Source organism: Tetrao urogallus (genome assembly GCF_951394365.1).
Source record: "Tetrao urogallus genome assembly, chromosome: 14".
Classification (NCBI taxonomy): domain Eukaryota; kingdom Metazoa; phylum Chordata; class Aves; order Galliformes; family Phasianidae; genus Tetrao; species Tetrao urogallus.
This window is the reverse complement of record NC_136827.1, coordinates 7458771-7530859: the sequence shown is the minus strand read 5'-3', so window position 1 is coordinate 7530859 and position 72089 is coordinate 7458771. Positions and strand designations below refer to the sequence as shown.

Below are 72089 nucleotides of genomic sequence, written 5' to 3'. Positions count from 1 at the left end.
TCAAACATTACAAAGTGTCTTAAGTGAAAATGGGCCCAACCAAATGATGAGGTGCAAAACCCTTCTGATCTTTAGGAAGCTGAAAGAGTTCTGGTTCTCAGTTCAAATTTCATTGATCCAATCCCAAAAAATAAATCCTTGAAGCCCACTTCTCTCTGCCAAACTGTTCCCTTTGGTTTCAGTAGGTCTCCGTTCAGGCATTCCAGGAGATCGTCATGTGCATTTGTGACAGCAACCTTAAACTTCAAAATATTATTAAAGTATTCAACTCGGCCTTAACAGGGCACTGCATTTCAAATCCTTATGAAATCTGCTTACACTGTCTTTAATATCAGCATCAGCTCTAAAGAGGAACATTTCAAAACCTGTTAATATTGAATTACTATGCTTTGAAAAATATCTGTTCAAAATTCACTTCTGAGACACAAACTGTCAGACTAAATACAGAGAGGTGGAGAAAAAAAAGGGAGGAAAAGCCCTTATCAACATTCTGTGTTCACGTTTACTTACTGACCATACCAAAACATTTCTAATTGAGTGAATACTTTTAGAGACCTGTAAAAAATTAAACTGTGTTTAACAGCATTGGTCGTGGTGAAGTGTTTTGAGATTATAATTTCTAGTCTAAATGACATTGCATCTTCACTGAATGTCAACCAGAGCACATCTGCTGCAGCTATTGAAGAGTCACCGTTGCCTCTAACTTAGTGTGTCTAAAACTGAAAAGTCTTCATAATTCATGATCTACATAAAGCTAATGCTGAGCTTATTACAAATTCCAAACAGAAGAAAAATAGAGAGCAAAGTTCTCCTTGGCTACTAAAATTTAAGTCCTATGCTATCTCTTAAGAAAGAAAGTTCACGACATAGAACAAGTTTCCAACCATTCCTGAAGGACATACTTAAGTGGATAGAAATTTATTTTCCCCATATATTACCAGCAGTAGCACTAGATACGTATCTACTAGGTCATGTCTCCTCTGATTCTGAATTATTGGAGGAACTTTGGAAATAAAAAGTAAGCATGAATGCAACAGAACACATGCTTAGCTAGCAGAAGCCAGTACTAGCACTGCTACTGTGCTACTCAGCAAACAGATGCAAACTAGTCCATTAAAACCATTTTGGTAACAGGGTATAACTAATATGACAAACAACTAAGTTTTCTGGAAGGGAGTCAGTTTTCCCATTGGGAAATTACTGCAAAATTCCTGGTCTTTACCGGGAGGTTTAATGAGTGACTGATTATAACAAATGAGTGGAGAATTCACAGCTTGTCACAGTATTATTTTATCTCTCATTTATCTCTCATCTCACTTGTGCCCAAGCCATCAGTGAAGAAGACAGCCACTCCAGCAAGCTCTATTGGTAGCAGTGCCTGGCAGGCTGAAAGGCGACCTGCTGCTGTGGGCTCTGACCCAGCACAGCTTGGGTGCCAGTGAATCTCAGCAGGCTCACTTCAGAGCTGTGAGCTCCTGGTGCCTCACAGAGCTGTGGGTCAGGCAGAGCTGCTGTTGTTACAGTTAATACTAGAACAGTGAAAAAAATAAGCGTGTCAGCACTGCTAGTGCAGTGGAAAAGAACTGCTATTGCAGGAGGGTAAAAAAAAAAAAAAAAAAAAATGATATGCATAGTATCCAACAAAATATCCAAATGTATTTAAACATTTGGTGGTGGTACTTCCTTTGTTTTACTGACAAAGAATAGTGCAGTTCTCATTCCTTGCCCCACTCCTTTTTTTTTAATTTACTCAGGACACTCCAGAGTCTTGTACTTTTCACGTCTGTAGCAGTGCATTAATGTACTTTGTGTCTGTATATTAATGCTGCTAGGGATGACTAAGCATTGTTCACAAAAGCAAGTGGGGAAAAGACCTTTTCCCAACCTGCATAATTCAGTCGTTCCCAATGGGAATACTGGGTACAGCAAAGGAGAACTTCCTAAGGAGCTTTGCTATGTGCTGCATTTTTCATAACAGAAATCTTTTCATTTTTGTCTTGAAGTTACAAACATAAAGGAAAAGTTAAGAACCCTTATGAAAAGCACACAGTGATACAGAATCCATTTTAGTGATAGGCAAATGTAAAATCCAAGCTGTATCAATGATTTACAAAACTCAGCAGGTCCTGGACTGCTCCAGTCACAATCTATTCACCCATCGTTGCAGAACTGCAAAACTACAACACCTCTTCTACTTCTGATTCCAGACTAGATATTTGCCTTCACTGTAGTGAAAGGCTTCTTCCTCAGCCTGTATTTTTCATGCCCTTATATCTGCAAACACCAATCTAAATCATACATTCACATCTGCATCTTTAAGATGTGTGCCTTGTTTCACTCAGTAATGCAATGACTGTACAGTGGTGTTAGCAGAGTAGCTCTGAACTTCTGATGATTCAGCTGCAACACATTTGAAAAGTCAGTAATCCTTGTTTCTGCAACACTCCAAAACTAGGAGTTAGTAAATCTGCTTATATGTAGGAGTTCTCCTCATGTCAAAAGCATTCTCAGATGTTCTACTAGTTGCCCAGCCAAAATTATAATTGTTTGGTTGTGGCACATTAATATATACAGCTATTCATTTTTATATCCCAGACAAAGGATTATTGCATCAGATGGCAGATAAATGCTGGGAACTGATGTGGTGTTGAAAGCAAGGATATTGCTTGAATAAATATTCCACAACAAAGGGTGATTTTCAAGCAAGAATCACAAGGCTCTGCAAAGAAAGCTCTCTGACAGAGCTCTGTATACAGCCCCAGAGAGAAATTAGAGCACAGACACCATGAGGTGTTGAGTACTGTAAAACTATTAGCACAAAGAAGCACTTGATGATGCAGCAAAACTTCTCATAGAGAATAATGTGATAAAATTGGTTTTTATTCCAGATATTTCTTCCAGATAGCAACAGAGCAACAGAATTTCCCCATGATCTTTATTTATATATGCTTCACAGCTTTGTAAACTTTCACCTTGCCGCTCAGAATTATTTCTGGTAACGCATAAAAAATAAAATGAAGACGTGTCTTTGAGACAACTTCTCATACTATAAATTCAGCGACTCAGCTATGAAGAGTAAATATCTTGTGTTTTTAGAATAAATCTTTATTTTCTTCCCCCTCAGATAAATCCATTCTTGATCAGAGCTACACTAAAAATGCATTGTTGAACGATGTTAACTAAAAGTGATTAATCTAAACCAGAGCCCTGCAGCTATATGCATTAAAACTTCCTCCTTTAAAGGAAGATCCAATTTTATGCCAATAATTTCATTTTAAAAATGCATCCAAAATGACAGATCATGTTTTCCCTTGGCAACCAGATAAAACTTTAGTCTCATCTCTGTTAAATGAGGCATCAGACTGGGCTTGCCAGTCTTCTCCCAGCTGTAGAGCTCACACAACACACGTTTGCACACAAACCTACCATCTCCACTACTGTTCCAAAGCATGCCAACTTCCCCAGCCTATTGCTTGACTCCAGTAGTGATCAGCAAAGCATTTTTCACTCCCCAGTTCAGAGCCCATCCCTCTGCTCCTACAAAACCTGTGATACTAGCCACTAAATTCAGAAGCAAACTTCTTGTAACTTAACTGGCAGTGGTATAAGATCCCAAGAGCCTCAGAACAAAGACACAGCTGTTTTGACTACTTTTGTATATTAAGTTCTTTAAACCTCCCTATAGTAAAAAAGAACATAAAAGTCTTCTGCTAATTGGCCAGCCAATACAAAATGATTCCTAAAATAAAATGTTGTTCATGTAAAGTTCATAAATTTATGTTACGTCAGGCCAACCTCTGTATCTCTGCACTAGAATACCAAATTAGGTCTCTGAGTTTCCCATGGGAAACACTCCAAGTCATTAAGTCCACCACTGCCACTACTACTGGGTTCTGCTTTCTGCAAGGCTTCAAGCCTGGTTTGTCTTCCATCTCATTTTGGTCTTGCCTTGCCTTCTGCTTTCTAAATAGTCTTACTCTGTAGAGTTATGGCCATAAAGAACAAGGAGAAATTAATGGTACATGTTGCAATCTGTCCCTCTGCCCACTTTGCAGCTCTAACTTTGGAACATATTCAGTTATAATGGTGACAGCAGAAAACTGCTCCTCCTACTTTTTAGGCAAGTCCTGTAAGACTAAATATATGATATGAGCATTTCTTGGCCAGTACAGCTACAGCATGTTTTGCCACACATGGAGAACTAATTTAGATTCTTTTTACTACTAGAATATCCTCCCTTAAGTCCTGATGTGAATCTTCTGTGCAAAAGTAAATTGCATCCAAAGAATCCCAATTAGCAATTATTTAATCATAGAATCCTTTAGGTTGGAAATGAGCTCTAAGATCATCAATTTCAACAATTAATCTAGAACTGCCAAGTACTCTACATTTTAGAAAAAAATTCTGTTTTATCAATGCAGCCAAAATTACGAATTCTGAAGGATTGGGCACTTCTTTTGCAGATTTGATTTGCAGGTCAGAGGAACAAAGAAATTTTAGAGTACAGCCTTAGGAAAGTAAACATGCAAGGCATATGCAGAAAAAACTCCAAAACACACGGAGCCCATTGAGCTTCAGGGACGGCAGCATCCTCCCACCTCAAGTGTAAAAGAAAGGCTTCCCAAATACAAGCTACATCATCACCCGTGATGTAGGAGCACGGACCACATCCTGATACTATTGCCATAAAACCACGTCTGCCCCTTGAAAAAAAATGCTGCAGTTACAACAACAATGACTCACTATGGAAGCAGCAGAAAAAAGATACTCTGGTTTCCAGGTGCACAAACTACTTTCAATGGAAGTCCTTCACTGAATCAGAAAGTTCCAAGGAGAAAAAAAAAAGTCAGGACTGAGTCAGTGGGCAGCAGTAGGAAATCTCAAAATTATTGAAACCAAAACAGGAGAGAATTGGTAGTTCCAGAGGGAACGTAGCTTTCAGCATGCAACAAAGCAGGAGACACAAGGAGCACATGCCTTAGGAATCCCCAAACACGTGCCACTGTTCAGGTTGGCAGTCATTATGAAAGCACTGAATAAAGCTATGCTTCTGCGTACAGTTCTAAGGACACCAGCTGTATGTCCTTTAGTGCTCCTATCTGTGAAATGTAGTCAGGAATAAAAATGTATGTTTATGTTTCTTTCATATCCTCACTGAAGTTCTGCTCCACAGCCCATAGCAAGATTTAGAGCTATTTTCATGGACTTTCAAGTGACATCTAGAAACTGAAAAAGCAGTAACGATCAGTGTCTAAATAACAAAGGAGAAAATACAACCGAAGTTCATACGGTAACTTCGTAGCTGTATTCAATACCCTGCTAGAATCCTCTTGTTATCTAGTGATGCCCAAGACAGATTGCCTTAGTTATAGGTGAAAAGTGAGAAGGGGAGAAAAAGACACTAAAGTATGCCCAGTAATTGAACATAGTTAAGTATAACATATGAAATGTCAGCAGACGCAGGGTGATTTTTCTAGACTTCTCTGATCAGCTAAATCATTGCAAAACAAACATAAGCTTGGCTCATATTCTTTCTAGTTAGCAGCTGCAAAAGTCTGTATCTGTTTTGGACAAATTTTTAATAACAAGAATATATTATTTCTGTCCTTACCATCAATTTTAGAGTACTGAAAGAGTTTCTTCCTAAATCAGGCCTTGGTTTTACAATGTTTATGCATGAGCAACACAGTGTAAAAAGAAGTTAAATTTAATTAAATTTTTAAAAGTTAATTTTCTCCGCAGTGTAAGCCATCACAAGTAGTGTGAATTGAGAAGGAATAGATCTATAAACAAGCACAAACAGAATTTCTGTCAAAATTCTGTGTGTGCTCGATGGCTTTTTTTCCCCAAATCTTGTATATTTTCTATATCTTAAATACCTATATTCTGTTATTTAAGACATTCAGAATTTTTGCCAACAGGACAGCTGTAGATAAGGCTCGAAGAACCTTCACTCTGCCAGTTCATTTATTTATTTATTCTTTTTTAAACTACAGATTTCCTTTATCTTTTTCTTTCTAGATTGGAGAAAGTTCCTACTTAACTCTTCTATACCTTCAACAAATATCAACTTGCCAATAGTCTGTTGTACCCTATGTTTTTAAAAATACTTTTCAGCTCTCCATGATTTGAGCAACAACAGCATCTTTTGTAAGAGGCTGTACAAAGGGCAGCTGGGGACTTCAGACCAGAGCAGGATCTGTAGGCATGATTTTATAAAATCTGCATGCCTGGTGACAATGTTGGCATGCCAGGAGTGCCGGTGTTAGTAATGTGTGGTTAAATACATTAGCACTGCTCTTTTAAAAATGCAAATACAGTTACTTCCCTTTGCAGTTGCTTGCAAAACAAGAAGATGCAACAACTCTGAGTTTTAGTAAGAAGATCTGATTCTTACCTGCTGTAAGATTACATTACCTAATGTACTACAATTTCCATCAACAAAGCTTCAAGGAAAGTAAAGGTCTGATTTTATTTTGGTCACTCTAGATAAAACTCTATTTTTGGAGCCTTTAATAGTATGTCAGATTTGAGCTACTGTGAATGCAAGCCTTGTAGGAATGGTTTGTTCACCTGAAACGTGAGCCATCCTTTATCAGAGATGGGCAGTGCGGATGGTGAGAAATTGTGGATTTTAATCAGGAAAAGAAAATAGAAACTGTAGCCTTTCCCAGTCTATAGGATAGCAAGGAAAATATTTTCCTGAGGCTTTTCTCTTGTTCATATTTCCTTAGAGGAAGGTACTTTTTAAAATTAGATTTGGCAGTCATGTATGTTCGCTATAATTTACCTGCTTAAGAATTTGTTTGCTTAGGATCAGGCCTCGGATGGGCAAGACTTCAGGAACTTGGTTAATACGCATCCTGAGGCAATTCAAAGAGACACCAATGTCCTCAATGAGCACAAATGCTCATCATCATCACTGGCTTATGGTAGTAATTTAAATCTCTTCTCTTTCATTTTCTCTAATAAATTTTATTCTATTGTTTTTGGATGCTATTCCTGTTTCTCAGGATCTTTTATTCCCCCTGCTGTTATCCTAATCCTTTCTCCTAGAAGGCCTGCAGGCTCTCCCAGCTTGATCAGCTCTTAATTTTATATCTCTCTGTTTTGTACTCTGCTGTTTGTAAACAGGGGTTCTTTTTTCTATATTAAATAAATCCAAGGGAATGTAAACAAACTGAACGCTGGAAGGAAAGAAATCAGGAGCTTGAGAAACCCAATTAGCTTTAAAACCTTGGCATGTTGACTTGGCTAAGCAAGTGGTAAAAAGGACCACAAAAAGCTTAAATACAAGACTAAAATCCTTCCCACATTCTGTAAGCTCATAACAACTGTGGTCAAACACAGCTTATTGTTTTTATGAGGAGAATTTTACTAGCTATCCACATGCAGCACTTCAGCTTTCCCTGTTCATTAAGAAGTGGCAGTAATTCAACCTCTAACAGCTAGTAGCAGGTCTGGCACAGCAGGAATCACAGCAGGAACTGCAGGGCAGCAGTGGTGGTTCGCAGCCAGGAAAAGGTGGTTTTCATAGGAAGGCTGATTTTCAACATAAAACAAATTTACAGTGAAGCGATAATCATTTTTGCAAAAGTCATCTTCTCGAGGACAGGGTATGATATCCTAAGCCAATTCCCGCTTCTCAAGTTTCAGAATTCATGTTATCATTTGCATTTTGCAATGTTTTACACCACTACTGTGCTTTTTAAGACGCTGGAATTTTCTGCATTCCAGAAAACACTGAAAAACTCAGATTTAAATCCAGCCACACGACTGCACGCTGTTCTCTCCTCTCAATAAGGAAGGATGCATTTGTCTTCCAAGGTCCCCTCAACCAATTCTGTAACAAAACTTTCAAAGTTCCAAACTTTATGGCTTTTCTTTAAGATTAAAATAATGATAAAAGTTTGTTCAGTGATGCTCTCTTCCTGCTGCACTATTGCTCCACAACGTATTTTACTGTAGTTCATCTGCTGTTACAGAATACTAATAGACACACAGGACCTAAACAACTCCAGATCATTCTGTTTCAATAAAAACAAATGCAGCATTTATTCCAGTAAACAAGATCATGCACTCACCCCAGGTTGGCCCCCACCCTAAGTGGAACCAGATTGAGAAGTTCTTGAAATACGAGTTTCTGTTAACTGATAGAAAACACAGCACCTAATAACCCAAAACTTATTCAGAGAGACTTTCCTTAACTCTAAAAACCTTTCAGTGCTCTTCACCAAATGTTCAACCATCATCTAATCTAAGTATCAAATACTTTATTCTGAACATAGTTGATAATTCTGAGTAATTCGTAGACTTAATTGATAAAGATAAATTAGCAATGAATGCTTAATTAATAGAAAGTCAATTTTCACAACAAAAAGCAATTAGAAAAGAGTAGCAGCTAGAATTTAAAATTAAATGAGACATGAGAGGAAAATTAAGTATTTAAAAATGAAGAAGAAAGGAAATATCAGGAAAGCAAACATGCCACTGTGGAAAGAGAAAAACATGAGAGATATTAAAGAGAAGGTGGATAGGTAGAGAATGTCATTAATTTTGGTCTAATATAAATACTTAAATAGCTTGCTCCCGCTAGGTACAAATAATAAGTGCATGGCATTCTTGAAAACAGACACAGAATATTCTGCCCCACAAAGATGACTCACTCAGATGTTAATGCAGGATGTAAAAATATTCAGACAGCCCTATCAGATGCAAGGTGGGAGCATACTGAGTGTATCACAGGAACAGAGCCAGTAGATGGAGGGAAGTGATAATGTCCTTTTATTAAACACTCATTAAACCACGCCTGGAACAGTGCAACCACATAGGAAGCTGTCTTAGAGGGAAGGCAATGATAAACTGGAGTCCAGTGGAGGTGACCAAGGATATCACAGGGTTGAGTAGGCTAGGTGAGGGGAACCTGAGGGAATGGGGTTTTTCCAGCCTGGAGAAGGGATGGCTTCAGGGGAGCTAATGCAGTGTTGAGACCAAGATTGGAAACGAGACCACATGAAATCCCTCCCCACTGCAATAATTCTGTAATTCTGGCAACCTCTTGGCTTTTGGCCCCAAGTATAAATACATGTATATATACTTCTTGCATGAGTGATGAACAGAGCAAATGTAACTGCACAACAGAACCAACAGATATTTCACAAATGGCTGTCTAGCATCACAAACAACTGTTGATCATTACCCACAGTTGCTTACTTCCTGTAGGTGGCTGGAAATGGCACACAGGATGCAGTGGCATAGAGAGATCAAAGGCAATTTCAAAAGTTTTCGTTAACTCATGAACATTACCTTACATAATCTTTTTAAGACTTAAACTCTAGATAATTACTATAGTACTTGATCACCTGACAACTGGAGTAGCAGATTTTCTCCTTTCTCCTGGGTGTAGTTTGAGGGGATGAATGGTTGGTTGGTTGCATTGCCTGGTTTAATTTTTCTCCCATAACATGAATGTGGAAACTAAAACATGTCCTGTGTACTACACTTGCAACATAACCTTGCCAAATGTTACATTAAGGATCCTTAAATAGAAGGTCCTAACTTTCCCACACTCCTTTCTGTACGCATATAGAGATCAGTGGAGAGAGGTAGCAACAGAGCAGATACTTAGATGGAAGAAAAGTAACAGAGCAGGAAAGAATATGAGAAAGCAGTGTGTATGTGTTTCAGCTCTGTACAGGGCTACATCAAATCTTGCTTAAGTGAAAGACATTTCTTTATTAAGGCTATTGTGAGTAAACCAGTCTAGAAGATTTTCCTGCTCTTCAATCTGTTAATTTAGAGACTGTTCCAAGCTACACTAAATCCTTCATGAACCCTTACAAAGACTTTCAAGTACTCCCACTGACTCCAGTGGTCTGAATTTCAATAGCACAGCGATGCTCTGCAGAATGTGTGAAGACAACTAATACACCAAATTGTTTCTCATGATGTTCCCTAATCTCATTGAGGGTGCTTTACTTACTTTCAGCACAGTAAAGCATTTATTATAAAGACCCAGTCAGTCCCTAAATGAAATTAGCTTTTATTAAACAAAATACTACTTAATTTCTTTCCATGCTGTTTGCTTTCGCTCAGTATATTCCCAAACAGAATAGCTCTGTCAAGTCTGCTGAGCACAGCTGGTTAAATTAATGACCAAAATACAATAAAATCTGGTCAGATTGATTGAGTTAAAATATTTTCTGTTCTGTATTTCTGTCTGGCAAAAGCTTTGCAAAAACTTTATTAGTGTAAGAGGTGCAATCAGAGGTAAGATTGTGGTGCTATGTTTAATAAATCACAGTGTTTAGCACAGGAGGATAGAAAACTTACATTCCTTTTGAGTGAAGCTGTTAAACATGAAACATCAGGAAGGAGGTAACAGAGAAGAGTCACTCTGGCTACTGCCATCACAAATACACCACTGAGGAGATAATCATGCGCAATATTTTCCAACCATTTTGAAAAGCAATCTAAAACAGTACAGGGAAATACTTAATCTGTTTATCAGACTGTGATGGGAAAATAGTTGGAGGTTAGAGAAGGAAATATGAATTTGATGTTTATAGAATGGGTCTATTTAGCTTTCCCATTTTATCAAGGTACCAAAATAGTCCACAGTTGTTTGCTTCTGACAGGTTAATTACAAGGTAAAAGCATGTGTGCAGTTAAATAAAAGATGTTGTTAATTACAAGAACAATGTAAGGAAGAGTAATCTTAAAAATAAACAAGTTAATCAAAATATTTTTCATGTCTTTATATTACATTATATTATATTAAAAGGCAGAGGAGCTTTGTACAATAGTAACCAAATCGAACTACTTACAAGTACATGGCATATACAGCCACTTCCAGCTATACCACCTTCTGGATGACTTAGTGCATCCTCTCTCTATGTAGGAAAGGAAACCCAGCAAGAAGGAACTGAATACAGGAACTCAGAAACTTTCTAAAAACCTGAAGAGAATAAGTGCCCAAAGAAGTATCAGCCAGACATTCCATTTTTCTGACAGTTAATCCTCAACCTAAATAGTGGATATATTTACTGAGAATATAGAAGATTACAGTGTCAGTGAGATTCCAGTACAGCAAATGCAAAATTTTGCTGGCTTGCCAAAAATTTAAGCCATGAGGTTTTCCTGATGAGCAAAGTTATAGTCTGCAGAGTCAATCAGAGAAAGTAGGACTAGAAGGTATCCGAAAAAGTCACACAGGGCATCCTCCAACCCAAAGGCTGGATCAGCTATACCTAGGTCAGTAGATGTATGTCTACTCCATTTTTAAGAGTCTTCAGCATTGAAATTCTATACATTTCTTAAGTGGGATGTTCCAGCATCTTCCTGCATCAATAGTCTGAAAGCACCTCCCAGTTTATCTTGCTGCAGTTCAAATCACTGTGCTACCTATATTAGCCACGGTGGACACGGAAAACTTCCAATTTCATTTACTTCCTCTTTCAGATTATTTTAAAATTGAAGACTAACTGCTGGGCGTCCTTTCAGCTCTTTTTATTCTCCATGATGTACTGCAAAACTATTGTCTTCAAATGACTCTATATGTTCCACTGGTGGCCCTCTTCATTACAAATGGATCACTTCATGGGTGGGGTTCTGCTGAGTTCATGTAGCCATTGAATATAACCCACACAGTGCCAGTAATGCATTTTATCATATGGATCAATTAATTTCTGTTAATCTCAGAAAATATTCTTGAATTCTGATTTTTCCTTGGGAAGGTAGAAAGGCAGTAGAACCCACCAAAAACACTTTTTGAATTCACTGTGTGTTCTACAGGTTGAGTCATGGCAGGTCTCATTGGCATGTTCCAGTTCCACTCCTGGTAGAACAATTTTTCCATAGAGAAAACTACTGAGCCCACATCCACCAGCTGACTGCTTTTACTTTCCTCCAGCTGAGATTGTTCATTGGTAAAATCAAGAGGATGCTGTAATCAGGATGACTGACAGATGAGAAGCGCCATCCGACAGCAAGTAGAACATGCTCCCATCCAGGAACTTACACCCACATGGTCTGCAGTAACCTCTTACTGCTGGGCCTTCCTGAAATCACCGTCTACCTGATTTTGGTGATAAAAATCCCCACCAAACACTAGGACATAGTAGTGCATTGCACCACAGGCAAAATTCATAGATGAAATTCATCTGCCTTCAGAGCAGTGCATGTACCTGTATTTGTACACATACACGAGGAAGTGTAGAAGAGTTAAGAATTCTAACCAGTTTTAACACGCCAGATTGAAATAAGATAAATTAACAAAACAATCTATAAGCCAATGTTGTTTTTTTAATCAAATACCTCTTGTTCAGAAGAGCACACTTCTTCCTCACCTGCTTATCAAAACTTAATTTAATGGTTTCTTTGTGACTTAAATGAACAAATTTCCACTGTGCTGTTCGCAGAACTAGGAAAAAGTGAAGAATTAAGTAGTGTTTCATGATCGTTAGCTTCATGAAATTTGTTCCCAAGTTTCTTAACTCCAGAACTTTCCTACTATTGTAACTAAATGCTGGCACTTATTTAAAAATAACACCACCACACAGCTTTCCAAATTGATGTATCCCCAAATTTTATCTGCTAATGACTCAGCTTGGGTCATGATCACTTCTAAATGATCAATCGGGGCTCAGCAATTTTTCTAGAATCTTGAATACAAGGTGCCTCTGTCAGTCAGGGTTATTATGGAGGAATTCTCCACTCTTTTGTGTTGCTGCCCTTTAATACAAAAGACCTTTGGAAATGCTTGCTGCGGCTGCTGAAAATAATCTGTCATTTTTTTTTTCCAAATGACATTTGAAAAACAGGTTATTGTAGAAGATAGTTGTAAGCTCCTTACCTTTTTTTTTTTTTCTTTAAGGAACACATATTCCTCTCAGCAGTTTAAAGATCAGCCATTTTTCAGCACTCAGCTTTTTACTCCTTCCACCCCCTTCCCCCCCCCCAGCTTGGTCTCTTAGTCTTTACAGTACGTGGTTTTATTTGGTTCACGTGTAAGATTAAACAATCACAACTCATTTATCTGCATTGGTTCAGAGTTTTCATCTCTATAGCTTATTTTATTTGTCCTTAGGGAATTTCACAGAATTTGTCAGAAAACTTTCTTAATAATATTTTATATCTTTGAAAGCCAAACCACAGCATTTACTATGTCTAAAATTATTAAAATCTGGTGGAGCAATTTCCTACAGATTTTTAGTTATTACAGTATAAGATAACAACAAGAAAACTGGTCTGGAAAAACTCACCACTGTCCAATCAAGATTTACACATTGAAGAAAAATGGAAGCTCTTCAGACACTTCATGAGATTTACTGGGCTTTAAAAAAAAAGTAATTCATTTTTTAAGGAAGCTCCAGAAAACAGAGCTAATTTTAAACAGCAGCATACAAGTACACAGCAAAGGGGAAAATGAAGAACTATTATTCTGAATTCGTAGGATCTCTCCTGGTTTCTATTAGCCAGATGAGGGGGATAAAGAGAGCTGATGCCATTTTAGTACCTGATTTTCTCTTCTGAGCCAGATCAGGTACCAATGGACACAGTGACAGAGGAGGACAGCAGCCACCTGATAAACAACGTGCACATAACTCCTGACTTCCTTGTGAGCTGAGGAGACCCAAATCCATAGTCAGCTATGCCAGAATTGTCTTCTATGTAAACAGTATCTGCTGTGACACATAGGAGCTTTTTAACCAAGCCACTGAGAAATGCTTTTCATAGTTTAGAGGCCCAAGCCATGGCCTCTACATTGCCATGAGATGGGAAACACGCCGAGAATCACAGCCCTCCCCACCAAGGCATCCTGACAGCCACAACTGACTCAGCTGCTTTCACAGCCCAGGGAATCTAAATCATTTCAGTGTAAAAGGTCCTCTTCTCAGGGATGTGACACTCCAGTTTGAGTGTCATTTCCCACAGAAAGAACTGAAAATCGAATTCTAGTTCTTGAAAGCAGGATGCCCTGTGAACCTCTGTTCTTTGATTACTTTAGCCAGACACAAAGGTGTTTTCCCAGCTGGAAAACTGTTGAATGTCTGCTTTAAAAAAAAAAAAAAAAAGCATTCTTTTATGGAGATTAGTTTACTAAATTTAATTGATAATTCCATCTTTTTAATGATACAAAATACACAAAATTTATTTCCCAGTACAAGTTTTTCATTTGGGCGTCCTCTGAAGTGACATTATTTAGTTGTGAACAAAACAGGAAGTATTCATAAAAGAATCTTTCTTTGGTTTACACCATTTGTTATGACTGGGATACGTCACCTGCCAAATTTACTTCTGGTTTCAAGAGGTTTGTAGCCTACCAATAATCTAGCTAACCTGGGTAATATTCATAGGCTGAAAAAGAATATAATATAAGTGATAAAGCATGTCTGAATACTCTCCTTCTGAAAAGCCTGGAAATATTTAGATCCTTTTCTGCAGGTGACATTTAATAGCTCTTTGAAGAAGGCATGACCTTATTCCATGTGTGTAGTAGTTTTGATAATGGGTGTTTGATCTTTCACTGGTATACAGCAAGTTTGTTCAACAGACACATATAGCAACTTCATATTAATTCAACACTAAATATGTGCTTCCATATCTTTTGTGTGGTGGATAAAGCAGTTCCTCATTAGCTTTAAAAATAATATAAATAACACCTTATTGTCAGAAGACCAACACTGAAAGCAGCATGTGTTAAGGATTTTCAGCAACCAGATTCTAACACTGATCTGACAGGATATTTACCTTTACCAGGTAAATCAGTTATCTCAAATAATGTCTGCTTGTTTCTTCTGAACAGGATCCCTGTTCTCAGCTCTGAAACCCCCTGAAATAGTCTTCAAGGTGATTTTTTGGCTTGGCTACTTTAACAGCTGCTTGAATCCAATCATCTACCCTTGCTCAAGCAAAGAGTTCAAGAGAGCTTTCATACAGATTCTAAAATGCCAGTGCCACCGTCGAAAGCAGTTGGGGTGGTGGGCCTACAGCTACAGGAACTGGAATCGGTGCTCCTTTGAACACCCTCGGAAGGACTCTCTGGAAGACAGTGGGAGTTTCTTAAGTGGCAGTCAGAGGACATTATCTTCAGCATCTCCCAGCCCTGGCTACCTGAGCAAAATCACTCACCCGCATATGGAAATGTGTACATTCCAGGAATGGAAAAACCCCAGCTCTTTCCTGAGCCCCTTACAAGAAGGCAGCAGTCAAAAGGACCCATGCCAATTCTTCACCTTCAATCTCCTAACAGAGCGCAATGGACACATTGCTGCTAGCAGCCAAGCCTCCAGCAACGGGGACCACGAGGACATCTGTGACACAATGAATGGTAGAACTGACTGTAGTACAAGCATCGTGCTGGAATGAATGGATTCTAATCAGTCTGCACAGATTCTGCTCTCTTCATACACCAACCTCTGATATTTATCCCAGGGGAAGACATGGACCACTGCACAGTTCTCAGTATGGCACTAGAAGGAAGCCAGTGAGGAACAGGCAGATCACCATCACAAGAATGGCAAAATCTAGAGGCTAGCCATGTTCCTAATAAGTTGCTAAAGATGCTACTGAAACAAATACAGAATGCAGAGAAGTAGCTGGATAAACCCAGGGAAGTACACAGCCAATTATTCAGCTATCATGGTAGTGCTGTAGAACAGCCAAACACACACGTATATAGAAAGAATGTATAAATATGGGGGAGGGCAAGGGAAATGTGTATGAAAGTTTGTGTGCACACGTGTGCTAGCCGCATGTTTGGATACCTGAGAGTGGAAGTGAGCAATGCAGTTGTACAGCGTTGTTTGTACCTCTCCAGAGCACTAGCTGCTGCTGATTTTGCCTGCAAAATTCTGATTGTTGCTGTACTTCACTGTACATTAGCACTTTAGAAATGGAAAACAATGTCAAAGATTAAAGTAATTTCGCAACAATTTAAGCACTTGCACCTATTACTATGGAGCTGGAATCCAACCAAGTTCCCTCCTCACAGCATCAATTTTAAAATAAAACACGGCGGTTAAGTTTAGAGTTATAACTCCTAGGATGTTCTTGACACTCTGCAGTTGCTTACTTGCCATGATTCCCTTATTATCAACAGTTGTGAATTCCTCTAGACTTTACCATGTTCTATTTCAAAAGTTTGAAAATAGCAGCAATGATGAGAGCTCACAGTCCACGTTTCAGCACATCAGTAAAACGTCCTGAAAAATACACAGGCTACCAGAAGATCTGATTTATAAAAACAACACTCATAAATTCCTCCAAATCCCTCATAAACAGCGCTGAGAACAGAGCAGAAAAGAGCACTGACCGCTGGAGGACCAAAAGCCAGCTTAAAGACAAAAATGCTGAGCCCTTGGTTGTTTCTGCATGCTTTGAAAATAGTACTGCTCTTATAGAGTTGTTTTTTTTTACTTTGCCAGTTAGATAAAAAGAGAAAGTATTAAAACAATGCAGTAGTGATAGAATTTCACTGCCATCAATAGCTTTAAGCTCAGTAACAAAGCGTATAGTCAATGAATATAAAGATGTGATAACTATGAAATAAACAAGAGAGTTTGGCAGAGCAGATTATAATAACAAAAAGAAAATAGATAGAAAGCATCCTGGGCTCGCTGCAAAACTCCAGAGGAGGGATCTCCAGAAGAGATCCTTCCCCACTGGTGGCTGGCTCTTAAATGAGTCGAGGAGAGGTGCAGCGAGGCTCCAGCCCTTCCAGCAGCACAGGAGAATTGCCTTCACCTGTGCTCCCATCTCTGACTCAGTGCTCAGTCAGAGGTTCAGGCCTTTATTCAGCAGTTCCCACACAAAGTATGTAACTTAGTTCTGGAGAATATCTTCAAGGACATTTTAGCTCATGTTTGGAAATCTCATCTCTTGCAACTAAGGGTGAATCTTTAAATTAATGACTGATTTTTCTTTTATTTGAAGTGGTATAAAGTGTGAAAACAGGTATTCACTCCTTCCTCCTTCCTTTTTCTTCTTAAGAATTTTAGCAATGCTTTTGTATAGCTTGAAGCAGAGAACAAGCCACAAAGAGACGTACTAAAAACACTTAGGGACAATTTAAAACATTAGGTCCCAATGGAGAACCATTTCCTTTTGTTTCCTTAAATATGTATTCCCAGATTAAGACAATAGCAATGGATGCAGCTTGTGGTTAGATGAAACATCTCCCAGTTCAGTCAGCAAAGATAGGAAAGTCACATTCCAAGATCTTCCCGTGGTCAGATGGGATTGTGAGAACTACGTAAGTACACTGCGAGTCCACTCTGGTCTCACTGCAGGGAAGGCAAATCTATTTGAAGAGTTCCATTTTGATTGTGAGGAAGGCTGTAATTTTCTCTTAAGAGGACAATGCTTCTAAAATGTATAAGCATTATAAAACGGATTTACAGACTTATTGCTCATATTGCCATAAATAGTATTTTACCTACTTGTGATATACTAATATCAATTTACCATTTTTGAGCCTACAAATGGCAGACAACTACATTTTCAAACTTTCACTATAGTTTTTTGGAGGAAATCCACAGAAACTTGTGAAACACTTCTGGATTTTGTAAAGTTTAGTTGGAAATGAATTTCTTTAACCAATGAACAGCACAAGTCAGCCAGATTTTGAGTCACGTGTGACTTATGCAGAGTAAATTGAAGCAACTTTATCCACGTTTTACAGTTTCTATGTGATGCTAGTGGGTTTCAGAAAAAAATAGCACTTCACTACACTAAAGCCTTTAACTATGTAGCTCTCAGAGACTAACAATTCCTTTTATTAGATTCTAATTCTAGCAAGACTGAGATCTCTGATCATTATTTAAGGGCCTCAACACAATTCTATAATTATCTATGACATCAGATAGCCTTTTATCCCATACCGGGGTCACCTGGCAGTATTTGTAATCTCTATACATTTTTTATATATGATGTTACAGTATTTACAAGGTAAACTGCTTTCTTTAAATTCTCCGAAAAAGAAAAAGAAGATTTTAGTACTGAAAAAACAGCTTTCTCTAAACAGTGTAACAGATCAGGAAGAAAAGATTTCCAATAACATCATATCAGCCCGTGCCCTGTTGAGGCCAAAACCCTCAGAGTGCCAGAAGTCCCAAGACAAGTGTTCAATAAAGCCTTAGAGAGAGCAGGTATGAAGGTGTTGCACAGACAGACACCCATATTTTTACCCCAAAAGATCTGTGCTATGAAGGCTACTAGGCTCTGCTGCTACAGCAGAATGGACTCATCCATCCCTGCTAGAGCCAGAGCACTGCTGATCTTCACATCACACATCTTTTTAGCAGGAGAGGCACACTGAACTGCATGCAAAACACACACAGCTCAAGATTCATGGATTCTCTACCCTGCAGTGCTTCATTTCCTCAAGCTTAAGTCTGGCAAGCATATAAAGTGCCATAACCTTCTTGGGACATGAGTGTGTTATGCTGCCTTGTCAAGAAAACAGGAAAGAAAAAGCTCTGCTTTGGACATCTCTGATACAAGGAAAAAAGGCTTATTTATGCTGAATGAGTGTTGAAGCTGGAAATAACAAAAAGGCAATCAAAACTGATTTATTCTGTCCTTTTTAAGACAGACAGCACCATCAGACCCATTTTTTCCTTAGCATGGTCATTAGGCTACACCCTAGAGGATCATCTGATGTCTCCCTAGCATCAGACAGAAGAAGCAATAAACTACACACTTCAGCACAACAAAGCAGAATAACAGAAAGAAGTGAGAATTAATTTAGGCAGCACCTGGTATGTACTTCAGATATCATTTTAACAAATTATGCCTCATTCTTCTTAACTTCCCAATTAAATTTTAAAATTAGAAAGCCCACATGGCATAACAGTAATAAATGCATGATGGATTCCTTACGTTGCTTTAAAATATGTTTAAATTATGGGATATTTTCTTTCTTTGGAAGAGTCGTGATCATATGCAGAGCTTAATTCACCTCCAGCCACAGCTTCAGCAAACATACAGGCAACACCCACGCTGATTGTTAAAACAGAGAAGAAAAAAATACATATATCTGATCCTTCAAGGACTACAAGGATTACAGTTGAGAAAGACACACAGTAGCCTAAAATATGAGACCCTTGCAAGGCCACCTGACTTCTGAAGAATAAATCCAGCTTGAACGTCTTTATTTTTAATACAGGAATCCTCTGTGACTATCAAAACAAATGAGACCACTGATGAGACCACAGAAATCACCTTCATCTATTTCTCAATCTTTCACCATATAATGCTATAATAGGATGACAACAGCAGGGTGCCAAAGTCTTTGGCTACAGCAAACGAGAACAAGCCCAAATACAGCAGCCACAGATAAAGAAATAAAGGAAAAAGAGCTGCTCACCTTCAGAAGGCCTCAGACAAGCAGAGATCTCCTCAATTCCACTGCCAACCCTTAAATGAGGTCTGGGAAGGGGTGGATTCTGGCTTCACCCCTTCCAGTCATTCAGCTGCATTGCATGCATCTGAGCTCCCTTGTGTTGGCCCTGCCTTCCCACCAGGTGCTCAATCACTGCTTCAGGCCGTGACTTAGCATTTCCACTACACACCTGTTGTAGTGTTGTCCTTCAAAGGAAAAATTACTTGGGTCTGGGCACTGCCATCAAAAACTATGGGACAAACCCATATCAGCCAAATTTTTAGTACAGCTAAAATTCATTCGACAAGTAGAACATCCATAATTTAGTGAAATGGCAATTGGAACACCATGGCAGTCCATCAGATGAAAATACAGTCCATCATGCATGTTTTTTTTTCTGACTAATAACCAACCTGCTCATGAACCCATTTTGTGGGCAAATAGATTTACCCCCAAAGAGAAGTTACAACTGTTTAGCACAGAAGTTGTTCATAAAACACTGAGAATTTCTCCAGGTTAAGCTGCTGTTTGGAGCTTAATCACTAACTAGAGGCTTGTACAAGCCATTCAGTTGAGAGGCACAGCTGTAATGGCTCACAGAGTATTGTTACAGCCCAGCTGCACATAAATTAATTAGGCTTCAACGCGCTCAGCTATCATGAAAGTGCTTCTTATTTTTGAAAAGAGTTATAGTAAAATCTATCTCACTGAATGAGACTAAAACTCCAGAGCATTTTACATTCCTTAGTCTTTGGAAATGCAGTTTTCTATTATCTTTCCAAATGCAGCAGGAAGAGAAGAGGGGACATTAATATTATGAAGTACAGCTCTACTCTGAAAATGGAAAAATAGCAACTTTATATTGAACAAATGTTCTCCCTGCTCTCAGTCACTGTGCTTGACTTTCACCTGATACAAATTAGCATAAAATTGCACAACACAAGAGCTATGGTATGAAACTATTGGTATACCAACAGCTGCTTATTCCTATTAGTGACTACGAACAAGCCCACTCATTCCCATGAGAATAAAATGGATTCTCTTTCAATGCACTCTACAACAGCTACTCTTAACTTTTTTCCAAACCAAGTTTCAATGCTACAGCTAACATATTTCATTGGGCAGAACAGGGCACTATGAGGATGATACAATGAAATGTCTATTTCGTCCTGAAGCACTGAAAAGGAAATATGTCAGCTGCAGCTGACACAAAGATGCATCATACCAGTTTTAGCAACTTTAATGAAGCTTAACAATGTTTCCATCCACTGAGACTGTTTTGGATCTGGAAGGAGTACTAGGTGCCTTTCTAGAGAAGCATGTTCTAGTGCAAAAGGTAAGTCATGGTTCACAAAACCAGGAAAAACACATAAAGAAGTAACACAGTGGTCAGGGAACTAAGCTAAGAGAATTCCAACCTTAACAATTGCTTTGCTGTTTCATCTCCTGGCTGTATAATCATAGAATCATGGAATCACTCAGGTTGGAAAAGACCTCAAAAACCACTGAGTACAACCATGACCTAACCATACTACCCTAACTAACAACCCTCCATTAAATCATGTCCCTGAGCACCACATCCAAACAGATTTTAAACACATCCGGGGATGGCGACTCAACTACCTCCCTGGGGAGCCTATTCCAGTGCTTAACAACCCCTTTTGTAAAGAAGTTTTTCCTAATATCCAACCTAAACTTACCCTGGTGCAACTTGAGGCCATTTCCCCTTGTCCTGTCACCTGTCACCAGTGAGAAAAGACCAGCCCCACTCTCGCTGTAAGCACCTTTCAGATATTGAAAGAGAGCAATAAGGTCTCCCCTTAGCCTCCTTTTCCCCAGACTGACCATCCCCAGTTCCTTCAGTCTCTCCTCATAGGCCATATTCTCCAAGTCCATCATGAGCCTTGTTGCCCTTCTTTGGACCTGCTCCAGCACCTCCATGTCCTTTCTGTACTGAGGTGCCCAAAATTGAATACAGAACTCAAGGTGAGGCCTCACCAATGCCAAGTACAGGGGCAGGATGACTTCCCTAGTCCTGCTCACCACTCCATTCCTGATACAAGCCAGGTTGCCATTGGCCTTCTTGGCCACCTGGGCACACTGCTGGCTCATATTCAGCCAACTGTCCATCAGCACACCAAGGTCCCTTCCCATTAGGCAGCTTTCCAGCCACTCTTTCCCAAGCCTGTAGGGTTGCCTGGGGTTGCTGTGACCAAAATGCAGGACCCAACACTTGGCCCTATTGAAACTCATGCAGTTTGCCTTGGCCCATTGATCCAGTCTATCCAGGTCCCTCTGTAGCGTCCTTCTCCCCTCAGGCAGCTCGATGCTCCCTCCCAGATTGGTGTCACCTGCAAACTTACTGAGGGTGCACTCAGTCCCCTCATCAAGATCATTAATGAAGATGTTAAATAGAAGCAGTCCCCGTACCGAGCCCTGGCGGACTCCACTCATGACTGGCAGCCAACTGAATTTTACTCCATTGACCACAACTCTTTTTGCCTGCCCATCCAGCCAGTGTTTCACCCAGCAGAGCGTACGGCCATCCAAACCATGGGCAGCCAGCTTCTCCACGAGGATGTTGGGGACAGTGTCACAGGCCTTACTGAAGTCCAGATAGACCACACCAACAGCCTTACCCTCATCCACTAAGCAGGTCACCTTGTCATGGAATGAAATCAGGTTTGTCAGACAGGATCTACCATTCATAAACCCATGATGTAATCTGCAGAGACACTGCTGAGGGCAAAGAACAATACTCCTTCCTTTCAGATGTCTCTGCATAATGTTATGGCACGTTATTCCTGGCACACTGCATCTTGAAGTCCCAGCTTTAGGTACTGTTGAAGCATGGCTTCTATACCATTTTCCACCGTATCTTTTTCTCTAGATTTAAGGCACTTCCCAAAGTGCTGAGAAAAGAGTCTCTTACAGAATGTTATGCTAACTGGCATTATGGATTTTTCTCTTCCTTTTTCTTTCTTTTTAAACTAGATTAGAATGCACTGATCCAAAATCTACCAAAGAACAGCTGAAAGTGCTTACCCTCAGCAGATTTATCTCGACTGCAGATCTGAAATGCTTGCAGATACTTTCCTGAAGCATACAACAAGTAAAGCCTTTGGACAGGGGTTCAGGATGCCCTGAGCCCTTTTACCATGTCCTAGTATACATTTGCAGACATCTTTCAGCTTAGCTTCACCCAGGTAGTGTGTGTTAGATCCCATTGTCAAACGCCTAAATCATCGTTGTGTAGGATTCACAGACAACAAGAGTACAGTATTCTGTAGTCTGTTGTTATCATTCCAGATATCCTTACTTGTGCAGACATATTTGTTTTTAGCCAAATACCTTCTCCTTATACTTGTCCTGAAAGTTGTAGAAGATCTATGCATGGTATTTGGCAATTATGTTAAGTATGAAGGAAAATCACCAAAGGATCCAGAGAAAATGGGAGGAAATTTTTACATTATAGGCTCACCGGAGCCATCTGCTCAGCTAACATTACACACAGAAATTATTGATCTTCTTAAGTTCTCTCTATCCGTTACTTACTATTTTGTTTGTATACATCTATATGCAAACAACTCATTATTCTCTTGGGATGTGTAATTATTGGTTTGTCTATGAAATGGGAGAAAAATTTCTCTCTGAATGCACAGTAATCAAAACATCATTAACTCTGCTTTCTGTGGTTAAAGTGCACAGAGATTTTTTACTCTGTTCTCCTGCTTGTTTAGAAATATTTGTGTCAGCCAGCTGAAAATAAGCAAAACATTTTAAAAGCACCAAAGGCACCAATAGAGTTCATATATATTGGACAGTGTGCAACAATTTCTGGGAAACACAAAATGAAATCTAGGTATAAAAATAGATGTCATTTAGCCTGCACATGCAAAATTCTCAGTAAGTAACAGTCCTTATTCCAATACATTACACAGAACTGTTTTCACCTTTGGTTATAGATAAAAGATGTGGATATATATCTGAGTTTGTGGACAACATACGGCTCATTAACTTGCATTAATCTTTACTGTGGTATTTTAAAGAACCGAGGCTTACACATCTGTCCATCTGTCAGATTCCTTTCCCATTCTCTTCTTATTAGCCTTTGAACCTCTTCATTGATGTCTGCAACACTGAAAAGATAAATTAAGAAAGATAATCAATTTCACGTTATGAAAATTGGCGGCCAATTAGAGGGAAGGGACCCACACTGGGGCCTCCTCTCAGGTGAAGACCTTTTTGAAGTCTGTCCCTTCATCATTTTCAAAGCTTGCTGGCTACTTAGGCTCCTGCATGCTAACCAGCTAGTCAGCACATATAGCTCAGAAGCAGCCAAGCCACGTGCTCCCATTTGCCTGATAAAACACGGCAGTGTGAAATACAGCAAAATGGCAGCATGGAAGACAAACGAGGGTGCTGAAAACACTAAGTAAATGGGAAAAGTGTTAAGAGAGAAAGGTCACAAATCCATAGATTAGCCTTTACTCATCCTAATGGCCACCACGTTTATCTGACTGGTTTATAACTAAATGAAGCCATAGAGAAAAGCAAGACTATTATTAGTACGTTTACGTAATTTTGATGTGAACTGGTGCTCTTGTATTCCTCTGTTCTGTCATCTTGGATGCAGAAGCATGAAGTTAGGTTCAATTTATACTCAGTTACAATCTATGTTGTTTTTTTGTTGTTGTTGTTGTTTTTTCCCTCAAATATCCATAATTTTAGTAATTTTCCAATTTGAGTACACATTTCTAATAAGACACTTGTCTGAAACATTTTTTTTCTACTTCTTAATCATTCACAATGACACAATTGTTGCTGATTTTAATTAAGTACTGGCTTAACTTTAAAGTTGCATTGTTCACTTATTCCTGTAACCAGTGAACTTCACAGAAATTGCACAGTCACAGAAATTTCACCTTTTCATTAGCATTATTGAAGATGTAAGTCTGAAATCAATGAAAAAAGCAGCATGTCCCAAATGAAAGCCATCGTCTGCAAGACGAAATTGATTTATCTAGAAACTATAAAACTTACTGCAGCACATTTTACCTGAGGCAAATATTTTACTACCATATTTAAATAATTAAAAATGCTGATGCATTTACAACTGTTAATAGCCTTTGTAACAGGTAATCTAAAGTAAATTGGTCTGATCTCAAGTATCAGGATAAAAAAAAGAGTGAATGCAGTGATTACCACAGCTATATGCCAGTCTGTTATCTTTTCTCCAATTATATTACTGATTTTTTTGCAACTGCTTGCATGGATAATCAATAGGAAAATGTGCTCTGTTGAATCTGTTTGTAATGTACATAATAAGCCTTTGAGGTAGCTAATCAAATAGAGCAGTTCTGCTCTTCGTCACTTCCACTCACTTTTCTTTTAGCAGTAGTACTTGGCCAGCTAAAGTTGCTGACCATCTGTGAGAGCCACAGGCTGCAGTTTGGGAATTTCCAAATTAAGTGTTCTCTGGGGTTTGTTTATAGCCTGAACCCCTGCATTTTTTACTGTCTATTATTGTTATTGCAGGACATGCAGTTCCACTAGATGAATCAGTGACGTCACTATGGCAAATCCCAGTTTAGATACAATGAAGATGTGAATCAAAGTTGTTTTGAGCTCAAATGAGACAAATTCACGTGCACTGCTCAAACAATAAGCGTTCTGCTTCCACAAAACATCCAAACAAATGCAAAGAATAGTCTTACTTAGCAGGTTGGGATTTTGTGTTATTCCTTATGACTTTGAGCCAAATCGATCAGAATAATAGGTTTGACAAAGAACTAGCTTAGGGTCTTTCAGATAACTGGAAGGTTACAGGAACAGGAAATCTGGTGTTGTTACTGGAAATGTCTTATGTCAAAATACATTAGCTTGATTAGTGAAGAACATAATCCCTACCAACTAATTACAGAATTCCCATATTCTTTATAAGACTTCAGCCGAGACAAGGACTAAAAAGAGAACAGAGAGTCCAAATGAGTAAGAGTCCTTCACAGTTACTTGAATAAGTCACATTAAGAAGTAGATATGGTAGAACTTTAGGTTACAGTTGATTAAAAAGACTTTAATTGTCCATTTCACAATTTTCCTTACTATACTCTTTGGGAAGCACAATAAATTGATTCCTCTGAGACCTGTGGGCAAATGTTTAATTCCAGCAGAGAACTCGAACTCTGTATGAACCCTGGAAAATTGTAATTATTTTTTCTGTGTTTGATTCGTTAAGGTTTAGTTTCTTCACTGTGCAGATCAAAAGGCTGTCCCCAAAAATAAATGTTGCATTTGCTCTGGGGCCTGAGGTAACTACGGAACAGCTCATCCCTATTCTTTTAGTTAGCGTAGTGCTCAGCCCTGCGCTATTTTATTAAGTGGGATCTTCAGCCTTGATTTCCATGAGAATAACACGAGGTTTACAGTGACAGGAACAGGGACCTGGACATTGGAAATCCAACACTGCCACCTGCTGGATTTCTGTTCCAGTTGAGATTCATAAATACAGTAATACAAATAAGAAGCCTCCTGGATTTTACGCATTAGAAATTCAGTGAACTTCAATCCAAAGTTAACAGTGAATCGGGAGTTATGATTGGTAAGCTAACAGGGAAAGGAGTCAGCTAACGAAATTCTGCAAGTGTCTTTGAAAATCCCCTCCTTATAATTTAAGTTGGTATTTGGTTTCCATATAAATTAATGCCTTGAAGTTTTATTCTGTGTGGGTTTTGCTTTGTTTTTTTTTTTTGTTTTTTTTTTTTAAAACAGAGAATGCAGTTTTCTGTTTTAGGGCTAAAAACTATTAAAGAAAAATTGGGCTACTTCTGGAGATAACATGAATTCTTTTAGTAGAATCTCCTTCATTCAGCCTTCATTTTTAAATGATTCAACTCCTGTGCAAAACTTGTGTGTACTGCAATAATATTCAAAAAAGAAAGAGAGAATATTTTCCCAAATGCTGAATTTCAGCAGCACACGCTGCACTCAGCTTTGGTGCACACCATACAGCCTGCTGCATCCCAGCTGTGGGCACAGCAGTTCCTCTGGTATCACAGCAGCACTGCAGCCACGTGGTTTGAAATCCTTACATATCCTCGCATACGTGTTCATTTACATTATTCCTGCCTTAAGAAGCACAAGTCTGATCTTTTCTCAAGTAATGCATGCTTTTAGGACACAGCACGAATTACCTCCAGCAGATATACTTCATAAATTGGCTGTAATTTAGCCATTTTCACCCATCAGCAAAGCTTCCTGCTTTCATGATTGAGGCAAGACCAGGGATCCTACAGGAATGCTTAGCTGACAGGAGCTGCAGTCAGAAGGGCCAAAGAGCTGGCCTGAAGCAGGCTGCAGTGGAAAGATCCTTTTAACAGACAGAATTCCAGGCCCCACTTGCTCTAGTCCTGCAGTGCTCTTCCTGTGAAGCTTAGGTATACTGTGAAAAACAAAACACGCAACGCTCAGCCTGTGTGCTCGTACTGGCTCTACCTTATGAACCTTCTGCAGTAAATATTAGTATCTGAGAGTGTCTGAAGACTTCACTTTGCACATCTTCAAAGTGCCTGGCTGTTTGAACACAGGGTTTTGGTCCCATCGCTGCCCAATAGTGACAGGACAAAGAAGAACGGTTTTAAACTAAAAGAGGGGAGATTTCTGTTAGATGTTAGAGGAAATTCTTTACTCAGAAGGCGGTGAGGCACTGGCACTGCTGCCCAGGACATCCTGATCTGCTGTTGGATAACCAGCCCATAGCAGGGGGTTAGAACTAGATGACCATGAAGGTCCCTTCTGACTCAGGCCCTTCTGTGATTCTATAATACTGACGACATTTAAAGCATCCTGAAAGCTTTAATTTGAACCCTATTAGCACTTCTAACATCATGTGAAACTAGAATGCTATAAGAGAAAAGGCAATTTTAGGATCATCTAAAACTTGAACGGGAAAATTAACATATTCTTAAACTACATAAACATGAATTGTTCGTCAGATATGGGAGCTCAGAACTTGAACAAGTCACAGTTCGCGGAAATATTTAGAAAACCAATGTAATTTTCTGAAATGAAAAATTAGCCATTTCTTATCCTCAAAGGGATAATAATGTATGAATATCAGAAGTCTGCAGGAGGGAATGAGTGCAATATTTACCAAACAAAAAGTTGCTTTTATTTATTATCAACAGGATGAGATTTTAAGGATAATTTTTCAAAATGCTGCTCCTTATGGTCACGTTTCTTGCTTTTTCATATAGATCACACAAATGAACAAACAAATGAAATTCAGTACTAAAGCATCACTCCATTGTCCCTAAGATCACTGTAATTAGCTGCCTAATTATGTGCAGCACTGTCTTGAAAATCTGGCCAAAAAACTGGAACTACAACGTCCCGGTGTGAGATTTAGTTGAGGCATTGCTCTCAGGAGTTTGCTCAGCAGGAAATCAGCTGGACTGTAGCATTTAAGACTATTTTATGTCTACTGGTGGATTTACTGAATTTTACCCTTGAAAATAACACAAAGTCTCCCTATCTTTGGTCTCATTAGAGGTTTGGATTAACTCAAGGATATTGGGCTATGAATTTCCATAGATTTATTGAAGGAGCAGAGCTATTTTCCCAAACGGCAATTACACATTGCTGCAAACTAGAGAGTAACGAATACGAATTTTAAAAACACGGCTTCAACTATCTGAATGTAATGCTCTGCGCTTCCCAGTTGCCCTCTTGACTCCCCTACTTGTAGAACCACATTCACAGTTGTAAAAGATCCTCTTGAAAGCAGTAAAAGATGTGCTAGATCCTACAACAGTCTAGTAGAAATCTTTAGTGTCAGAAACAAAAGAACTTGAGTCTTTCATATTGCTCCTTCCTATTTTCTTTCAGTACTACTGACAAAGTTAGAGTCAACCCAACATTCTTCCTGCAGCTTTTCTTTTCACACACTCCATCATGCTTGTGAATCAGCTGATTGCACCAGCTTACATCACCTTCAGCAAGCTGTGGGTTTGGGAAGAAACGGGAAAAAAATTGGGAAGGAGAAAAAGGTTTTGGTAAAGTTTCGAGATATAGACTCTTTGTCTGACATTACCTCTTCAATTTACGTCTGGCTCATGGAAAGCATTGTAGCATTAAAATGTTCTACTTGTGCTACGCAGTGACCTTGGACTTTGACACATCCTTACTGCCCTCAGGAGGTAAGCCCATTCAAAACAGTGAGTAAATCTCAACACAAGCTAAAGCTTCCATAGCCAAACTCTTAACCAAACATATCTACTATTTGGGATTATATGTTCTCGTTTTTTTCAACAGGTGTTCACTTAAACAAACATCACTGCTTTGTAAAAATCCCCTAACCTCAAGAAGATTAAATAAATGATAACAAGATTTCATTTTTTGTATATACATAAGCTTCAGCTATTCATACACTTCTGCCTAAAGCAATGAATTAGAGATCCTAAAAGTCTGATTAAAGCAGTAACACGTTCTGTGTTTGAACAAGTGAGATTTAGTGATCAAAGCTGACAACTGCCCTATGATCTCCAGGGTGTTTCATACTAAAATGTGTACATTTGAAGATACAGTAAGAGAACTTGTTTCTTTACTTTCTAAATATTAAGCAAACTATGGACCCAATGAAAACAACACTTCTTTTAAGAATGTTAAAGTGTAAAGAAGAGAAAGTGAGACAGACAAACAGACAGTAAGGTTCTTAAGTGCTAATTTAGGACAGAAGTTACATACATTGACTATATTGGTATACCTAATAAGGAATTAATCTGCCTCTTCATTTGCTGTCTGGAGGACTGGTAGCCTGATGGAAAGCAGAGGGTTCTTCTGGTGGGTTCATTCACAGAATATTAACAAAGTCTTTGGGCTTCTGCTTCATGGTGCTGTTGAGGGGCAATTCCACAGGAAGGATATTTGGAGACTTTCACAGAGCTGCAGCATGCTCAAGGCTAATTTCAGGATGCATCAGCACCCACAAACTGCAGCCCATCTATGTTATGGACTAGGACCTTAGGACCTTGCACTTCTTGCTAGATCCAGAATAAAGATTCATGAGAGAATAATCATTAGGAACGGAGGCTCTGGGGGACTGTAGCTCTTTCCTTACATTGTGTTTGGGAGTAACAAAATCGCTGAATAGTCTCTACTTCTATCACTCGGAGAGCCCCCAAGTGTCTTCAGATCAGAGCAGACACAGGCAGAAAATAAGCAGAGGAACCCTGTTTAAAAATGTGACAACGAAGAAAAAATATCCGTCACATGGGATCAGCAAACTCATGACACACGTTCCAGAAGTGACAGACAGGCTTTGGATGGCACGCAGCAGGGCTGGCCAAGGACTGCAGCTCCTGGAAAACAGCATTCCTAGCCCTAGCTGCCACAGCTCAGATGTGCAGGAGCTCGAAAGCCCTGTCTCACATGGAAGCAAGGTCATACATTGGCCCTGATCAGCAACAGCTGTGGAATTCTAAGCAGGGCTGGTTCCTGTAGTGCTTCTGCTGACAGATCAGCTCTCTTTAGGAAACGAGGTAACATGCAGGCTGACACCACCTGGAAGCACTGCTGACCCCTGGCACCCAGCGCTGCTCTCACCACCACCATTCTTTCTCAGGATGCACCTTTCCTAAACCCCTGTGCTCACAGGCAGAGGAGTTTAAAATGGCATTCCAGCCCCTTCCAAACGGCACGGCTTCATTTTGCACTGCAATTTTCATCTCCCACACACGCGGGCGCGCGCACTTGAAGCCGTAAGCGCGCAGCAGCCGCCCGCACCCGCCTCAGACTGAGGAGACGCCGCGCGCACCCAACAGTCGCGCAGCGCAGCGCCGCCCGCTCCCGCTGCATCCCGCGAGACTACAAATCCCGGCAGCCCGCGCGCGGCCCCTCCTATTGGCTGGCGCAAACAGGAAGCGGTCCGCGAGGTGAAGGGTGAGAGGTGAGCAGCGGCGGCCGGGAGGGAAGGTGTGGGATTGGGATCCGGAGCGGCGCGAGGGGGGCTGGAGGGGGAGCATTCGGCACAGCCGCCTCTCAGCAGGCGGGGTTGGGCTGAGGTGTGGGAAACGCGGGCCTGGAGCTGGGCGCGGGGGCCTCGAGGCCTGCGGCTCGGCAGGGTGCGTGCCTGGGGCCTGCTGCTGTGCCACGGCCGGCACTGAGCGCCCCGGGAGCGTGCTTCGGGTGTGGGATCGGCGATGGCCCCGGTTAGTTCTGCAGTGTCTTGAAAAAGCGTGCGTTAGATCTGCCTTACCCTGGAAGGTGATGGTTTCTGGAGGAATTATGGCTTCCATAGGATGGTATCGCTTATTATTAGGTGTATCCATAAGCATTTTGAGTATTTGTTGTCGAGATGTATTAAGCTAATGGAAGGTTATGTCTCTCTTGTTTCTATAAATCAAACCAAGGAGTCTGACATGGAGGAGGTGAAAAATGGACATCCGCCAGAAGAATTGCTTGATCACTTAAAGCTTTCTGATGAGAAGTCAGCAGAGAGCACCGGCTCATGGGCATCTGGCCCCAAAGATGCCCAGAATCCTCCAAACATGGAAAGTGGCAATATACCATCTTCAGCCAAAGATCCCATCACAGCAGATGAGTGTTTCCATGACTGTCGTGACTCCTTTGAGATGAAAGAGCCTGTACTGGATGATGAGGGAAATTCACAGAATGATGAGAATAACACAAGGAAGCAGGCAGAACTGGATGAGGAGTACTTAATAGAACTGGAAAAAGATATGCCAGAGGAAGAAAAACAGGTAATCCGGATAGCCCAGGTTAAATAGAATAAGTTATATTTTTACCATTACTTCTCTGGATGGTCTGCAACCAACATGAAAATAGTCCTTTAACACATTTCTGTGTTTAGAGTTACTGTTCGTGATTCTTTTTTGGTGACAAACATTTTGCTGGCTTGTGTAAGGTTATCGTGGCTAAGAAAGATTATAAGAAACAAAAATCTCTATTATGTTGTTTAGTTTTTGTGCGTTTGTTCTTTTGTCCTTAAAAAAATTCAGAGGTTTCAAGATAGTTTTGTTATCTGATAATTTAGTTCATTTATTGCAGTGTTTGTGGATTCAAATTGAAGTTTACTCCTCTAGATTACTGAAGCTTTCAAAACAAAATGCACAAAGTAATTGGATTCTGTTTGCCTTCAGTGCCATTATATTGGACAAAATGTTTTGGTGACCATCACAGTGACAAACTGGATACTGTTATGGGGAATAATGAAATAAGTCTGAGAGAGAGTTCAGGAGCTTTAGAGATTATATTTACTCCATAGTAAGTCTGTGTGACCCAGTTGTTTTGACCTTCAGTCAGTGGTGTCACTTGACAGCTGTTCAGTTTCAAGGTTCTAAAATATTGTGTCATCACATTTTCTTTATTGATAACTTGTTAAGTTACTTTCAGGGTTTGATTCAGACTTGAGTAATGTCATTTTGTGCTGGTGATCAGGTTTTCATAGCATGTAGCAGAAGGCTATCTACTCATTTATGATTTTTTTTTTTTTTTTTTTTTAATAGCAATTTCAATTCCCCAATGATGGGGGAGTAAAAATAACGAATGAAGTACATATATAAAGGTTAGATGTTAGGAAGAAATTCTTTAATTAGAGAGTGGTGAGGCTCAGGCTGCCCAGAGACGTTATGGATGTCCCATCCCTGGAGCTGTTCAAGGCCAAGTGGGAAGGGGGCTCTGGGCAGCCTGATCTGGTGGGGGTAAGCAGCTCACGGCAGTGAGTGGAACTGGATAGGCTTAAAGGTCCCTTCCAACCCAAGTTATTCTATGAGTTAGATCTCATGTTAAGAATAAGGGTACTGGAAGGGCTAGCTGCACAAATCAGGTCATAAATATCACTAAATAATTATGATGAGGTAAGGAGAAAGTTGAACAAGGATTGGCAGGTAACAAGAGAAGATAGAAATTGTCTTAAGAAAACATTACTTCATAGGGGAATGTAGTATATTGTATAGCTTTATAGTTTCAGAAATTCCTGAGTCATCAGAAGCAGCAGAAGGAATACAACTGTAGCTATAAACTATGAAAATGAGGAAAAGAAGAAAAGAAATTATGAATGTGTCTGTGAATTTGTAGGGACTTATCTACTTCTTGTAGAGGAAGTCTAATCCTTTCTTGTTCACCTGACCTGGTAACATTGTACCACTCTTTCTTAACTGCTGGGTAGACCTGTGTAAGTAAATAAAAGATGACTGTATGTTGCTCCCAAACAGTTGGAAAGACGGAAGGACTGGACAGTGGCTTACTGTCTTATTGTCAGCCAGGGTAAACAGAGACTGGTGAGCAAAATATGCAGAGCTAAGATGCCACAGGCGCCTAAACAACTAAATTCTTGTTACAAACCAGCACAGAGAAGTTTAACCAAGCTGTCATTCAGATTGTTCCCTCGCTGGTAGGGTGGAATTTATGACCCAAATACATCATTGAAGGTAAAAGGAGTTTTTCATCAGTAATGCAGTGGGTAATGTCAATGTAGAAGTTCCTTGAAGTGGAAAAACAATGGGGCTATTGGAGGAGGGGATCATAGAATATAATCTCCTTAAACTCATTCCTGATTCAATAAAAACAACATCTCCTGGTTGACCTAGTGAAAATTAATTCATCTTTCTCTTGATCTCTCTCAGTTTTGACATCTGTAAATGCTGCTTTTCAGGTCTAACGCTTTGAGATCTAATAATGAGAAATGTTTCTGAGATTTTTAAAAAGTTGTCTAATGTCTCCCTTGCCTTGAGAAGACTGCTGGAGGCCATCTAATTGAACTCCCTGCTCAAAGTTGGTTCAACTAGACCAGGCTGCTCAGAACTGTGCTGAACATCTCCCAGTCTGGAGATTGCACAGGCACTGTAGGCCTCTAGGTTCAAGTGTTAAACAACCTTCAGGGTGGAAATTTTTTCTCCTTGTGTCTATTTAGAATTTCCTTTGTTGCAGCTTGTGACCACTGGAATTTTTTCTCCATGCATCCAGGAAGAGTCTGTCTCCGTTTCCTTTAGCATTCTGGTCTCTCTGAGGCACCTTTTTCCAAAGCCTGAACAAAATCAGTTCTTGAAGGCTGTCTGCTTAGGTCCTGGTTCCAGCATCCTGGCCAGCTGTGGTGGCCTCTCCTGGATTGTGTGCACCATCCAGAAAGTCAGGGTCTCTTTTTGAATGCAGAACTGACACCTTTGAGACGCAGTGTTCAAGTGCTGAACAGAGGGCAAAGCCTCCATCTGCTTGCTGCACAGAAAAAAACATGATCACACTGTCTTCTCTAATTTAAACCACCATCAGTATTTATTGCTTGTACAGCAAGGAACAGTGTGATTGTGAGTCATGATGAGGCTTCTGCAGCAGCCTGTAGGGCAAAGGCAGCTAAAGAGATTCATAGAAAAGATACTGAACTTCACAGGAAAAATGGCATAGGTTAAAGCAGTAGGAAAAGGAACAGACATGGAAATGAGTGTCTTTTAGCTTTTCTGCTTCTCTTGTTTCTATTGAATTGTTAGGTAATCATTTTATTTTCCACAGCAACTTTGGCCCATTGAAAAATAAAAGAAGTGTGAAGATTGAATACTTGCATTTTGCTTTGTTACATTCTTCATTGAAAGCTGATGTGGAAGTACAAAATAACTGTTTAAACAGGAAACATTTCCTTACAGAAAGAATGGGCAGTCGCAGATCTCATTTTCCCTTGTTGTTTTGTTGTTTTTTTTTCCAGTGGTATTGAGGGATTATATTCTTCAACATTGTTTATGGATATACCTGATGAAGTGGGTGGATCTCACTGCTTTGTATCACCACAGATTATTTATAGTGTGAACTTTTATGTTCCACAGAGGGCTTTTTCAATGGAGTGTGTAAGCAGTCTTTGAAATACAACTTTTTTCTGTAACAAAATATTGTTGGTATCTGTTACAAGCACAGCTTGAGAAATGCTGAAACGAGATGAATTGGAAGCTTGCAGCAGATGTTATAACTACCAAAATAATCCATTAGCACACTCTTACTTTGCATGACCATATATTCTCTGTAAGGGAAGCCTTTGGTCTCAGCTCGTTTCCTTCTGGTATTTGGAATTGTTGTTGACTTTTTTTAATATTATTTGGATTTCTGAAACTGAGTCTTTGCATATTTTGGTTATGATCAGTTAAATGATGCAGGTGCTGAGAAAATGCTGCAGTTACAGTCTGCATCCATTTATTCAGTTGTTTGTTTTTTTTCAATTTTTAACCTCAAGTTACTCCAATGGATGTTTTTGAGAAGAGCTTTTTTTTTTTTTTTTGAAGAAGGAGACAAGAAAGCAGAAATATTCGGAAGCTGTTTATTTGACAGTATCATTAGGCTGTGGCAGCAGACTCAGCAGTGGTGCTGTTTGCTACTTCGGCAGTCCTTGATCAGTTATTCTCAAGCCCCTGCTGCCTCCTTCATTGAGCTGCTTCTCTGTGTGAATGTGCAGTGAACCAGTTACAGGGTCTGGTGCAGATAAAGAAATAATGCTGTACTTTTAGATTACAGGCAGCAGACATCAAATGAAAGCCTCATGACGGCATTTACTTATGGGGAAATGTGTTTTCTTCAATTAGACTGCTTGCCCATGTAAGAAAAACTTTGTGTTAATTATGGTTGCAACACCAAACAGAAGTTAAGTAGTCATAATATTTGTAATAAGGAGAGCTGAGCGTTAGCCCTGCTCAAATCAAATGATGGAGGTATCCCTTTATAGTTTTTTTTGTTAACTAAGCACATTTGTCACTTAGCAGCTTTAATGAAACAGAGATTTTGAGCACTGTTCTCATATGCTGTGGGAAGTCTCTAATTTATTCTGAAAACGTAGGGACAGATTTTAGTCCTTGCTCTGCGTATTTATGCATGTTCTATGTGTAAGCTTTTGCAATAGCAGCTCTGAGTAAATTTTGAGGTCTTTGTAGTGAGGTTTCTAATCTTAAGCAATAGGAATTGTTTCAACAGAAGCAGTGCGAATACCATAAGAGGTCTTCTTTGCACTATGAAATAGAATAAGAGGAGGAAGGGAGGAGAGTATTAAGACGCAAACTTGCAGGAAGTATTCTTAAAAAACAAATGCAGAAATGTAGCTTAGAACAGAGCTGGTTTTTGTGCTTGGACTTGCAAGTCAGCTTTTTGAAAATTATGCAGCTTGAAACAAAATTCAGTTTTATAAGATTTTTTTTAAGTGTGCTGATTGCTGTCTCAGCAGAGCACTGAGCAGTAAATTGCTTTTGATGCATTACAAACAGATTTTCTGGTTAGTTGCCGTTGACAGTGATGGCTTTGACATTGGTCTTGTCAGCAGAATTAATCAGAAGACACCCAACAGCTGCTACGTGGTAATTGTTTCGGTCTGACCTGGTCCTCTTCTGGAGGGGGCTCCTATTAATTATGAGTTTATCCAGCAGCAAGATTCTGAATCCCTCATGACAGATGTTGCTTGTTCTTTGGGTCTTGTCTGGGAAAGACTTAAGCACCGGCCCTAGTGAGCTGTTACTGTGGATGTAGAACACTCCTTTCTAGCTGCTCTGAGACCCTGGAATAAGTATGTAGCATTTCTCAAAAACAGTTCCTGCCTTTGAGCTGTCACATGTGTGCTGGAGCTTCAGTTGGCTGTAAGCACGGTCATCTTCTGTGTTAACACTAAGAAATGTCAGCAGGATAAGAATATGCTCTAGTAGAAGAGTTTCTTCATTAGTGTCTTGTTAGCACCTCTTCAGACATTAATTGAAACTGATCATAGAGAAATAGTGTTTCTGAGTTCTGCCTATTTTCAGTTCTGAACAAAGAAGCAAAATCTTTTTTTAAACCTCTGGAAGTTCTCAGAGATGTTAGAGAACATCTTTGTCCTCATCAAGACATTCAAACTGCTGCCTTCTTTCTCCTTTTCTGCCCCATACTTTAAGTTGATCTCATTGTTCTTCTAAAAACTATAGCTTCTGTAGAGAATTTATTTTATCAGGGTGTAGGAATGGATCTGGGATTTCTTTTGAGATGGCTTCTCGAGTGTAGTCATTCATTTCAGTAATTGGTGTTTTCCTAATGTTTGGCCAATAGAGGATAGTAACTTTTGTGCATAGCAATTGGACACATCAGTACAGTGGGAAAGGCATTACAACAGTTGTGATAAAAGGACCAGCACAGTAGAAAGGTGCTTTTAAGGAAGAGAAGATGATTGCTCACCTGTATCAGAAGATTCCAGGTTTGCAGGAGAAAGCTTCACTAAGGAGGGATCTCCAACCAAAGATCCTGCCCTGGTGGCCGTCAGCTCTTAAATGAGGTCTAAGAGAGGTGCAGCCGGGCTGCAGCCCTTCTGGATGCACCGCTGAATTGCCTTCACCTGTGCTCCCAGGGCTGACCGGGTCCTTTCCCCAGGTGCTCAATCAGTGGTTCAGACCATCATTCAACAGTTCCCATACACTGTGAAAGTTCACTTCTCTTGTGGTGGTGTGTTTTTTTTGTTTGTTTGTTTGTTGCAGTAGTGACAAAATAAAGACACAGAATGGAAGATGGGTTGTGAAGAAGTGAGGTGTAATTTGGAGCAGACCTCAGGTGTTGGTCACTTGGAGATGGCCTCAAAACTTTTTAGCAGGAGAGAATCCTAGCTGGACCAAAACAAGATTATCAGTACATAAGACAGTGTAACTGACTGTACAGCAGCAGGGCTTGTTACACAAATTATTGAAAAGTATATTTTTTGCTAATGCCTCTCATAGATGTTCACAATTATTTTGCATAGCAATAAAACTTGCAATACATTTGGGTTTTGAAGGGTTCAAAATGTAATCTTGTGGAAATACAATAAAAGGTGATTCCTGCATTAAGATGACCTACTTTAGTAACCTGAATCCAGCATGCAGTGCAGCAGCAACACTAGATATGCAATTCTTTTGGTCAGATCAGAGTAGAAGATGGTTTGCTAGACTAAAACTGCCCTATCTGGTGGTTAAAAATAGAACAAAATATCCTGTTTTATTTTCTGAGTTAATCAAAGCACATCTGAAAAGTATATCGGTATCTGCTGCAGTAATTAATTCTAGGTGCTGGTGAAAAGAACCTGTATGATGTTTGGAGTTAGAGTCTCCATGTGTGATTTATAGTCCCAGCTGCATTTATAAACTTAATTGCTGGATGGCAATTTCGTAGAGTGAAAAATTATACCTTCGTTTTTCTTGCAGTGTTGCTGTTTTTATGCTTATGTTAGATTTGCATTTTTCTGGAAGATGCAGATACTGTCAAACTCAGACCTTTGGTTTACAGAAGTGAGAGGCTTGTATGTGACTAAATATTTTGACTTGTGTGCTGATGGATTAAGTGGTCAGCTCCACTTTTCTGCCCGAGGCTTTTGCCTCCTTGAGCAGAAGTGACTGGGTGGCGTGTATTGTCACTCAGGGGTAGTCACTGCTTTCAGTCTGGCATGCTAACTTAAACTGACTGCCTGGGATGGATGTGACCTATTGTTTGTGGAAGTGCTGCTTACAATTTCAGGAAAAGGTAGTGACTGGCAGCAGAAAGACTAAATCCATCTTCAGCATGAAGTTACAGTGAGCACCATACAACCATAAAGCAAAGTTCAGATCCTTGAACGTGTGATACAGCAACGGCTTCACAAAACTGCAGGGGGAAGCAGATGACTAACCACAGATGGCTTACAAACAGAATTGGTATTTGAAGCTCAGAAGTGTGTTCCTTATCTGTTCAAATTGCTTGCTTTTGTGCACCCTTCGAATCCTGGTGATTTTAAATGACTGCTACTGGGTGACCTTACAGAAGGGTATATGAGATGCAGATGTGCTCTGTCACACTGTATAAATAGCCGTGCAGCGAAGGAAGTATATTTGCTGCTCTTCACAAAACTGGAGCCAAGAACAGTTCCCTTGCAAAGTTAAATCAATTGATCAAATAAAATGCATAGGAACAGCCAAAGGAAACGTGGTTGGAAGCATTACAAAAGGAAGGTATTCAGCCTCCAGCTCTCACAGCTATATTTAGGGATTCGGCTTCCAACACTTCTATTATATTGGTTCCTTCCAAAATAAACAGCAAAAAATGTGTAGGTTGCTGCCTTCTCTAGTACTAGAATAAAACTTTAATGATTTTATTTTTAACTGCAAGCTTCTTGGCGGAGTAGCTGAGGTCCAAGGACTGTATCTGATGGTTTTTCTTTTGAATTGTTGTACTTCATTGTCAGAAGGCCAAGCTGTCTTGTCTTGTTACTTCACATCAGGCCTTCATTCTCAGCACCTCTTACGTGCCAGGCAAGTGTTAAGATCTTAATTTCTTCAAATGTGGACAATTCTAATTCAGTATCCAAATCTGGAAACTTTTCTAATCAGATCCTTTAAGAATAATATTTCTAGTTAATTGTAGTTATTTCCCCCAGTTGTTTTGTTGTGGTTTTTCTTTTTTTTTGGGGGGGGGGGGGGGGGGGGGGGGAAGAGGGGGGGGGTGGTATATATAAAAAACTGATGCTTGCTGCTTGGAATTTGTGATCATCTTATTAAGAAATCTTGCAAGAAAAGAAATGGCAGAATTTCATCTATTTTGACTAGCAGGAGATCATAAGAGAATGTAAGTTGGGAAGTTGTGACTTTACCCTAACCCTCTCATGTGAGCAGCCTTAGGGTGCATGGTGGGTCAGGATGTTTCCTCTCTAGGCAAAGCATTCCAGGAGTTTGGGCTGACCTACTTCCTTTGCTGAGGAGGGGTAGCCTGCCCTGTAGCAACCTCAATCTTGATCTGAAAACTGAGTGGGTGGGGACACTGAAATGACATAGTGCAAAATTTGTCCCAAGGACAAGTCACTTGCAATTTTTGATCTCTGGTCTGATGTGATCGCCATTAACTGATGACCAGTCCATTGAAGCTGGAAATTCAGCTTGCTGAGTGAAGAGGTTTTGTCTTCTAATAGTGCTTTTTTAAACCTAAGTTTGTGCAGAAGATTCTAACAGTGTCGGAGCAGTGCATGGTACAGCAGGCCTTTCAGATTAAGTTGGTGTTAATCCAGAAGAGTCGTCTTTCTGCTGCTTTGGTATTAGGACTTTCTATTGCAGAAATGCACGTATGTGCAGGAACAAATTGTGTTTATTTCACAAATAGAGAATATCCGTTATCCGTAGAATATCCGTAGCAGACGTTAGTGCATTTAGGATGGGATGTACTGACATGTATGCATTAGCATTTTGTGAGAAAGCCAGAGGGATTTACTTGTAGGGGATGATAATCTGCTATCATGCATCACCAACGGGTCACACTTTGAATGCAAATACAGAACGATGCACGAGGTACCCCTGAGTCTTGCCTTTCTGAAAAGTGCAGTTAAGTGACAGCCTGAAACCTGTAAACGTGGGGATATGAAAACATTGGTGAAGCTGTAACAGAAATCCTGGTTTTGAACCAGAATTGCGTTGCTTTTATAGCTGCTTTCCAGAGAGCTGAGTAAGCTACAGGGCCATATAAGGTATTCTTACCAATGCTTTTGAAACATGCTTACACAACACTTTTTCTGGTCAAATAGTCTGAAGTCACTGCAAATCTCTCACTGACACTCATATGGCTGGAACAGCAGGGTGAATAATAGTCTTCCTCATTCCTTCAAGATTGTGAGTGACCAAGAGAACATGTCGAAGAACAGGCTTTCAGAGGAGGAGAGCTGTGTGAACGATCGCATCGCAGTGTGACAGCCCTTAGCTCCAAAGCTGCTCAGAACTTTTGTCTGACCACGTTTCCCCAGCGAATGTGGGTTGTACAGACACCTCAGTCCTCTTTGCTGTTGAAACCAGCTCGCAGTCCTCTTTGCTAAGTAACAAGGGAGCCCATAGCTCAAAAATTTAGTGATATAAATTTTTTCCTTTTCTTTTTTTAAAGATTATAAAGGTTATTCTCTTGAAGTTTTCTCGCTTTGAGTAAATTTTTATATTAGTTTTTGATACTTGACTGGGATAAGCATATACTCTTTTGTAATACTTTTAATAAAATGCTAATGCGAGTAAAGATTTTCATCTGATATTCCTTCTTTTTTAGGGTTTCTGCATCAGGAATACCGCAACCATTTTATGGGGGGAGAATTTTTTGTTTCATTGCACACAAGTCTATCTTTTGCAACATTGAATCAGTTAATAGCACTTAAAGGCCAGTTCTAAATAGGTCACGAGCAATGAAGTCAACAGGGCTTGTGTTCCAAGCATTTCTTATCTTGGATAAGGTTTATTCATGTAGATCTTTTATCTTTCCCAGTAAGATCATCTTTTCTAAACCTAAGCCAATTCTGTACTGAAATTTGGCTACTTGTTCTTGGAGGTCTCTTCCAACCTTGGTGATTTGATGATACTTCTTGGTTCACTACTGTGCAAATGACATCTATAAGGTGATTTTAAAATGTATTATTGTGGAGCTGCTGTGTGAGCAGCAGTGATGAGTGCTTCCAAAGTCAGGGTGCAGCTTTCAAATGTGGCTATGTGTTCCTCGGGCTGAATTGTAGAATCCCACGTGTACACAATGAATGCATGCTTTTAATGCTGTTTGTGCCTTAATCTCTCAAATTTGTTCCTACACTCATATTTAAAAGGCACTCACTGGCTCGTTTACCTTGGTGCTAATGACAGTGCAGAAGGACTTGTGTAGGACTTTGGCAGAGAACCCTGAAGGAAAGCTGATTTCTAAATAGTGATATACATCTCATCCGCTTTTTTTTTTTTTTTTTTTTTTTCAATGTGAAGATCAATCAGTCTGAGACATTGCTTTTAATAGGCAATAGGAAAAATGTTACTGGTGTAATTGTGTACCCATGGGCTCAGGTGAGACTTTGCTGGGTGGTTTTGTGTGTGACCGCTGAGTGGCATTTCCCTCAGAGCGCTGTGATCTCTTTTAATGACATGGTAACAGTGGTTGCTGAATGATCATCCAAAAGCAATAAGGGTGAGAGGAGAGAACCTCCGATTTCACATTGTTTGTCAGTGACTTGGCATAGCTGTGAGATGGTGCAGTGCTCCACAGAGTACTATATTTAGCTGTTTCCAAGGAGATGTTCTGTGCGATATTGATAATTGCATTAATCCTTGATTTACACAATCTGTGGGAAACTGTTCCTTTCCTAGCGTTGGCTTTTTAATTGCTCGGTGATCTGTAATTTCTGAACGCCTTGATTTGAGTCCCTTGTGCCTGCATGTTAGGGGCAAATCGGGGGCCAAATTGTCTTTGTTCTTTTTTTACTATGGAAATGATTCACAAATGTGAGCATTGCACTTGTTAGCATTGTCTTTCTTACAAGCCTTTTGTCTTTACTTCTGTGAGGTATGCCTGCGTGTGGAAGCCTGCCTTTGTAAATACATTTCAGAGATGGCTTGATGACATCCTGTGTTTTCAGTGTCAGAGGCTAAGAACATTCATGTCAACTCTGCCTGTGCTAAGAGTACTGTTAAGATATTCATGGATGAGAACACAACTCAGCTCAGCGTGTGCAATTTTCACTGTATAACAGAACAATCTTCCTGTCTCAGGGTCTGATGGTTTATTCACTCTGCATAAGAAATCTTTCAGAGAGGTATTATGCACAGACCTGTTTCTAATTCAGTGAGCTGAAAATGCTTTGCATGTTTCTGAAGGTAACTATGGATTTCTGAGGTGGAATTATTTCAAACAAAACTTTTGAGACTTGACTATATAGAATGCATTTTAGATGTAGAGCTACACCAGTTGAATTGGTAAGGAATTAAGAAGCAAGCAAACAGCTTCATTATGAGTGGTCTTGGTGCATAATGTTCACAAACTGGGGCTTTCTGACTGCCTTGTTGATGTACTGCAGTGTTTTATGGATTATGAAGTCTATCATCTCACAGTAGATGTAAGCAAGGGATCTTGGCACTAGCTAAAATTCTTCAGATTGTATTTTATTTTGATTTTCATTCGTAGTTTATTTGGAAATACAGCTGACCTACTTGTTCATTTCAGTTAAATACTTTGAGACGTCTCTTCTTTTGTAGAAAAGAAGAAAGGAAAGCACAACGCTAAAGGAGAAAGGAAATGAACAGTTCAAGAAAGGAGGTGCGTTGATAATCTTTGAATATTGTATGGAAATTGGTGAATGTTAGATTAATATTTAGCCATCATAGTGATATTGCAGGAAACTCATAGGAAAATCTTGCATTTATTATTTTTCAGCTTTATCATCTTTATTGTTTCTTCACCCAGCCCTAGAGAACAGAAAGAGATAGCAGACTTCCTTAAGAGTTAAGTTCAAATCACAAAGACTTGGATCTCTAGAGCAGGATTGTCATGAATGTTGAGTTTAAATCCAAGAACATGATACAAAACTGACTGCCTTCCGAGTGCCAAGGCTTTTTCTGAGAATCAAAAAAGGCTTCCACCAGTCCTGAGTATTCCTAATGCAATTGCTTAGAATTGATGATGGCTCAGTGGCTCAGTAATTCTCTCATAGCTTTGTACGTCTGTATGTGTCTTTTTATCCACTGGCTCAGTCCTTCATGTACGTGCTGTAATTGTGTAGGCATTTTTATACTTATTTATACATGCATTGTGTACATCGATGTGCATCTCTCTATACATGCATATACACACTTCTGTTTTTATGTGTATGCACAGAGATACACACTTTTATATAGCTGTACACAACCATGCATGCACATAGAGACCTCTACAGTGAAAAAGATCTAGGTGTGTGTAAATTTCTGACTTACACTGAAACTGGATGTTTGTGAATGTAGTTAATCTGTAGCAGCAGAGTTGAGGTGAGCAGTAAGTAATACCACCAGCAGTATTTGGTAAAATGTATGAAGGGGAAAATGATTTTTGACACCCACCTTTCATTCTGAAGGTTAGAGGTTTCACAAAGAAACCAGGAAATGGAGATTAATGGTTCTCTCAGTCAGTGGGGACACAAACAGGTAACCTCCATTTCCCAGGGTATACTCCTATGATCAGATAGTGGTCTTCCTGTTGGAGGTCTTTTATTGTGTGTTGAGAAAGCAAGATTGCTGGGTCATGGTTTACCAATTCAGGCAAGTGCCAGAGCAGGCAGAAGGGGGCTGGTGGAACCATGGAAGAAGCAAGCCTGTAATATTGGCTCAGCTTTCTTGTGAGATCTTATCCATAGCTGTCTCTTGACAGATTCTTTGTTGGATCTGTTCAGTGTGCTTGTGCTGCTGATGGCTGTCAAATTGCTTACTGATCAGAAATAAACTTTTAAGCACCTGGTTGATCACTGGTTAATGTGGACAGAAACGATTGCTCTGCTTTGAGGAGAATGCATTTATCAGCTAGCAGGCTGTTGCTCACAGTCAGTACAAGACCTTTGCATTACTTCTTTCTACCATTATTGGAAAGAAATAAAATGTGCTTAATCACTGGTCTTTCCTTTAGACCAGATTTGATGATGGATGACCATTGGTTTATGGTGACAGACCTGTAAGTCAGTCATTGAGGAAGTTGGGGCAGTTATCTCCCAAGCAGCTGAGAGCAGTTACTGGCAGAACACCATGTCCAGCAGGTGTTCCTATCAGGGCAGGGATACATTTCTGGAAAGATTCAACCTCTGAGGCTGATGGTACCCTCTCAACAAATAGGACAAAACAGCTTCAGGGGTGAGACCTGCATGCAGAGCATGCTGTACTCATTATACTAAGCACAAGTCTATTTTTCTGCTCCCATGAGGCTGCTGATTTTAAATTAATTGATTGTCATTTATGTGGATGGTAGTCAGTCATGTACTTTGTCATAGAGCAGCTACTGCTTCTGACCACTGGTTTAATATTGCATCATATATTGAGAAATGTTTCCAAAGAAATCATAGTCATGTAATTCGTTGACCATACTGGCATTTGAAATAAATGATCTGTTGCTTTCTTGTTATTTTTTTTTCCCCTCTTGCATCTACAGAGTACGGAGAGGCAGAAGACTCTTACACAAAGGCTCTGCAAATTTGTCCAGCCTGCTTCCAAAAAGATAGGGCTGTTTTGTTTTCAAACAGAGCTGCTGCAAAAATGAAACAGGTGAATATCTTTTTTTATTTTATGAAATGATTAGTATTGATTGTATGCCACGTGAAATTATGAAGTCACTAAGGATCTGTAACAAGGGAAAGGAATTGCTGCATTTGTAGGCTTTGCTGCTTGTGTATTCTCTCAAGCTCCCAGTAGGAATGCTAGCATGTTTGGTTTTACTGAGGGTTAATTCAAAACTGAAAGTTGCAGTTGGAACTGTTCAGAGTTTCTCTTGACATTATATTTTAAACACTGATTGGTTTTTATTCTCCTTTGAACAAACTCAAAGTTCATGTGGAACAGATGTCTTTAAGCATGCTTAGCATATACAGACCATGTGTTAGATTGTTCAGAAGCATGGCTAGTTAGTATTTTTTCTAAAAATCTGAGTAGTCTTGTAAAATAATTTGTTCAGATGCTTTAAGGCATAAGCAGAACTTCTAACTACTAATTCAGTGTGTGTGCTTCCTTCATAGTTGCTGTATTATAGCGTAGATCTACGTAGCAGGGCAGTGTCTGAAGAGAATGGCTGCAGCTTTCTTCATGTCTTTTCTATTCCTTACCCAGGGACAGGTGCCTACTTGTTCCCGGAATCTGTATTCACTGTAGGCAGAATAGAAGCCCTAGGACCCACTCTGTCTGAACAGAAACTAAACAATTTACTTTGTAAGCTGATAATTGATTTTAAAGAATAACAGTTAGAGGTTCTTCATGTAAGTGAAGATTTCATCTTTATAAACAAGCTGTTGGACTGCCGTACAACTGGAAGAATGGGAGGAGAACCATTATGCCAGTTTGAGTTAATACAGTCTGTGGACATGCTACTGCATGGGACTGCAAAGGGAGCTAGAAGGACCTATCAGCAAGTATTTGGTAACACTTTTCTGGCTCACAGGACTGTTCAGCGTCTAAATTTAGTTGTCTGAGATATTTGTATGGCTTTTCTATAATGGTTATTATTGTACTTAAAGAAGTAGGTCTCTTCAGGCTATAAACATGCTAAATTACCTCTTCTTTCTAAATAAGTGGAAGTGAAAATTCAAGAGAAATTACTCCCTACTTTTGTTTTAAGATTGAATGGTTCTGGAAAAGTAGAATAGTAACTCCTATAATCTTTTTGTCCTCTTGTAAAGTTAACTGTCTTGCAGCTCTCTTTAATTTTGAGGCAGATGGAGCTCTGTTTGGGAATGTACCTTGCGGCCATATTTAAGTATAAATAAATCATTGCTCAGACAGAATTATCTAACTTGCTTTTGGGATACTAAATTATTTGGCCAGACAAGTTAAAAATGGAATTCAGTAGTAGCAGGTGCTGGAACCTTTCAAATACAAAAGCTGTAAACTGAAAAACATCCTCATAATCCAGGTGTTAACTAGAAAACTAATCTAATAATTTCCAAACAATCACAAGATGATGAAAGAACTATCCACAGACTAAAAACCTCACCTGTCCAGATGAGTGGAACCTCCCACACCAATACTTTACTCTGAAAATAGCAATGAGCAGCCTTGTTTTCTTGAAGGCCTTTTAGTTTAGATGAAAATAGGTTCTTTGTCTCAGTCTTCTTCCTTTTTTCCTTTTTCTCCATTATAAGCAGATTGCTTGACTCTCCTAACTTGGCTGTCTGGGCACACTAAAATCTTGTCCCTACTGCTTCTGGCAGACTCGAGCATTTTCCCTGGTAGAGGAAGTTACATGAGTCCTAAAGGAATATCTGCTTTCCAAATGTCTCAGCTTGTACAGACAAGAATTTATCTGGGAGTCTGGGAACAGTCAGTTCCAACCTCTTACTTAATTGACATACGTACAAAAGCTGTAGCTCAGTTAAGCTAAGGCCTGCAGATGTGACTCAGCCTTTTGACTGTAGCTTGCTGCTGGCTGCTCTGTGCAGACTGATTAGTGGGGCAGCGTGCAATTGGAAGGCTGGCAGTCTTTGCAGAGAGAAAGCTAATCACTGGTAAAGAGCTTTAAATCAGAAGCAATAGTATGAAAAGCCTTGATTACATGAACATCCCAGTTCCTTGGAATTCCAGACAACTCTTCTTGCTTGCAATTGTAAGTAATCTGTTTCCCAAGAAATACAGTTTAACTATAACAAAACTATTCTGTGTTCTAGGACAAGACAGAAGCTGCCCTAAATGACTGCAGCAAAGGTATGACTTTGTCTTTCCTGTGTTTTGCTCTTGTGCTAGATTTTTGATGAGTAAATGACACCAATTAGTGCTTTACAACAGTGCTATGACTTTGGGCACAGCAGTCTTGAAATAATTTAGAGAAAAACTGTAGTGGAAAGCATCTCAATCTAGAATTAGTTATTTTGTGAAATGTGAATGAAACTTACTATCTGTAATAATTTACTTTATGTTCTTTTGTGCCAACAAGACTGTACTTTTTTTTTTTTTTTTTTTAATAAGAAAGCATTTTTTATTGTGGAAGCTGTTATACTTAGTTTTATAAACCCACTTCCACCTGCCGTTCCCCTCAAACCTTGGTTTAATCCCAGGCTCCAAAGAGCTGTGGGGCCTCATAGAATTAAAAGCATTATCAGTTCCCTTTTATGCATGGCTTTTGCTTTGTCACAAGGGCTTATGCTTTCCCATTTTTGTCCTGCATAGTTTTATCTCTGCAACTTCTAGTGAAATCGTTTCAGCTGTGTGTTGCTTTATTGCTTCCACCCACTCACCCATGCTCGAATATTTGCTAAACTCCCCATGATAGCTGGGGAAGAATGTCCGAATTACCAGTCAGAAAACTAATCCAGTGACTGAGTGCCAGTACTGCTTGTACAGTAAATAGGAGTTTGTATGTTTTAAAAGTAACCTTGAAGGTAACAAATTCTAGCTGACCTCTCTTACTCTGGGGTTTTGCGTTTTGGCAGCGGTGCATTTTCAAAAACATTTCAGATAATTTTGTGGTGGCTTATAGAGGACTGGTATGTTTTGCTGCAGTGAGACTTAAACCATCGCCTGATGCTCCCCAGGGACTTGGCTTACAAGCTGCAATGCAACACCTACAGCACAGCAGAGCAATTCACTCTGCAACATGCTGACTGTAGTATTGTCTTTGTCCTTCCAGAAGGAATAAGCTATAGAATACTTGCCTAATCTGAGTTTTAGTTATCCTGAAAATAATTTTAATGGCTTGGCAATTAAAAATTTAGGCAAGATTTTGTACTTGCTTTTACTGTGATGAAAAATGGGTGAATAAATTCTTGAGAAATCAACAGCAGCCTGTGAATTGTAAGTTTAGGATTTAGTCCTAACTTTTAGTCCTAAAAATAACTATTGATATTAAAAAAATTAGTACACACTTAAGAATTATTTGTAGGAGCTGTAGAAATGTTTCAAGTAAAATGCTGTGCTTCGTTTTTGTTTTCCAGCAGTGGAATTAGATCCTAACTATATTAGAGCTTTGCTGAGAAGAGCAGAACTATATGAAAAAACAGAAAAACTAGATGAAGCTCTGGAAGATTATAAAGCAATCCTAGAAAAAGACCCATCAGTTCATCAAGCCAGAGAAGCTTGTATGGTAAGCCTTTTCAGTATACTTTGGCTCAACTTCAAAATGAAGACTTTCCTTTCCTAGTCTAAATATTCAGTGCTCTCAATGCAAGCTTCCTGTAGCAATACCTTTGAGTCTGAAATGTACTGTTCTCTTCCAGTTTTACATAGGATAGACGGCATGAAATGCTACAACTTCCATTATGGACCTGAGTCCTGCTAAGCATAGGTGTTTTTTTTAACGTTTGTAAAATGATTGAAGGTAGATGTGTGTTTTGGGCTGCAAGCTGTATTTGTGCCTGTTGGATAGCATACCCCACGCCCTACACAATGCACACACAAAAATCACAGAGTTGTGGGAGTTGGAAGGGATCTAGAGATGACTGAATCCAATCCTGCTAAAGCAAGTTCCCTACAGCAGGTCACGCAGGAATGCCTCCAGGTGGGTCTTGAATATCTCCAGAGAAGGAGACTCTACAACCTCTCTGGGCAGCTTGTTCCACTGCTCCATCACTGACAGTGAAGAAGTTCTTCCTTACACAGTTTGTCACTGAATATATTACAGTTCTCACTTTTCTTCTAGTTTGATTCTCCCCGAGGGATATCTTGTAACTGAATGCAGTAACGTTTCAAAAATACTCGTCTAAGTAACATGACAATACACTTATTACAAACTTTGAATTCCTGACTGAGGTTGTTAACTGTATTTATACATGTGCTAGGAAAGGTTGGCTAGGCCACAAACAGGACAGCACTGACTGCTGTGGTGAATCACTGCAGCATTTTAGTAGCCAGCACTTCAATATGGATCAGCAATTTGGAAATCATAGAATCGTTTGAATTGGAAGGAACCACTAAAGGCCATCTGGTGTAACTCTCCTGCAATGAACACAGACACCACAGCTCCATCAGGGCTCAGAGCCCCTCCAGCCTGACCTTGCGTGTCTTCAGGAATGGGGCACCCACCACTTCTGGGCAGCCTGTGGAGTTCTAAAAACAAACAAACAAACAAAAAAAAACCCAAAAACCAAAACCTTAATTGTATTCTGACTTTTATTCTTAAAGTCGGAATACAAATACTCAATAATAAAGTTTTTGCTTGTTAATAAATTAGTGGGAATCTATTTCTCTTTCAGTATAATTATTCTGGTAACTGATGAGTTTGCAGTTAAATGCATAGAAATAGATACTTTTTTGATTACTTTATTATTTAAGTGAACAGCAGATAGAGGCTGTTTGAGTTATCTGCAAGTCTACTTAAACGCTGGTATTTGGCTTCTTGATTTTGCTGTGTTCTGGTTTTGGTGTTTGTTGTGGGTTTTTAACATATACCTTGCGTGTGTATTGGCTATCTTGAGATATTTTACTAATAATGACTGAAGTCTGCTATTAATTTTTAGAAACTTAGCCTTTCACATCAAAAAGGCACCTGGTAGTTGCGTCACTCTTTTCTAATTAAATTATTTTTCTTGTTCCCAAATAACATGAGTTCTTCAGCTTAGCACTGTGTTCCCATGTCTGCTTTCACTGAACATTATAAATACTTAAGGGTTAATGGTTTCTTGAGGAAATTTTGTCATATCACTCAAATAATAATAATTTTAAAAAGTAAGTTCTTTAAGGTTTGCTTGGACTTCAGGATGTGGCAGCTTTGTTGAACAAAGGAAAACTCCTAACACTTCACGAAGCCCAGTCTATCACGTAAATAACCTCTACTCAGTGAGGATATAAAGTCATTGCTACAGCCAGTTCATTTGAGTTCGTAACTGTCAAATACAAGCAGAAAGTGTTTTTTCTAGTGAATGTTCAATATGTTAATGCTTAGCATGGAAACCTGCTGTCAGTTGGACAATTTCAAAGGGTCTTTTCACAAAGGTTGGTGTAGCACGAAGGGCTGTTTTTGTGCAGAAAGCTCCTCTTATAGGCTGCTTGCCATTCCTATTTCTGAAGGAGGTTATGAAGGCTGTTGAAAGGAAAAATGTGGTAGATAGAGAGACAGTCTGTGGCTTTGAAAGAATGCATGCAAATGAAGGGTAGCTGCTATCAAATAGAAAGTGACCACCAGTTTTGTCAGAGCTGGAGCTTCGTGTCATGGTGTGTGAATGGCTTGTGAGCACCAGAGTGCATGGAAAGAGCTGACTACCTTCCATAGGGAAAGCAACAACTTAATTCCATTTTACGATAAATGGATTTTTAAATATAATGCTTGGTTGGGCACTTGAATCTATATGACATACTTGACTTTTAATAGCTTGTTAAATTTTCAAAGGGCATCAGTGTTCTGTGTTCAGCTTCATATCAGTGAAACTGCAACCTACTCTGCCCCATAAAGGAAAAAAGTTTACTCCAGAAATTTTGTGTAAAAGCCACTATCTATACGTTGGTGCAGAAATATGTTTTCAAGGTTTAGGTTTAATTATTTCAATTCCCTATTTGTGAAAATAAGGTATTAGTAGTGATTTATTTTTTTTTTAAATTCCCCTCCCCCATACCGTGGTGTTGTAATGACACATTAGGAAGTGCTTTAATAGCATATTAGACAAGAAGCCTTGCCTGAAATTACTTCCTTTGGGACTAGATCAATTGCACTGATGGCAGAAAAGTACTCTGCTTAACTGTGTAACTCCCATTAGTGGTAAGGGTAAGATTTCACAAAGCAGCTGAAGTGTTGAACTGCCTGCTGCTTAGAAAGCTGTCCAGTTGCTTTCCTCATGCTTACGCTGGTATGAGTCCATGACTGACCCTGTGGAGATGGCTGGTGATATATATATATATGTATATATACATGTGGCTCTGGCAGGCAACTAGCCTGGCCAGAAGGAAAAGCATCTATAAGTGAGCAAAAAAAGAAAAAAAAAAAAAAAGCCAGCAACCAAAAAGCCCTGAAGGAGTAGCTTTATATTGCCTTGGCTTTCTGCACTCAGAGGAGTCCTACTGCAGTTACTGGTGAGAAAGGAGGATGTGGCAAGGCAGTGCAGGAACTGGGCCGGTCATTTCTGGCAGCACCCAGTGACAAGGTCAATTTACTGTGAAACAACCCCCTGATGCTTGTTGCGTGCAGCTGAGAGCAGGAGAGTGTTTTATCACCTAGCTCTTGGCAATGGCTTAATAAATGACAGGCTTGTCAAACATCGTTACTGCAGGGGCAGTGAACGTGATGCATCCATCATAGTCAAGAAAAGAGTATTTGTGTTGGCCATGTTTATAGTCTCCTAGCTGAGACTATGGCTTATTTGATCCAGCAGTTCAGCCAAGGAATCTGCTGACGTTCCTAAAGGAAACGATGGGATTTAGTTTTGTAGCTTGTAGTCTTTTAGCATTAGCCTCGATCCAAGAAAGAGGCCTAATGTAATCTAGTTGGTTACTGGGTAAAACAGTGCAAGCGTGTTTTAGCGGCTCTTCATACAAAGAGCAGCTATGCAGATCTGACAGATTGTTACGAAGCACCAGTAAGGATTCCATAGATGAAGATGTGAGAGCAGTCAGTCATTGGTACAAAATACAAGGAGTTTGAAACATACATCTTAGCTGATCTGAACCCCCTAAAAGTTTAGATGCAATCCTTTCTGTCTCTTTCAATACCACAATTTTGTTTCAGTATCTGGTGGAGATTTGTTCCAGGAGAGAATCAGAAACAGTGCTGCTGTTCTTCCTGGCCATCTTTCAGAAGTGTTTTAGAATGACTGGTCATTTACTTGTAATTTTTGTAGCTGGAAAGCACAGAGTTTGACTGTTTCGTGTACATTCTGCTCCTTGACCTCATTTTAGTAGGCAGACTTCAGGTCACATGTGGTGCAGGATACGTTGTATGAAATGCCCTCAGTTTGTACTGGAGTGGTTTACAGTATTTTGCTTTTCAGTTGGTCAAGCTTCAGAATAAAAGCAGTATTTTGAGATTGAGGCTTTAAAGCCCTCCCCCTCCCCCCCCCCCCATGAAAATTTGTTAATGAAATACTGACATGGCTAATTTTATGCTTTTTAAAATAATTGTAATTGATCTCTAAATTTTATAATAAAAAACGTTGTTCCAGATATAATGCTGTCTCCACGTATGTAATTAGCAGATCTGTAATATGTAGGGACTAAGAGGTTCTGCTTTATTGTGATGTAAAGTGCCCTGCTCTTTGCAGAACTAGTTCAGCACTTCTGTGCCTCCGCTGGTAGTGAAAATGATGCATCAAGAGAATCTGCAAATTAGCTTTGTTCACCTGTTAGAGCCAATCTTTCTCCTTCCTACGTGTAAGAAATACTTCACATACTGCTGTAGGGAATATAATAATCTTGTTAAATGGGGGTTTAAAAGAAGTTAAATGCACAGTAATTCTTTGCTTAGGTTCCTGATTTGTTAGCTGCTGTAAAATTTCAGTACGGCTTATATGTCAGAAGTACAGCACTCATGGTTTAAAGCCCACTGTTGCACACTTTGGTTGCCTTTGACATCATTTATGCCAAATGAAACAGTTTGAAATTACACTGTTTTGTGGTCAAATAATCCCTATCGATGCTTTCCCAGAGAGTGTTTATGTGGTATCAATCGTTAGGTTTTGTTTTTAGAAGGTGTATAACAATGTTGTGTGAATTTGAGCTTCAGTGCAGTTTCTGAGGGAGTGGCAGACCAGGTAAACTTACTTCCCAAAAGAAGCTGTACTTTGAGATAAGTGTCACAGACCAAGATGAATAGCCAGGTTTATGGATACCGTTCTATAGATAAGTAACCTTAGATGTACTTTTCTGGAGTGAGAAATGCTGAGTCTTTGGAATAGTACTATTCAGACAGACAAAACACAGAACACGTATTTCTGATCAAGTATTTAGGTCTTCATTTCATGCTGAACGCTAATGTCCACATGAGAGACAGATTCTGTGTAAGCCAAACTCATCCAAGATAGAGCAGATGTGTTGTGGTTTAACCTGGCAGGTAGTTGACCGCCACAGAGTCATTCACTCACTCCCCCAATTCCCAGTGGGATGGGGGAGAGAACAGGAAAAAAAATAAAGTAGAACTCGTGGGTTGAGATAAAACTACTTAGTAAGATAGAAAAAAGGAAGAGAGAATGTCACAGCTACAATGCAAACTGAATTTACAGCCTGGGGATATCCACGCATTTTCATGTAGGCAGCTTGGGTCCAGACCCAAGTTAATAAGGCCCTCTGGGTCAGCAGGAGTTGGATGGTGTCTGACTGCGCTAATTGGATCTGATTCACTGGTGGTGATATTGGGCCTAAGCTCATTTCAGGCTTAGCCACCTCTGTGTATGTGCACTGTACTCTTTCATATTGACTTTTCAGTTTGTATGGGGTATAACACCTCTCTTCCCCATCAGTGTTGAAAGAGCCTGTGTTCACCAATCAATACTGTTTTGAACAGGAGGAATAGCCAGGCAGATTTTTTTTTTTTTTCCTTGACATGAATATCTTATTTCACTGTAACAATGTTATCAGAGTGACAAACCCATCCGTGATGATTGGAGCTATAAAATACAGGAAGGAACTAAATTAGGAAATTGAATTCTTTAACTATGTTCAGAAGCCAATTATCACAAGGGAAGTACATAAGGAGTGAATTCCACACTTGTTACCATAGTTTACAACTGTAATTAACTTACTGATAGCACCATTTCAACAGATCTGTCTTATTTGCCATGACTATATAATTGGATCCTGAGCTGCCAGAGTTGTATAGTAATAAGCGTAGTAAGTTTGAAATAGTAACTTCTGAAAATATGAAGAAGATGCAGTGTGAATGACAGTTGCTTTTTATATATATTTTTAATATACACAGACTGCTCAAAAGTGATGTTTCTTATTTTATTATGTTGTCCTGTGGTGTCAGAGGTGGATGTTGGTGGTATGGAAGCAAAGGTTGAACCTTGTCACCAATATTCCATTCCATTTTGTTGCCATGTGACAGATGGCAGCAGAGGGGCATTCTGACACAATGGCATCTGACATGGAAGTGTGTATGAAGCACAGTGTGAAATGGATTTCTCCACGGGGAGAAAATGGTACACTGAGTGACATTCATTGACAACTTGGTGAATGTTGATAGAGGCCAAACAGTGAATGTGAGCACAGTGAGGTGATGGGTGGTGCATTTCAACAGTGGGTCACCTCTTCTGGCACAGACTTTTTATGAGCACAGCATGCAGGTTCTTCTTCGTTACTGATGGTGACTATATGAAAAATAATGTTTTGTAGCTGAGAATTTGCTCTCTCAAATAGTGTTACTGTGCTCTTTGGATCTGTTGTAGTTTCTATGGAAATAAATGGGAGGCATTACTTTCAAAGTGATCTAAGCTGTTTTCGACTGATGCAATAGTAAATGTAGTGAATATGAAACTATAGTTTAAAATGGTCTTTACAGTCAGCAAAACAGCACTGCTGTTTGAGATGGAAAACGAGCCACAGCTGTTTTAAGTGTAAATGGGAATCTCGGATCACTGGGAATACATAGACTATGCTGTTATGTAATGCTTATTAGAATGTGATAAGGTTTTCACCTGTGATGGTGCACAGATTTAACGCTAGTGCCATTTCTGAGGAGGAAAAAAACCAGACTGTTCCTTGGACTGACGCCTTGCTCAGGATGAACTTGTTGGAAGTTCTCTTCATGATGAATCATCGAATTGGGGTCCTCATTAGAAATATGACAACATTGAATAATGAGGTGTTGCTCATTAAACTGTATCTTGAAGTTCATATACAGCAATTCAGTGACCTTCTGATAAAATATTTTTGTCTAGAAGATCTTCACATTTTCAGCATGCATTTCCCTGAAGCTGTCTGCCAATTCAAACTGACTTTACAGATGCTTTTCCCCACTAGACCTGTACTCATGTTCAGAAGTAAATACAGTGCTTCCTTAATTTCTCTAGTCTCTCCCAGCCATATTTAATGTCTGTGGTAGAGGAGATAGGACAAAAATGTACTTTAATTCTAGGTCTCTTAAATTCCCTGAACTCTTCAGTAGAAATACTAGGCAAGCAGATCAGATTCCTTGTTCAGCCATAAAAATGTGTGCCTGTGTGAAACCTGCACTTACAAGTTACAACTTGCTGTTTTTCTATGAATTGATGTCATAGGATGAATTACAAGTTTCCACAGTGGGATAAAAGTGTTGGTTTGACATGAGGATTTTTTTTAAAGCCATAAACAATGTATCTTGGGTACGTACATGAAAGTCACATATGCTTAACCTACGGTATTACAGAAAGCATGGATCTGATTCCAATTCTGTCTTCTTTTCTGCAGCGATTACCTAGACAAATTGAAGAGCGGAATGAAAAATTAAAGAAAGAAATGTTAGGTAAGTAGTATGCTTATATAACTTGCTTAATAATCATTGTGGTCTGCTAGGAAAATAAAGGATATAGTTGTGTTAAACAAAGCTCATGATTTATTCCTAGTTCTCCATTGCTTAGTTTTGCCTACAGAATGTTTTAGCCAAATGATTTTCCCCTACAGAAAAGGTTATTAGTTAAACTTATAGGCAGTAATACTCAATGTATTCTATAACAATAAATGTAGAAGCAGAGGGAAATGGTTTGAAACAGGCTCTGTCCTTACTCTGTGCAAGCAAACTTTCAAAGGAGACGTTCCCATGAATGGGTTAAAACAATTTTCACTAAACCATACATAAAAGAATTCAACCAGCTGTAATAACTGAGCATGTTTGATCTTGCGACTGAAAAAATAAATTTGGTTCCTTTTGTAGCATTTTCCACCTATAGACCTCCAAGTCTTCATGTTTATCCTGGTTTATATGGTATTTCATTGCTGTGTGTGTTGAGGCTGGATTAAAGGTACCTAGTGTTACAAGCAGGCCTCTGGCCTTGCTAGGAAAGGAATTTGATTTCTTAACTTTCCTTATAATTCATAAATGTCAATATATACCACAAGATACTGTTGACCATTATTATTTTTTAAAGAGAATGTAATTGGTATAACTATTTGAATGTATGTGCCCTCATGATTGTATTGCATGGCGTTGCTTGGATAATGACTTAACAGGATTGACATCTCTCAAAAGGGTAATTACTTAAATAAGACTGCCCAAGGAAGTTAGGTTTTCCTGTGTCATAATAATTTAAGCAGAATACTTCCTTGCACAACTCACAGTGTTATGGATCAACTAATCGTTGTGGGGTGACCCACAAAGGCTGTTGCCAATGTTGTTTGCTGCCTCCTAATCAAAGGATTTGGTAGTTCTTATAGGTTCAGATAACAGATATCCCAATATTCTGGTTTTAAAACAAGGTGTTGGTGGGTTTTTGTTTGTTTCCACATAATCTTTTCATTTGTGTCATCTAGAAATTGCACACAAAAGAGCAAGGACAAATGTCAGTATAAGATAAAAAGAGAAAGTTGACTGTATGTGACTAGCTGTCAGCAGTTAGCTATTTACTCATTCTAAGTGTGACAAGTAGTAGATGAAATGCTTTTGCTAAGATGGATAGGTTTTGAGAGTATAGGATGGTGTTGTGTTATTCTGTGGAGAATCAGGTTAAACAAATTCAGTCTATCTTGCATACAACAACACTGATTCCTAAAATATTTGGGAAGAAGAGACTCTTTGAAGAGATTCTACTGTAGTTGACATTGTTCTTCAAGTTTTGCCTCTCACTGTGCAGGAGGCCTGATGTGCTCTTGTTTTGTATATGTCTTGATCTACTGAATTTAAATGAAGTTGCAGTAAGGCTTTCTAGAGCTGCTCTACATCATCAGATCGTTTCCAGCATTGTGCTTAGAGCAAGCTATAAATAACTGACAACTGCAGAAAATCTCCAGAAGGATCATGCCTCTTTGGAGGATGCAATAGTTTTCAACACAAACTAAAATGAAAACAGTTCCTGAGCTCTTCTGAATTCTCTCTTTTTACTATTGCTAACAATGTCTAAAAAGTCTCACTAACCACAAAAAGTACTGAAACAATAAATCCAGCTTTATAAACTGTCATTAGCCAGCTTAATTCTATATTGTTAACTTTCATCTAGATTTCAGACTAGATGTAATTTTTTTTAGAAGTATTAATCCAGTGGCAGGTAAGATTTAAGAACTGTTCTAGTCTTCTGAGAGCTAGATCAGGTGACGTGTATTGGGATGCTGAAGAAGGGAATCCCTTTGCAGTGGTATTATATCTGTGCAAGGGGATGCACTGACATTTACTTTTGTAAACAGCCAGACTAAGAGTCAGCATGTAACCCTGTTTTCATCCATAACCTCAGTGCAACAGGATTCACATAAATTGTCTTATATGTTGTTAAAATTGCCTGGGTCATTTGGGCATTTATTCATGGCATTACTTGTTATCACCAGTGTAACAGAAAGTAGGGAATTTTTCTATCATTCGGTGTCTTCATAGAACATTTGAAGTTAAGTTTCAAGTATGGGCAATAATTACTCATTTTATTTGTTATGCCCAATACTTGTCCATAACAGAAGCAGCAGCAGTGTCATGCATCTAATGGTGCAGGCCTGGGAAGAGAAACCCTTCCAGCTGAAGGGTGGAGCAGGGAGGAATTGGGAGTTCCATCAGGAATGTAAGACAATCTTGAGTAAGCGTGGTGTTTAAAACATTTATTTGGATTCTTTTTATTGTACAGTGTGTTTTAAACTGCTTCAACTCATGTTTTTCAAGAACTTTTTTAGTGCTATCTATCCACTGAGTACTGCGTCAGAATTAACAGTTGCTTAACAGCAATCTGCAACCAGTGCCAGGCATAGGAAGATTTGTTCCCCATCTCTCTCACAGGAGAGCCAGCTGTGCTGTCTGGGTTGTGCCCCAGAATTCTTGGTCCCAGGAAAGCAAGTCAGACACATCCAAATAGTTCCAGGTCAGGCCTTGTGCAGGTGCACTTACACTGAGCTTATGTAATAACTAACAGTGTCTTTTAGAATAACATCACACGTGTGCCTTGGTTCCTTTTGATGTTTGGATACTACCTTGAATTCTTATTTTAGACAGCATATCAGCCCAGAAACATGTTTTTTTTCTGGGCTTTTTGGTTTAGTTGAAACACACTTAGGACTGGTGTACCCAGCACAGCTGAGTAATGCTGCTGTGAAAACCAGAACTGTGTACAAATACACTTTAAAAGGAGTGCATCTTCCTCCTTCCCCCAATGTGGTGTTTCCTGTTTTCCAGTGCAGCAGCTCATTACCACATAGTTTAACAGAAACTGAAACCACTTCTTAAGTGATGGTATGTAAATAAATCAGAGTACACGTTCTTGGCTGGATCTTCTTTTCCAAACTACCTTGCTATGAATTCTTGCATACAAATGGTAGTTGCATGTGATTAATGAAGTTAATGTCATTAGAAAAATGATGGTTTATTGCCAAATCAGCCCCATTTCTGCTATGTATTCTGAAAGGTTTTAACGCATCTAAAGCTGGCATTTGCCTTTAAATTATGTCTGTATTTTCCATTCAGTATTGGCAGGTTAATGTTGTCACAGGATGCTAAAATTGGCTCAGTGCCACCTAACCTCCATTTGAGTTTCATATAAATGAAAGCTTTACTTATAGCACACTTTCAAAGTAGCTTTTAAATGCTTGTGGCACTGAAGTGTTCAAGGTCAGGTTGGAGAGGGCTTTGGACATCCTCCACAAGATCAAGTTGCCTGTGCCCACGGCACAAGGGTTGGACTAGATGGTCTCTAAAGGTCCATTCTAACCCAAACCCATTCTGTGATCCTATTTTCTTTTCCTTTATGTTTCATCACATGGGCATCCTCTGCCTCCCTCACTGCCTATGTCTATTTGGGTTATTTTTCTTCTGATTTTCAAACGAAGGTCTCTAGCTATTGTGCAACAAGCTGGTCTTGTTTAGCTCCTCATTATTGTGATGAAGGACCGTGGCCCTCGGGGAGAGGGTGTGAAGTGAGCGGGAGTTTGGAATTGTTTCAGTGAGGTTTAGCAGCTTGCTGTCTGTGATCTCAACACAATTCTTTACATAGCTATAGGAAAGCTAAGCGTGTTGGGTATAAACATGGGAGTGGAACATATGCCAATCTGTGTAACTCATCTTATACAAACAATTCATCAAATCTGATCAAAAACATTTGGGATTTTCAGCTTAAGTTATAAAATGAGTGTATTCTTGAAAACAGTAAAATGTACTTGCTTATTAATGTGATTAACACAAAGACCAATTAGAGCATATCGCCTGGGCCTTTCCATCAATAAGAGCTTTTTCCAGCTACTTGAGATCAGTGCAAATATTTATGAGACTTAATGCCTAAAGAATGATTTTCTTCTTTGACACTGAAGGGTATGTTGTATTTGAAACTAAGCAGCTGAAGCTCAGTACTGCAAGTACAGAGAACTTGAGGTCACTTGAAGTAGTTCAAACCAGAACTGACATACAGTTACTTTTTGTCCAGTCTTTGCTTACCATGTAGGGGTAGGAAGATGGTTTGTTCTAGCTCTTCTAATTGCTTCAAAAATGCTGTTGATATACAGAAAGTTACACAAAGATAAGACCTCTTCAGAAATTTTTTAATCCAAAAAATTCTTAGCATAAACAATATCTGGCTTTTCAACTTCCAAGCAACACAAAATCTCTAGCAGCTATATTAGCAGAATTGCCAGAAATACTCAACAGCAGCCAGTTGTGATTGTTACATGAAAAATAAATCATGAGAAGTCTTTGTGCATCTGTCTTTTGTAACAGAACATTACTTTTTTGTTTAGGTGAATAATGAATCGCAGATTTCTGAGACTTACATTGATTTTTTCCCAGTTATTTTTCCTGTAAATCTCTCAATATTGTTCTGCTCAATGACTTTAGCATGATGGAGTTCCAGGTGGAAAGTACACACGTGCTGTTTTGGGAGAATGTGACCCTGCTCTGGCGAGTGCTTGACTGCTGAGAACTCCTTGCAGCTGAGTCACAGCTCCACATGCTTTTTGCCTCCTTCCAGCACTGTTTTTCTTTTAAGAGTTTTACTTTGGGGGAAGGGAAAGGGCTTAACTACTGATCTTAATTTAGGGATGAAAGGAGAGTGGGGGAGGAAGAAACAGTGCACTCCAAACAGCGGGAACAGTGCATTGGGCTTGAGTTCCTGGAAAAGGCAGGGCTTTCTTCTGCTTTATTAATATTATTTATTGGATGTGGTGCTCAGGGACGTAGTTTAGCAGAGGGTTGATAGGGTGGTATGGTTAGGTCGTGGTTGGACTTGATGATCTTTAAGGTGTTTTCCAACCTAAGTGATTCTGTGATTAACATTTTAATTAACATGGCTGCACCAAGAGGCAGTGCTGTATGTGGACTTCTGTGGCAGAACAGAATGGTGACCTATAACTGTATTGTTTAATGTATAGTCACAGCTTGGGTGAGATGAAGAATAAAGTATTAAATACATCTTAGCCTTTAGCTTCTCCCAGAGAACTGGCCTAGCTACAGGCAAGAATGCCAAGGCAGTTATTCTGTGTTTATGCTCTAGTATGACCGGAAAACAGCCATCATAACTGCTACTAGAAAAGGCCTTTCAGTGTTTTCTGAAACAGGCAAACTTGTCTTCCTGCTCCTGAGCCAGCTGCAGTGCTCGGATAACTTGTAAACTGTTTACAACTGGCTGTAGGAATGCCAGATTATGCCAGGATTCTTCCACCACTAGACAAAGACACTTCTCACCCAAAAAAGTGAAGCTAAGCAATGACTGATTGTTTGTCTAAAAGCACAACAGCAACTATTCATCCCCATCGTAGAGACACTGTGAACATCTTTGTAGTTTGATATCAGAGTGCTTTTAGAATGAAGTGTAAAAATTATGAACTTGACTTAGTAGTTAATTTACACTGAGCAGTGTAGCTTAAAAGATCTGTAGAAGGAAACTAACCCTAAGTGAGCTGCCCACTGGAATAACCTTGGCCAGATCACTCAACCACCTCATCTGTTAATGTGAACAGGAAAATAATAAAACAAAAAGCAAAAACCCATCCTACTAACTAGCTGCTTTTGTAGACAAAGGTTGTCTTTTTTTTCATGTGGAATTTCCGTTTTGCCTCTCAGAGACCAATCTTGCTTTAAGATAATTGCACAGATACCTGAAAGATTTTGAACCTGCATTTTGATGCAAGATCTTTAATTACACTGGCTAATATTTAGAAGAACCGCAGTAATATTAACTGTTAGTTTCCTTATACAAGATTGAGCTGCTCCTCAGACTAAAATGTTTGCATTTTTTTACTATCATTTCTTCTTGTATTTTCTATGAGTGTTTTTGAAAAGCTTCCCTGCCCTTATTCTGTTTTGCAAATGTGATTGGAAACATAGTCTATTTTGGATTACTGGGACAGTGTTTAACCTGGCGTGAACAGTTGCCAGACAGTCTGCCCCTTGTCTCTTAGATCTGTTGAATAAGTTCAGACTTTGATACAGTTTCTGTTTTGAGTTCAGTCACAGGGTTGCAGCACAGAGCAAGGCCAATGACTTGATCTGTTTGTGCTCTGTGTAACATAAATACTGTTCATGTCCTTTTGCAAAGGACTTGCATACAACTTCGCTCCTTACATTTCTGTATTTCATCATTGCTGTGAAGTTACTGCTTCAGTATGACTTAGCAACAAAGCTCTAACTCAGTCCAGATTGTTTGCTGCATTGCAGTGAGGAAACTTAGCTAATAGCAGTAGTAATGATTGCACTTGGGGACAACTTGTCCTGGGTGCTACCTTAAGCAGAAGAACCTAGCAGAAGCATAGAAACTAAATGGTAACTACTCTTATGACTTTGCTGTTGTATCCTAATACTTAGTTTAGAAGTAAAGGTAAAGATGACATCTAGAATAAAACCTACACGTCTTGTGTCTAAGATGGCTTTAAGAAAGCACATGCTTACAAGTTAGGAACAGCCAGGAGGAACGTGATATTTTTCTTGGAAAAGCAGCCGTCTTTCTTGTGCCTTGTCGTGCCAGCAGATCAGCTAGCTTGTGTTTAGCCAGCACTGAAGGTGTGAATTTTGCCTCTTGTTTAATTTTATGCATTTTACTTATTCTACGAACTCTATTTGGATATGATTTCTTTGAAGGATGTCCTTTTGTTGTCCTTCTCCTTTTATAGGTGGTAGGAACTATTGTTTAGTAGAGTCAGAAAGCTTGTGTGGTGTGTATATTAATAGTGGCCTTTGGATTTTAACTGTTGCACCTTTTGTATCTTTAATAATGCTCGTTAAATAATGGCTGCTTAGAATTCCTAGCAGGGATGAGTTAGCTACAGAGAACTGTAGTTTTGAACATGAGTTCCTGATGGCAGGATGTCATCTGTCATGCTAAAAATGGTAACAGAGTTGTATGCTTCAAATGGAACTGCTTTGTTAGAAGGTGCAGACACTTGCATGGATAGATTTCTTTCAGTGTTCATTGTATCAATATACATAATCTAGAAAGAGAGCTGTCATAATTAGGAGCGAGCAGAGTTTGAACTTCAGCTTTCCCTGTTTCTGTTGGCAGTCCAGGAAACTGGGCAGTTCTAATATTGTTGAATGTTTACAGAACTGTAACTGCACCAAAGTGGCAGGAACTGAAAAAAAAAATACGTTAAAAAACAGAATGTTGGCAGGCATCAAAGTTATATCCAAGTACAACAGAGACTAATTCTTTTCTGTGAGCTGCTAAGGTCCTGTGTAAGGAGCACATGTGAGTGAGGAAATAAAGAACTGCTAGTTAGCCACAACCAGATGGTGTCTGCAGCCACTGCATCAGGGCTGCCTGAGAGACCTATCAGAATCTGAACTGATCTACTTTCAGCTCCAGAGCTGACACTGGCTACATCACAACTGGAATTTTTTTAGTTCATACAGGAGCCTAAATATTCAACCAACTGGAGAGATTTCCACAGCATTTCCCTTGAATTAGTAGATGAATTAGTGGAGCTGGAGTGTGTAGTTGGGCATCATTCAGTGGGAGTTTTCCCTCTGCTTACTACTCACGTATTTCTTTTTCATTGTAGGCAAACTGAAAGATCTTGGGAATTTGGTTCTCCGCCCCTTTGGCCTGTCAACAGAAAATTTCCAGATAAAACAGGATTCATCAACTGGCTCATATTCCATCAATTTTGTTCAAAATCCAAACAACAATAGATAACATGAATTCAGCTTAGTTCTGCTGGCTTTCAGGCTTCGTGACCATGTGCTTGCATGTACCAACACAAGGATTCAGCAAACATTCTTCACTCTGTCCAAGTGAAGATAGACTCAAGCACATTCATTTCCCTGCTTATAAATTATTTACAATGTGGATGTAAAGAAAGTCATTTGACTTCTTTTAGTGATAACTCTGTCCTGTGTGTGATTCTCCACTTGCAGTATTTGGCTTGTCCACCAGTCAGGTACATTATTTGGGCCCATTCAATGCTGGCAAGAAAATTCTAGCAAATAGTTCAGTTGAATCAAAATGCCTGTGCACCTGTGGCCAAGAACAAAGCCAGATGGTGTCTTGGGGAATTAATGAATCTAGCAGAAGCACTTCTCCACATTCGGGAGGTGGATGTGACTGACAGCATGCATGGAAGCAAGCCGACCTCCTCTGTGGAATAATTTTTCTTGGTAATAAAGGCTTAGTATTTCTGTTGGATTGAATGTGAAGTTTTTGCCTTGTGTGAATCCTTTCTGTGGTGGCAATGTTGTGCAAAATTCTGACATCTACCCACAGATAACATACTGACAAGACAGTAATTTGATGCACTTGAGGTGGTTTTTCTTCTTGCTTATAGCAACATCAGTCCGTTATCCTCAGGCTACCCTTTGTTTAGTTTTTATTTATTCTCATTTTTTATTTATTTTCTTTTGAAAATGCTACAGACGCTGTGTGATGTTACGTGTACACCTTGGAAAGTCATAGAAAGTTAGGGAAATCTGCTTCTCTGAGACTTGTTCATGTTACAGATCCCCATCATGGCCAACAATTGACATTAAAATTGATCGCAAAAGTTTCTTGTGATGTAACAGGCTTTGAGAATGCTGAAGCATTAATTTATTGAGAGCTATTTAAAAAAAAAAAGTAGTTTTCAAGTAGTTCATCCAGATTTTGGAGAATGAATATCTTTTGTAATTACTGCATATTGTTGTGGAAATGTTTACATTGGAGGCAGACTTCTTCAGTTGTCTCCACGCAGATTTCAAGACATGATTTAATTAAATAATGACTGTAGCTCTCTGTTGGCTATTAGTTGTCATCTTAAATTTATTTCAAGAAATCTTTTTGTGTGTACTTAAAGACTGAAACTGTACTTGCTGCATGTTTGGAGCTCCAGTCTTTACAGTGATGTGCCTGAAGGGAATACTCTCAAGCTAAGCTTTCTTGGTGCTTTCTTTTTCTTCCATTTTACCAGTGCAGACTTAAAGGTGTAGTGGTTGGGGTTTGTTGTTTGTTTGTTTTTTGATTGTTGTTTCACTCTGTCCTGGTGCATTTTTAGTTTTGACTTTGTGGTTAACTGTCTATAATTTATTTCATGTCTGCAGTGAGGTTGTGTTACATTTATGAGAATTAAAATGCCATTGCCAAGAGAAAAACCAAATTCACAGTAAGGACTGTGCTGCCTTTAACATCTTCTGTGTAATTAAAATGTCTCTTAACTAAGCAAAAGCGTTCAGCCTCTAGGATTTCCATGTGCCGAAACAGTAACCGTGTCTTGTTTTACTGGACTACAATTCCTAAGTGCAAGATTTTATTTCCTGTACTAAAATTGAGTAGACTGGTAGGTGTATGGATGGGAGGCTTTAAAGAAAGATGCTGCTCCTGGTGCTGTGGGTTAACCCAGCTGGGAGCTCAGCACCATGCAGTCATTCACTCACCCCCTCCATTCCCAGTGGCAGAGGGCTGAACTTACCTGGGCAGTGCAGTGAGGATATGAGGGAGTGTACTGGGACAGAAGTCTGCTCACACCCAAGAGGCTGCATAGGCTAATTAACTGGCTCAGAGCTAGCAACTCTGCTTTCAGAAGTGCAGCACTCTGCTTTCATAAGACAGCTCTTTTGACTCTTTAGAAGGCTTATTTGGTGAAGCAGAGTACTGAGACTGGTATAAATCTCACTAATTTCACCTGAAGCCTGGACTACTAAGGAGCAGAGGCTCCAAAGCAGCCCTGGGCAGAGGCTCTGTTGAGCTGGAACTCATAAGCTTGGTTTGAGCCCAAACTGAGAAGCCACTCAGGAATGCCTGAATCATGCCTTGCTAAAGCTTCTAGGTCAGCACGTGACAGGTAGAGATGTCCACTGTTGCTGTTGCAGGCTCCATGTTGCCTGACACTGAAGAAGTGTCTGGCCCTGGAAGCACAGCAGTACGGCTGCAGCTGGAGCAAGGCAGTCCACTGACTTGGATTTCACCATCTGGCCTGAGCAAAGGAGTGCATCCAGGGGTTTGTCTTGTTTAGCAACAGCCCTCTATCACTGAACGTGAGGCAGCTTAGATCAGAATCCCAGCCTTCTCTCAACTGCAATGCATACCCCTACACCACGCATAAATCAAACCACTTTGAAGCTACTGTGGATGCTGTACTTAATTTTTTCTTTGTATCTTGATTATTGCCAATTAATTGTTACCTTTACTCAGCCTTCTGTGTTTACTGGTTTATGGCTGTCGGGTGGAGTTGCAGGCAGTGATTTAACGATTTGCTGCTTTGTCTTACAAATGAATTTGGCGACAAATGCTCTTCCTGCCATTCTGTTCCATTCTTATCTTTAAAGACCTTCTTGGGCAGAGTCTGGGTAGCTTGCTCTGGAAAATAAAAGCACAACAAAACTTGTGATATTTCTACCTGCTGTGCAACTTCCCTGCTGGATGCCTGCTGTGTACCTGTAGTTTTAAAATGAAGGGTAGAATAAATGGAGCTGAAGAATTGCAGCTGATTTGCTTTTCATCCTTGTTTGTAATTTAATTGCATTGTGTGAAAGAGACAGCTTAATGTCACTGTAAGTTGTGCACACCATTAGAGAGGACTCATCTGTAGGTCATTCCTACTCAAAGTGCCGCTGTCTGGCTAGAATAGAAACCTCTGGACTGTGTTATTTGACATTACTGCAAGTTTTTTCCAGGTAAAACACCAATTAATTGCCTGATGGAAGCTCTTTTGCATTGTCCACATCCTGAAGCAGCTGCCTTTTCTTTTTTTTGGCTTTTTATTTTAAAAGGGATTTTTTTTAATATCTAAACTAGTCATCACAGCTGCCAAGAGAAAGGTAATTGGTACTTCCTCCTGTTGTAAATGGCCACAAATCCCTTATTGCCAGGGTGTTTTGAGTCACATGCATTGGGTTTACAACCTCTAATAGGAAAAAATGCTCTATGCAGCAATCTTTTAAATATAAATGCTCTAAGCCAACAACATCTCTTAGAGTTTCATTCCAATAGTTACTCACCCTTGTGTTTTCAACAGACATGCCTCTTTTCCACTTGGCGTAGTCTCTCCTCAGCTCCCAGCCTTTGTTTCATCTCATTTCTCTGCAAAAATAAAAAGCTGTTAGTACCTGGCACTTTCTCGTTGAACATGTTTGCATAGTAATGAAGGGGCCAGCTGGTTTTCTCTGTAAGCTGAACAGACAGGGTTTCTTTAAGACTTTCCCTACAAATAATTTTCTCCAGGATTTCTGTGATGTTTGTGTTTCAGACTTTGTTTTTCCTTTATCAGTTGTCTCTTTCCTTTATCCTTGTCATTTAAGAAGGGACATCAGAACTGATGCTGAGTTTTGTCTCTTTTCTACTCTATATAGAAAGCATTACATCCTTGCTTACTTCTTTCTTGCTTATATGCTCAAACACTGTTAGCCCTTTGGGCAACAGCTGTGCCAAGTTTTAGACCCCCTAAGCCTTTTCTGGAAGGAATACCTGGTTCCTCAGACCCCCACTTTCCTGCAGCTGTGGGCGAGTTGTTCTTGCTTGCGTTATTGCAGCTAAATGCAGAGTTCAGTCATGTTTCCTTTGGTCTCGCTTGACAAAAAATGCATTGTTTGGTATGACTTCCACCATGCTGCTGCTTACCAGGATTTTCAGGAGTGACTTCAGGTTTGTTTCTCACTGACAGATGGAAGTGTTGAATAGTATGAGAACTAGCTGAGGTTTGAGCAGGATCTCACAGGAAGCATCCCCACTGCAAGGACAGTGGCAAACTGTTTGAGGTCTGCCAGAGAGACAGACCTTAATTCATGTGTGCAACGTTTATTTTATGTTGTAGATATTTCCCTACAAATGTTACATATATTGTAGAGTGCAGTGCTAGGTGATGTATCTTCATGATGAGATTAGCTGAGAATTGTTGAATGACAAGATCTATTTTTGATGGATTTTAATTGCCTCTTTTCTATTAATTCTTCTCTACTGAGACCCTGCTTACACGTGGCATGTTCCTGTGCCGCTCAGTGTGAGTAGAGATTGCAGACAGTATTTCAACCCAGTGTCGTCTCAAAAGAAACAGAACCCCAAAAAGAGAAAATCTGTGGATGAAGGAAGAGGGTCGAAGAGTGTTCGCTGGAACATGGCAGATGAGTTCTTGTTGTGGACAAACAAAACAGTTTTCAGCTTGTTTCACCAAACAATTTCAGGCAAACTGAAGAAATGGGAAAATGTAATGAAAGGAGTCTTGAGGGTAAAGCTGCTGATTTCAAAGTTCATGCTTCAGTGTTGGACGAAATTACTGATGCTACAGCAATGGCTCAACTGGCCATTTTTATTAGAGGTATTGACAGCAAATAATACTGGAGAAATGGCTTCTTTGATGCCATTGAAAAACACACAACTAAATCTCTTGATTTTTATGAAGCAGTAAAAATTACATTAAAGCAATTTTCTTCAGCCTTTGTCAGCAGATCTGTTACAGCAATTGATGGGGCCCCAGCAATGGCTGGTTAAAAAGAGGGACTTACAAAATTAATAGAAGATGCAATTGCTGCCAGCAACTCATGTTTGATGAAATCTCACAGCATCATGCATCAAGAAAATGCCTGTATGAAAGCTTTAAAAATGGATAATGTCATGTGAACCTTCATCAAAGCTGTGAATTTCATCAAGTCTGAGGGATTCAATCATCACCAATTCCAGATGTTCCTTAAGCGAATGGATGCTGATTATGGGGACATCATTTACTTTTCTGAAGAGAGGTGACTAAGAGTGAAATGCTACAAAAATTTTTACAAGTTGTGAAGTGAAATCAGGTCATTTATGGGATCAAAAGGAAAATTTGTGCCAGAACTCATGGATGAAAAATGGCTCATGGATTTAGCATTTGTGGTGGATTTCACTACTCTTTTAATTGAGTTAAACGTGTCTCCTCAGAGTGAAATTTAACTTTTCTGCGCTATATTTCGACCCGTGACAGCATTCAAAATGAAACTTAATTATGGCAAGCTGAAGTTATGGCAAATAATTTCATGCATTTTGGTACAACGGCTGAACTCAGCCCTGTGAACAAGTGTGGCCCAGGCGAGCCAAAAGGTTGAACAAGCTGCTCTAGATATTACAGCTGTCCAAAGCAGCAGAGCCAGGACCTCGTACCAGAAAGCCCTTTAGAAATAAATGTAAAAAATTCAGCGTGCTCAGCACATCTTCAGCACTTCAGCTTTTCATTACAAGCCCACTTAGAAAGCAGCTCATTCATTTGCTGGTGATGCCGTAAGTAGCGTTTCTGGGGCTTTACCAGCACAGCCAGTGGCTGTGCTCAGTTGCCTCTTCACTCTGTGGTATCTAAAATTGCTGCTGTATCTTCATTTCTACCCTTCCTGAATAGGTAATAGCAAATAATTGCCAGTCTGATCATTTAAGTCATTCCAGTACATCACCATGTGCTAAAGCTTCTATCTTTATCATTTGTGAGGACGTGCCAACTTTCTTATTGTGCAGGAATATTAGAAATAAGGTCAAGGAACCTTTGAGTGTTCTCCTGTCCATAATCTGCATTTAATTGTAAGAGTAAATTTCAGATTATATCACATCTGTTACCTCTATGCCTTCATGTGTGATGGGAGTGGGATACCCAGGAGTGCTGTCTTCATCCTCTCTTCTTCTGCCAGCACTCACATCAGCTCCAGCTCCTGTGTCAGACCTGCACAGAGTTCAGAGTTGGCACTGTCTCAATTTGTATCATAAGATCTGCCTTTCAAAACACCAGTCTTAAGCAGGAGACAACACCCTCCAGCACAGAAGAGGCCTTGGGACTAACATAATCCATGACTTACTGTAACTGCAGTGCTGCTGATCCCCTCCTCCCAGTCAGTAAGCAGGAATATGAAACCGCTCCCAGCTCCTCACACCAGAATATTTGGGATTTGGTAAAGCACCAGGCTTTGAAGTTGAACCCTTCCCTCCCTGATTAGTGCATTTCATCACTTTCTTTCAGACCCACCTACCCCTGATGAGAGCAGACACAGCTGCACAAAAAGGAGAAGCCTCTGGTCACCAGCTCCTGTGCTTTAATGAGCTGTGCTGTTCCTAAGGGATTACTGCAGCAGCCAGGAGCTGTTGCCGGCTGCTGCAGCCAAGAACCAATTATATCCCAGTACCACCTCTTTAACTGTAGGTACAGATGTGTACAGGCACATTTAATGTGCATTAATACATTGCTCATTCGCAAGCTTTCCCTGTTTGGAAGAATCCCAGCATTTTCTTGTTCAGCTGCTTAGTTTTTTTTCTAAACCTGCACAGCCTCTTGTGTGAAAGGAAGCAGTTGCTGGGGGATCTTTCATCAGCAGAGGCTCTGGTTAGCTGCTTGTCAAAGAAACATTCTGCTGAGGCACAGTAAATTGCCAGGCTCTCGGCTGCTGTGGCATTAAGCCAGAGTCATCGCAGCCTACCCTGACAGAGGAAAGTCCTATATAGATGAAATGTCCTAAACCAGCCAAAAAACAGTAACCACATTTTTCTGATTCTGCATGTTCAGTGGCAATCCTCCTGCCTGGAGGCATCACCATTTGCAGCTATATCTCCAGCCTGGAGCCAGGATTCCCCATACCTGCCTGCTGCTCAGCAGCTGGCTCGCAAGAAAACCATTCTCAGATCAGCTCTCCTGGCACAGGAACAACACCAACAGCTCTCCTTTCCAAGACCAGCCTGTTCACCCTGCTGTCCTTCGCATCGCTGCCCACACTGACCATATCCTCAGCATTGCTGCAGGGACTGGGGGCCCTGTGCTGCAGGAGGTGGCTGGAATGGCCTAAATGCGTTCCCAGAGCATTGGTGGCATGTGCCAGCCATAAAACAGGCCCCTGGAGAGGCAGCAGCGCGGCTGGGCTCTGCTGGAATAATTGCATCCAGCAATTGCATCTGTCTTTATCTCAAGGAGAACTGACACGTTTAGCTCGTCTGCCACAGCCTGCCGTCTTGGGGCACTTTTCTGTCTGAGAAAAGAGGAAAGGCAGAATCTGGTAGCTCTGGGAAGAGGAGGCTGCGAGCAAACGTACTGCCGCCCCTGCCTGTTACATGGCAGCTCTCTGCGGCCACACGGACCTGCAGGTGCCCAGCAGGAGCTCAAACACAGCAGAGGCACTGATACGTGCAACCAGCAGCAAGTTTACTAAGCCAAGATGCAACCAGTGGCTCTGCTATAATTTTACCATATTAAGGAAAACATATGTGATGTACATACAGCAGCCCTTGTTCTCCCAGCTTATTTGCAGCGTTCTCTTTGAAAAGACAAACAGACAACAGAGTGACTCAGGAGAAGGTTAACCATCTCCAGCTGTACTGTGTTAGTAGTTTAGAGGCCTCATCTTAAGCACAGGCTGATGCTCTTCCATCTGCATTCTGGATCCCCAGCCCCAGCCGCTTTCTCCAGTGGCTCAGAGAACTTTAATATTTGAATGAGCCCGGGAGCAGGCACAGCCTGCCTTTAATATTTAATGACCAAGAGGACTACATTTGGAAATTTGTGCCTCTGAGCTCTGAAGATTCAGAGCTTTTAGCTGAAAGTCTGGATTTCAGAGTTAGAACTGCCCCTCGTTAGCTTTGAATATTTACCCAAAATCCCAAACAGCCCAAAGCTGACACATGGGTCACAGCCTGCCTGGCCCTGAGCACACATGGCTTGAGCTCCAAACCCAGTGGGTAAATAAAAACAAACACTACTGAAACTCTCAAGGGAAAATCATGAACAGAACCATAAAGCCAGGCTGCAGAATGCAAACAACAACCTGCCAGCACCGTACCAACCAGGAAATAACCCAACCCTTTTTCTAAGGCCATCTATATGTGCTGAGCCTGCCAGAGCTTTCCTGTAACAAAGAGGGAGAATGACAAATCCACATTCAATGACTTGAGCGTGGACAAGCGAACGAGAGCAGAAATGAAGACAGCGGGTGCCCCTTGATGCCAAGGGCAGGTCACCATTCCTGTGGCTCTCAGAGGGCTGCACGCACTGCCACTGTGTCATTGCACTGCTTTTACAACCAGCACATGGCAGTGCAAGTACTGCTGTGCCACTGGGAGAGCAGGAGGATGAACTTCCTTACAGGGTGGGTCAGATCTCCATGTGAGGCACAACAACACCAGCCTTGTCTGCAACATTCTTGCATTCCCAACCTTTCTGAAAGCGCAAAAGCAGGAAAAGGGCATCGCCATGCAAATCTCAGCAGCCCCATCCGCTCTCAGTATCCCCAGAGGATGCTGTCAGACAGGGAAATGAGCCCAGCTCATCAAAGGGGAGCACAAAGGTAATGTGAGATGCTGCCATTTCCTTCACTACCAAAGCGGCCGTGGGCAGTTAACCGTCTTCTGTGCTCTTCACCACATCACATTTAAAAATAATGAGTACGTGACAGCATCTGAACTGACCACCTCACCTCTCTGTTAGCAATATGCCTGATTTCCTTCAGAAGTCTGCCCATTGGTCTCACCCTGTAAGAAGTCTTGTTTCTCCATTCCAATCCCTCTCATTTCAGCTGGCACGTCAGGAGCACTTCTGCTCTCATTAAGTATTCCCCTTTTGATGCTTCGGAGATGCAGTAAACATTAGTACAGAGTGGCATTGTGCAGGATTGGCTTCACTGCTGAAGGTTGGCTTACTTTTATACTTTCATCACCAAACTGCTGGAGTGAAGATTAATCAGTGGAGTAATTGCAGACCTCTGAAACCTGTATGGCCAACCTCTCCTGTGGGTTTCACAGCCATGCAGCGAATCCAGCGCTCCCACAGGGAAAGCTCCCGACACAATGCCACAAAGGAAAAGCCATTAGTGAGCAATTACATTTCAGCAGGATTTCCCCTCTCCACCGACCCCTAATGAG

The 72089-nt window shown here is 39.9% G+C and overlaps 2 protein-coding genes across 2 annotated transcripts in view; both read left to right on the top strand.

The window, feature by feature from the left end:
• ADRA1B (adrenoceptor alpha 1B) overlaps positions 1 to 15369 on the top strand; it is a gene marked incomplete at both ends in the record, with an annotated part of 16764 nt that extends 1395 nt beyond the window's left edge. The window contains one exon of the mRNA XM_079542350.1: positions 14807 to 15369. Within this exon, the coding sequence (XP_079398476.1) occupies positions 14807 to 15369 (563 nt within the window). The remainder of the gene's footprint in view (positions 1 to 14806) is intronic.
• A 15430-nt stretch (positions 15370 to 30799) lies between these two features.
• Positions 30800 to 62966, top strand: TTC1 (tetratricopeptide repeat domain 1; the record flags this gene model as incomplete). The annotated part of the gene is made up of 7 exons (XM_079542494.1): positions 30800 to 31143; positions 42367 to 42427; positions 44279 to 44391; positions 46500 to 46536; positions 47763 to 47911; positions 55135 to 55189; positions 62833 to 62966. Exons 1-7 carry the CDS (start codon positions 30802 to 30804, stop codon positions 62964 to 62966), a joined length of 891 nt encoding a protein of 296 aa, XP_079398620.1. The 5' UTR covers positions 30800 to 30801.
• Between the last annotated feature and the right edge of the window lie 9123 nt (positions 62967 to 72089).